The 72,089-nt window shown below is 42.2% G+C and overlaps 2 protein-coding genes and 1 long non-coding RNA gene across 8 annotated transcripts; 1 reads left to right on the top strand and 2 right to left on the bottom strand.

The window, feature by feature from the left end:
• Nucleotides 1-3,645: 3,645 nt before the first annotated feature.
• On the bottom strand, nt 3,646-22,514 carry LOC130188440 (periostin-like). 2 transcript variants are annotated; one of them, XM_056406813.1, is made up of 22 exons: nt 22,277-22,514; nt 21,555-21,653; nt 17,329-17,393; nt 17,062-17,219; nt 16,811-16,975; nt 16,561-16,707; nt 16,280-16,421; nt 14,478-14,690; nt 14,239-14,373; nt 12,577-12,725; nt 11,931-12,067; nt 11,185-11,315; nt 10,589-10,719; nt 9,545-9,647; nt 9,381-9,448; nt 9,230-9,275; nt 9,119-9,151; nt 7,590-8,345; nt 7,420-7,455; nt 4,947-5,033; nt 4,471-4,506; nt 3,646-4,233 (listed from the first exon to the last, which is right to left on the bottom strand). In XM_056406813.1, the coding sequence occupies exons 1-22, from the start codon at nt 22,393-22,395 to the stop codon at nt 4,175-4,177; spliced, it is 3,015 nt and encodes a 1,004-aa protein (XP_056262788.1). In that variant the 5' UTR covers nt 22,396-22,514; the 3' UTR covers nt 3,646-4,174. The 2 variants fall into 2 exon arrangements, with proteins under 2 accessions (XP_056262788.1, XP_056262797.1); XM_056406822.1 differs by lacking the exons at nt 21,555-21,653; nt 22,277-22,514 and adding an exon at nt 17,628-17,929.
• A 4,784-nt stretch (nt 22,515-27,298) lies between these two features.
• LOC130188456 (short transient receptor potential channel 4-like) lies at nt 27,299-56,251 on the bottom strand. Of its 5 annotated transcripts, none has more exons than XM_056406832.1 (15): nt 55,780-55,862; nt 48,831-49,054; nt 48,120-48,338; nt 43,468-43,608; nt 42,584-42,760; nt 41,966-42,166; nt 33,942-34,287; nt 32,711-32,850; nt 32,430-32,630; nt 32,211-32,332; nt 30,844-31,039; nt 30,544-30,738; nt 30,253-30,294; nt 29,774-29,863; nt 27,299-28,845 (listed from the first exon to the last, which is right to left on the bottom strand). In XM_056406832.1, the coding sequence occupies exons 2-15, from the start codon at nt 48,987-48,989 to the stop codon at nt 28,171-28,173; spliced, it is 2,904 nt and encodes a 967-aa protein (XP_056262807.1). In that variant the 5' UTR covers nt 48,990-49,054; nt 55,780-55,862; the 3' UTR covers nt 27,299-28,170. The 5 variants fall into 5 exon arrangements, with proteins under 5 accessions (XP_056262807.1, XP_056262827.1, XP_056262814.1 ...); XM_056406852.1 differs by having other exon boundaries at nt 32,430-32,486; XM_056406839.1 differs by lacking the exon at nt 55,780-55,862 and adding an exon at nt 55,499-55,679.
• On the top strand, nt 53,485-54,860 carry LOC130188586 (uncharacterized). The gene is made up of 2 exons (XR_008830630.1): nt 53,485-53,938; nt 54,017-54,860. It is a non-coding gene; the product is annotated as an uncharacterized LOC130188586 (long non-coding RNA).
• Nucleotides 56,252-72,089: the final 15,838 nt, after the last annotated feature.

Below are 72,089 nucleotides of genomic sequence, written 5' to 3'. Positions count from 1 at the left end.
GATCCCGGTTCTGCTCTGGCTGGGCGTTCAACACGTGTTGCTGTCTGTTAAGCCTTGAAAATCATAGCTACGTGAAATTATTCCAGATAGAGCACGTCATCTATTCCATTTGTAACAGCGAAACATTACTGTTAACAACGTATTGTATCATCATGATATTCATTCAAAAGGAAATACTGACACAAGAGGCTCAAACATATAAATAATTTACTGTATGTGGACATTAAATGTAGGCAGGCATCTAATAATGATGATTATTTTTATTTGAAGATCACTTCGGCCAGAGGTTGCTAGAGTCTGACTTCTATGTTTTTTTCCATAACTTGCAATGGAATACAAAATCCAAACACATTGTCTCGGCTCAGAGGCGGTGGCGTATTTAGAGTTGTTTTGAAATGTTTTTATGTCATAGTACAGTGATTATGAAGCACATCCTGGATGGATGGCACTCTTCCCTCAATGCCCAGACATTTCAGATCCATAGCTGTGTTCAGCTGGTTTTGATTTGGTGCACACACACCAGTGCTGTCTGGCACTGAGCATGGGAGGGAAGAGTGTGCTAAGACGTCGGGTCAAGTCCGAGAAGAGGACACAGTGAAGTAAAATGTGTCCAAAAGGTGTGATCATCGGGGCAATTAGTGGCATTAGAGGAACTGATTGTTCCAACATATATACTGTGTGCCACAAGTTCATGGAAGGTCACTAAGAGGAATAATCATAGTTGTATATGAATTAAGTAATGTTAAAAAACTAATATACAAATAAAGGCATTTTAAAATAAAAGTATTGGGTAGTTGATTGTATTATAGAGGTATACAAACAATCCATGTCACATGCAGTTACATTTTTAAACAAATATGGGCAGAATTATTTATTAAATAGGTTGATTTAAAAAAGAAATGCAATTCCACCATTTTTCCACTAGGTAAAATTGTCTTTAACGCCTAGCACTCGTAGAGCCTTGGTTATCTGTATATTTAGACTGGAAACGGTGAGGGTTTTGCATCAAATTACAAATTACATGTTGATTAGTGACATTAGTTAATGGTTGTTACTCTTGAACACATGCTCGCTGGTTCCCATCGTTTACGGTCTTTTGGCTAAGCTAAGCTAACTGGCTGGAACCTTAAGAGATACATCCGAGTGGTGTCAAGCTTCTCATCAAACTCTCCACCAGAAAACATTTAAAACTGGTTTCCTGTCCTGACTGTGATGAGTCTTATGACTAAATTAAGGCAAAAAAAGACCAAACTGTTTGTCTTTTGCATGTTTACATGAATCTCATATCAGTCTAGGGAGCTATAGAAGCGACATGTTCTGAACCAAAACTAGCTTAATGGGTCACAACATTACACGTGAGAGGCATTTTTATTCTAAAACTGTTTTAAATAAACATTTTGATTTAAACTATGAACCTTGGATGTTGCTCCCACATGCATCGCCTGTGAGGCCTTATAAAAACAGGTATGAATCATGTCCAGTCAATTGACTCACTGACGTCTGACCATAACCTCTGTCCATCACCCTTTCATCAGCTCTCTCCGTTAAGTCAGCAGTCCTTGTGCAAGCTTCTACTTCCCTTTTGCCATGCATCATTTTAATGATCTGGCAACAAAGCTACACATACAGTTCTATGACATATTTTCTTACAGTCACACGATTGTATAACTTATGTTATTCGTCAATTCGGGCCTGTTATTATGTTCAATGTTTATGAACATATTTAAGAGATGGAAAAACACAAATCTGAAATAATGAAATTACTTTTCAGGAAATCCTTTAAACACATTTTTTTTCAGATGAAGTTCATAAGATATATGTGGTAGACGAGCCGTGTAAAGAGAATTGGTCCAAAGCCAAAGACATATTTGGAAGCACAGGCCTAACTACTCAAGAGAAAGAATTGGCTCTTGTCAGATTGACATACCCTAACGTTGTACATGTATGGTAATATTCTGGAAGGTGTGTTTCTGTAAAGTCTCGTCTCCTAAAAATTATGATCCTATGTAACAAAACTGCTTCATGTCACTCTCTACTTTTTTAACATATTTCTATGGTAAAGGTTTTAACTTTGTTTGGTTCAATTGAACTTTCAGCTTTAACAATATAAATATAAGATTAATGGGATACATTAGTATTCTGAAGTAACTATGATACTTTTGTTTAACACTTTTTCATTGAGTAAAAAAAGAAGAAAAAAATAGTATTGGGAAGTATTGCAACATTTCCTCATATAATTCTCTGTATGATATCTTCATTATTTCTTGATTTTTTTGGTTCATTTTCCGACGCATATCAGTTGTGTTATTTAAGTACAAAAGTTGTGTTAACAACAGATTCCCTGGTGAAAGATAAAAGGTGTTTTGTATTATGCATAATTTGTTGTACGTATAGCTACGAACACTGTATGAGAACAGCTTGAGCTTGGTTGTAGAGGGACCAATGTTTTTTTGGGGCGCAGTTTAAATAGCACTCAACAATGAGAAGAAAAGAGGTTTTGAGTAGAATATTGTAAAAAACAAAGCTTTATTTAAAGAACACAGCATGCTCAACACTGTCCAATAACAACTATCAACACACTGTAACTTTGGGCATGGGAGGTTCAGAGCAGCTTTAAGGAACATTGGGTTGGGTTTCAGAGGTTTGCAAAATAAAAGAGGTTCAGAGCAGAATAGAGTCAGAAAGAGATGCAGCACATGTTACATTGGGTGACAGAGCAGACCCACTTCTGTAAAGAAAAGTAGCCTCCTCTCTTTAAAGTGGTCACTTTACTCTCTGGTTAAAGTCAATCATGTCTGTAACCAGCCTGTTTCCATTATTCTTGAGGAAATGTGTCTGTTTTTCAGAACTTCTTCGTTGTGTTTTCGATGCCAGTTCGGTCTCCTTCTGCTGCTCTGCAAACAGGGTTAGCTTCAGGCTGTTAGCGAGTTAGCTCCATGCTCTTAGCTAGATAACTGCGGCAAGATTCATGCTTTACACTTGTCTGCAGCTCTTTAGATCCCTCACCCCGTTGTAGTCCAGAGAGTTTCAGTCCCAGGACTTTGGAACAACAGACAGGGGAAATTAAACAGCGCATTACTCACTGAGCCTCCAGCTGACAGCTCCGGTTAGCAACCTGCTCGCGTAGCTCTCTGGCTGAGGAACGATACCGGTCTCTGATCTGCCGAATAGTCCAATCACGTGAAATAATAAAACGATGTCATTGGCCAATGAGCGCACATTTTTGCGACCCAAGATTCACGTTTCATCCGCCAATGAGAAGCCGTCCTTACCGAAACGACCGTGAAATGTTTTCTCGATGCCGTACACACACCTTAGACCAGCGCCTCAAAAATGGGGAGGGGCTTCTATCCGTGATGATGAGTGGCGATATATTATATTTTTTCACATTAACTTAAGTGGTTGTTGACAGGCTGACGGTCTCCCACACACATTTAGCGCGTCAATACGGTATATTTACAATTTAAATGATTTGGCATATAATGTTTTTTGACAGGATGTATTTTTTTTTTTAATCTAAAAATTTTAAGAGGGGCGGCGCCCTAGCGCCCCCTATGGACGAACCACCACTGATTTAACAGCATAAAACGTATTGATTTTGTGAAATAAAAACAGTCATGGAAGCTTGAAAGAATTACTGCAAAATGTATAAAATGTAATTGTATTTTTCTAATCACCATGTGATAATTTACAGATGTTCAGAACAGCATCTAATGGTAGCACTGTTGTATTTGTCATATTCATTCAAATGCATTCATTGTTCAGAATACAAACACCATAAAAAAGCATCCAAAAAATCTTCCCAAGCCATCCGTATTCAAAGTGAAATGATACACATACAAAAAAACGTTAAACACAATCTCTCAGTGGTAGGAATAATCTCCCCGACACACCATCTACCCCACGGAAAATAGTCCATATTTCCCTTGCACATTTACATGACTTACGAGATATTCTAATTGAATTGCATTGCTATAACACATCATGCCTATCACACACAGTAGGGTCCAAAAGGAAGAGGAAACAATCATTCTCACTGGTGGTTTGGTCAAAGACATATAGATTGATTAGATCTCTCCCTATTGGTCCACAGTTGTTCGAGCGCTAAACCAGGAACCCTGGAGATGTATTCAGTCCCTGTGGTGAGCCCGAAGGTGTTTCGTCTCTGTTGGATTCACTCCCTTGGCTTGTAGTGACGCCTGACCATCTTTGGTCTCCTCCTTCTCATTCCAGCTGTGAAGGAGGAGTTAAGAGGGGATTGGAGGTGTGAATGAATGCCAAAATAAACATGTCAAGGTTGAAAGCTAAGTGTTGAATAGATGGAAGGACTCAAAGGTAGATAATGTAAAATAAAAAAAAGTGATCCAACAATATTTTTCCAGCAGTGATCATGTGGTTTTTGGCACACTTCTTTTAGTACAATCCAACATTGGTGTTGATGAATGTGTCATCAACCAACTATGCTCTCACCTGGAGCTTTCCTGGCAGCAGAAAATCCACCTCCGACTGTGTAACAAAGAAACAATACAGTCAATCATATGAAGGTGGATTTATGTCTTTGTTACGTGAACAGAAAAAAAGGTTTTGAGAGCAAATTTCTGCTCTGAAAATAAAAATAAATGCTCTCAAAATAAAGAATGTGCTCTTAAAATAAAAAATATTTGCTCACAAAAAAACAACCTGCCGTCTCAAAAGAAAACCTGCTCTCTCGAAACTAAAATCTACGAGTTGAGTTTGCTCGTAGTGGGCGGGGCTTACGCTGCTGAAGAGAGGAGTTTCTATTGGTGGGTTTGACTTCCTCTTGGCTCGCTGCGCTAACGATAGGTTACGGTGAGGAGGACATGGAGATAAAGACATAAATCTACCTTCATACAATCACAGCTTTCAAGCCACCACAGACATGGAAGTGCTGTTCAATGTATGTGCATATCAAATAAAGTTATCACCTTGAATAAGCTTGGTAATTCTGTCCGATTCCTGATCGATCAGTCGTGGGTTGCCGTGGATGGTGGTGATCTTAGAGAAGTCCGGGCCTGACGTTCATAACAAAACCATTAGATCGCAACTACTGAACAATTTAACATATACAATCAAGAATGGAGTTACAACAACACAAAATAGAATGATCTCATTCTCTTTTCCACCTTGAAGCAACCACTCATCCTGACTGAATGCAGATTGTAATATGATGACTTCAAGGAGGAAAGGACAAACATTGGGTGTATCTGGCTCCACCTTCGGACCGGCAGCGGAGAAGGGTGTTGAAGTCATTAAAGGACTTAGCAACGACAGACTGACAGGTACATACACCCCGCAAAAACACCTCCTCCGCCACCGCCACCACAAAGTCAAGTATATTTGTGCAGGATTCATGAACACATACACTCTTAGCCCACAAACTAAGCTGCAAGACACTTGTGAAGCAATTTGTGGTGAAAACAGCTTAAAGCTCACCTGCACACACACCTGCTATTAGCCTAAAGGTCTGAGTTGCATATAATTAATTTGATTGGTTCTCATGAATGTTGCACAACCCCCACGGGATATTTGTGAATGGTCAAAAATATTCAGACGGAACTTCATTTCCAGATGTGTGAATATATGTTTGACCAGTGAAATCCTTTGTTCAAACTGATGACATAAAAAATATCGTCATTCTGCATAATAATTAACCATTCACTGATGTATATTGCGAGGAGAGTATGTATTTTTGGTCTGGTGGGAGTTAGTTCTCAGGGTAACGAACTGTCGGAAGAATGAGTTCTCAGTCTGATGGGAAATTTTTCAGATTATTAGCGTATCGGAATAATGTGCCTTCGGAGCAACGGGTCGTCCCCAATAATGTATGACACAGCAAGAACTACCAAAACAACCAAATTGAGGACAATATATGGCTCGAGATCGCAGAGGAGCTGGGATACGATACAGTTGGTAATGTAGCTGATATCCACATGTTGGTCACGGAACCAGGCTAGCAACAACAGTTAAGTGTGAGCATAACATTTGTGGTCTGAATAGTTTGTGTATTATGGAGTTTGACACTTCACCATGTTGTTATTCAGGTGTACCGCAGATGCTTATGAACCAATACTGAATGCTGATCAAGAAGTTGAGGAAATGAAAAGACAGCCTCAGGAAGCAACAGAAACGTTGGCTCTAAGCACTAGCTGACAGAGCAAGATGTAAACAACAAGGTGAAAGTCGTGCTAAGCCAGACCGCGAGCATAAGAGACGAAGAAACAGTTGGAAACCAACATTGGTAGCCAAAACAAAGATGCTATCTTTTTCAAATTTTTCGCCTTGCTCAATTCGCCACATTTGCGTAATTTGCGCCACGCAATTTGCGTCATTTACCCTGGCCAGTGAAAATGTGCATCAAATGCAACCATTTGCGTCTGTGCATTGTCTTAGCATGGGATTTACTCGCGGCAAAAATTTGCAACGCTTTTGGTGTGAAGGCAGCATAATGCAGATTGCGTCGGATTTGTCAGTTGTTGTTTGTAAACACATGAGAAGTTGGCCCCTCCTCAACCACACCAGAAGTGCACGCCCCCTGACCATGGTCAGGATAAGGGTGATTGCCAGCGGGTGAAAGCAAACTTCAGATTATTTCTTGTTTTGGAACGAGCTTTGTCTGCTTGGCACTGCGTCCGCCATTTTCGTAGTTTACTCTTGGATGAGTACTTTCGATCTGGTGCCTGCTCGCTTCGTTTTCAAAGTTAGAGTTGTCTAGACTGCAAGCGTGTCAGACACATATTTTTCTGCTGTTCTCATTTAAGGTTGATGCCTAATTAAAGAATACTACTGCACTATAAATTTGTTCGTAATTATTACATCTTTTGAAATATCAAAGGGTGTTCACATTATCTTTGTATATTTTATTCTTAGGCCCGGCCGCGGAGAGCACACCAGGTGGTTCCTGATGCACAATGTTGAATTTTTTTATTATTAATGTATATAAATGTAGTTAGATGTTAGATGTCTGCCAGAACACTCTGTTCATACAGGTGAGGCCCTCCCTGTGTGTGCTGTTAAGCGTCCTCAGAGGAGAAATTATTCAGATATTGATTTTGATTGAAGCAGAATGTTGTGGAGTTGTTGTTTTTTGTACTTCATATGTGTCGGAAACATATTGGGAAGGCGGTCAAGGGCTTGCATAAAGTCCATGGTCACAAAGCCTAAAGCAATATTAGGGCCCTTCCTCCTATGCCACATGCTTCTAGTGGGACAAAAATTATGATTGAGATTACTTTTATAGAAATGTGATTTTGACATGAGATGAGTGATGATGCTCAGTTAAACTGTGGTCAACAGGACCACAGATGTATTTGTTAAAAGAGCTGTTAGAAGATGCATGAACTTTTTTCTTCTAGACTCTTTTAGCTCGTCAAAGGAGTAAACATGTTCAGAGAAACTGACCTGCAATCCCTTTTCCATCTTTATCAAGCTCTCCACCTGTGTGAAATAAATAATGTTGGGTCATCACATCTACGTCAAAACCTTTGTGAATTCCACATTTGATTATATAACCTATCATTTGCACTTAAAATATAAATTATTTAAACGCTCCTAAACATTCAAGAACTTACCCTTGATAACTCTTGTAATCTTGGTAATGGTGGGTTTTCCTTCATTGATCCTGGTTACATGTGTGAAGGAAGGTTCTCCCTCAATGACCCTGGTTACATGTGTACGGTCTCCCTCCATGACCCTGGTTGTATGTGTACGGCCTCCCTCAATGACCGTGGTTACATGTGTCATGGAAGGTTCTCCCTCAATGACCCTGGTTGTATGTGTCAAGAAAGGTTCTCCCTCGATGACCCTGGTTACATGTGTACGGTCTCCCTCAATGACCCTGGTTGTATGTGTACGGCCTCCCTCAATGACCCTGGTTACATGTGTACGGTCTCCCTCAATGACCCTGGTTACATGTGTCATGGAAGGTTCTCCCTCAATGACCCTGGTTACATGTGTACGGTCTCCCTCAATGACCCTGGTTACATGTGTCATGGAAGGTTCTCCCTCAATGACCCTGGTTACATGTGTACGGTCTCCCTCAATGACCCTGGTTACATGTGTCATGGAAGGTTCTCCCTCAATGACCCTGGTTGTATGTGTACGGCCTCCCTCAATGACCCTGGTTACATGTGTACGGTCTCCCTCAATGACCCTGGTGACTTTGGTGATGACCGGCTTCCCCTTGACGACAACCTCAGTGATCACTGGTTCTGACTCGATGACTCTTGTAACCTTGGTAAAGGTAGGCTCTCCTTCAATGACTCTGGTGACCTTGGTGACAGATGTCTCTCCCTGAATGACTCTGGTCAACTGTGTTACGCCAGGGACTGTAGAGAGGGAGCAGTAACACGAGAATACTTTGAGAATGATAGGAATGAATTTCATCTTTTGAACACGCTCATCAAATACAAGTCATCAATGCATGCAGAACCAATAGAGGCTGGTGGGCGGAGGGTATTCGATTGCATTGTGATAACCGCTAGTGTTACACTACATGGTCCAATGAGATCAAACTGATTTACCTCTAGACCAAAATGGGTTATTTTAATTCCAACATTTTTAAACAGTGTAATAATATGGGGAATAGTTTTCTGGCTTTATAAAGATGAATCACTTTTCTCTAAATTTGAGCGTAACGGTTTAGCATGAAACGCCCTCGAGTTCCAGCCCTTCGGCTCTGTCGTCCATGTCATGTGCCTCATTACCGTTGAAAATTGGACTTCAACTCTACTATGTTACCCAATTGATGAAGTCTCCCATCTGTGAGAAAGTGCACTGGACTATGCCCAACTGAAAGTTTATCATGCACGAGTCCCCTACGGTCTCTGACTCTGTTATGCTTTGACAGCCTAATTACCTCATCCCCAAAGGAGCTGATTAAATATGCCAAGAGGTCCAAGAGGATTTGCGAAAGAGCGAGAGTGGATAATCAGTGGAAAAACTATGGACGAGGCCTGAATGGATCGATGACATGCAGGCAATATGTTCCAGATTGGATTTCAACTCAAGAACAGATGCACATTGTTGAACAAAGGACATGAATTGGTTTCAAAGGCCTAACAAAAACTTTAATTAAGTAGCTGGTAGTTGGGAGTCTTACCTGTTTCAAAATGCGTAGTTGTGATGATCTTTCCTGTGAAGTAACACAAGTAGTTTCAAGTCGTTGCAAATGCAATTATAGTCACACGTCATGAGTGCTGAAGACACTTACTGATGAACGTGAGCGGGATCTCTTGATAAGAAAATCCATAAATAAACTGAAGAACAAAAAAGCATAGAATAAAATGCAGAAGAATCACAAAATAACAACGATTGACATCGTCCGATGCATATCCAGACTGTGTATTCTGTCTTCTATCTACCTTTATCTGGATGTACTTAATCAGCTTCCTCAGGAGGACCAGGAGGTCCTGGCGGCCCACAGGAAGATCTGTAAGTAATATGCATGATCAAAATAGCATACCATAATCCATTCCAACACAGTGTGGACACTACATGACTGCATTATGATGTCTAGTGTTCTCACCCGCAGGATAGAGAATGTTCTTCACCACATGGATCACACCATTCGTTGCCATCAGATCACTGTCGGGCACGTCCACAGAATTGACATGAATAGAGTTGTTTACCTATCAAAAACAGAAAAAAACACTATATATGCACATCTATTTTCAAGGGTATCAATAAACACATTCTTATTTTGTGAGCTACCTCAGCTACGACCTCAAAAGAATTACCGGATTTAAAGACGTACAATTTTATGAAATGGTTTGATATGAGAGGTTTTGATATCGGGTGAAGTGAGCTTCCTATTTGTCTGAAATTCAAAAGTAGGTGACTGAAGGTGGACATGCTGAGTCAGCAAGGTATGTTTGCCTCTGGCTCTCTCTCACCCACCAACTTGACCCAGATCATACCTGTCCCGATGGAGAATTATCTCAAATAAGGTTTCATGTGTCCATTATTAATAAATTCCTCGGCTGATATCCTGATCAGCGATAGGAGAAAGAGGGAAAGCTAAATGGAGGAAATGGGTGAAATCATTAAAAAACTGAGGTGAAGACTGAAGAGTGGTGGATGAATGCTGAGGGTGGGCGTTGATGGAGACGACAGAAAAGCCAGGGTATATTACTTTTGGCATTTCTCCAGAGATATCCAGCTTTGAAGTAATAGATTAGCAGTGGCTCTTTGATGCTACTGCTTAAATGAGAATGTGGGGAAAGATTAAATTTGAGTTTTACAATGGAGTCTTTGAGAAAACCAAAAATGTGTGGTAATTTGAAACGTAATTATAGAGTAGAAAATATGCTCTTAAAAGGAGCAATCTGCTTCTTCATTAATTGACAATTTCCTATATTATTTTCCTATTTAAAATTATAAACATGAGCAGGAATTGAAAGCTAGCGATATTTGTTGCACATCTTAGTCAAAACACACTTTATTGTGCTGATGCAACCTATAAATGATTTATCCCTGTATAATGATTGCTGAATGACAGATTCATGAAACCAGTCCTTTCTCTTTGATTCTGAGGATACAAATACACACTCAAGTGATAGATTGCACATACAGACAGAACTTGCAGGTTATTGCCCTGGAGGGTTTTGAGCAGATTGGTAACTCCTCCCTCTAATCCTCCATTGATGAAGATGCCATTGCTGAAGTGGTACAGCAGAATGATCCTCAGCGCATTCTGATCACCTGTCGATGACAGCGAAAGGCAAACACGATTTACATATCGAGAGTGAGCATTCATCATATTTTTCTCCTCTCATCATTGCAATACAACTTTAACCCTCCTGTTGCCTTTACATTTACGAACATATTTTACCCTCGGGGTCAATTTGACCCCAGCAATTAAAACCTCCAGAAAATTATTAGAATGAATATTGTTTCCCAAGTTTAAGTGTGAGGTACTTTATGTTTGTTTGTTGACTACCTAAATAGCCCTTTAAATATATAAAAAAGTTGATATTTCTTATATGTTTGACACAGTGAAAAACAGCCTGGGGTCTAACCCTAACCCTAACCCTAAACATTGAATGGGGTCAAATTGACCCAAAAGGTAACAGGAGGGTTAAATCAGTAAAAGCTTGACAGAAATCCCACATCTTACAAAGGGAGATGCATGAAAGCGTGTGGATGTGTTAGTTTCGAAGGACTCACTTCTCAGCAGAGCAAAGTCCTCTTTGCTGAGATTATCGAAGGCCTCGTCAGTTGGTGCAAAGATGGTGTAGGAGCCTTCCTGCTTCAGCAGATCAGTCAGACCTGCTGTCTCCATCAGTGACAGGAAAATCCTATGTTTGTAATAAAAAAAATGAAGAATTTTTTTTTGTCAATCAACATACAGTCCAGTTCTGTAGGAATGAAATGAAGCCTATACATTTAAGAGCATCTACTGGTGGCCTTTGTGTTCCTTTGAGTTCATGGAAATGAAAATGAGCAACATCAAAACAAAAGTATACATTTTGTACCAGTACTGTGTTTCAGACTGAACAAACTCAAGCCAGTCAGGACATTCGCTTTCTCCGCGTGGAAAAGAACAGCTCTGGCAGTAATGGAATAATGGGTCCTGAGCACGGAAGAGACCAGATTTTACATTTGTATTCAGCCAAAAACTGGTAGGATGTTTCTTATTTTAGACAGGTGGTTTACGGTTATGGGAATGTGGTCGAGTTTGTTTTGGGGTTTGAGTGATACTTGTGTGGTCCCATTCAAACATCTGCATTTACATCATCAGCCTCTATGGGGCCAATATCTGTCGGAACATGTGAAATGTGGGCGGTGAGGCAACTGACGAATGCAAATTGTAATGTCAGGAATAAATAAAACTGTATAAACAACAACAACACCGAAAAATAAACAATGATTTCATTCAAAACAAGGACAGAAAAAACACATGTGCTTCTTACATAAACCGTCTCTCAGAAACCAGGAGCTCGTAGATTGTTTTCTTGGCCGGTTTGATGAGAGTGTTCATCACATGGAGGGCACTTTTGCTTCCCTCTTTACTGCCACGCAGCATACATGCGTTTTCGATGCACACAGCCTAACAATGAAGAAGAAGAAGAAGAAGAAGAAGAAGAAGAAGAACATTCAGAGAGCAGAATAACTGGCCTAAAAGGTCAATGTACAAATGTGGTAACTATTTAGCTTCTGTGATGGAGGCAAACTGTCCTGTTTGATTGCAATCAATTAAAATAAAGAATACAGAAGTTTTCTATATGGAAATTAAACCCAGCTGGTCCTAATATCAGAATCACCAGAGCAGGAAAGCACTTCATCTACCAAGGGCCGGACAAATTCACTTTTTTATTGCATTAGCTTAAAAGAAATATGGACAAATCATGTTAACACTTCGTAAGTGGCCCCGTAATGACTTTCAGATTTCCAATATGAAAGCTGACCCTCTCCATTGTCTTTCCAGAATTTCTTTTTTTTATCATATTTATTTTCCAATTCCTTTCCAACTCTGTTTGACTTTCTTCACAAACACTGAACACACACAACCCCCCACACAAACATCTCCACACACACAAACACACAGAGAGTTCTCACAGTGCGGTAAATGAAGACTCTGAGCAGTTTGCCAGCCAGTGTTTCCAGCATCTGTCCGTTGTAGAGCTCACTCAATGTAACTTTCAGCTTCAAGATGTGGTTTTCCAAAATGTATTTAAGCAGGCTCTGCTCTGTTGACATCACCTCAGCTGATAAACAGAGAAGAGTTACAGATTTAAAATGACTCAGGTAATATCACATGCAACTCCTCATTACATATTTCTACTTCTGGCTGCCTTAACAAGTTTAACCCTCCTGTTACCTTTACATTTACTAACATATTTTAGAAAATTATTATAATTTGATCGCCGTGTATTTATTTATTACCTTCGCATTTTCAATGCGGAAAGGTTATGTTTTGATCGCTGTGTATTTATTTATTATTTATTTATTGATCGCCGTGTATTTATTTATTACCTTCGCATTGAAAATGCGGAAGGTTATGTTTTGATCGCCGCGTATTTATTTGTATGCGTGTTATTCGCCTAACTCAAAAGTATTATACCGAATCGCATGAAATTTGGTGGGATGATTGGTTATTATCCGGGGACCATTTGATTAGATTTTGGGATCGATCGGGTCAAAGGTCAAGGTCATGAAAAAGGTCAAAATCTTCTTGAATCGCATGGAATTTGGTGGGATTATTGGTTATTATCCGGGGACCATTTGATTAGATTTTGGGATCGATCGAGTGAAAGGTCAAGGTCAAGGTCATGAAAAGGTCAACATCTTCTTGAATCGCATGAAATTTGGTGGGATGATTGGTTATTATCCGGGGACCATTTGATTCGATTTTTGGATCAATCGGGTCAAGGTCAAGGTCATGAAAAGGTCAAAATCTTCTTGAATCGCATAAAACTTGGTGGGATGTTTGGTTATTATCCGGGGACCATTTGATTAGATTTTGGGATCAATCGGGTCAAAGGTCAAGGTCATGGAAAGGTCAAAATCTTCTTTTTACCATAGCACGGTCAATTTGTATCCAATTGGCATGCAACTAATGCCAAAATGTTCATAATGCAATGCCCAATCTTGTGATATGCGAAGGTATGCACTCTACCGAGTGCCCATTCTAGTTTATTTATTTATTTGTATGCGTGTTACTCGCATAACACAAAAAGTATTAAACCGAATCGCATGAAATTTGGTGGGATGATTGGTTATTATCCAGGGACCATTTGATTAGATTTTGTGAGCAATCGGGTCAAAGGTCAAGGTCATGAAAAGGTCAACATCTTCTTTTTACCATAGCACGGTACATTTTTATCCAATTGGCATGCAACTAATGCCAAAATGTTCATAATTCAATGCCCGATCTTGTGATATGCGAAGGTATGCACTCTACCGAGTGCCCATTCTAGTTCATATTGTTTCCCAAGTTTAAGTGTGAGGTACTTTATGTTTGTTTGTTGACTACCTAAATAGCCCTTTAAATATATAAAAAAGTTGATATTTCTTATATGTTTGACACAGTGAAAAACAGCCTGGGGTCAAATTGACCCCAAAGAACACCGACGTTAAACATTGAATGGGGTCAAATTGACCCTAAAGGTAACAGGAGGGTTAAGTGAGTTTGAGTCTGTGAAAAACAACATTTGACTTTTCCTTCACATTCTTGCTCAAGGTCAATCCTCTAAAGAGCTTGTTTGGAGATCAACTCACTTGTGAAGGCATTGTTGACAGGGGCGAGGAGTGTGTACTCCGTCTTTGGACCGAGGGCCGCCGCTAAGCCCAATTCAGACACCATGTCGCTAAAAGTGCTCAGGGATGCTCCCATCAGCTCGATCCCTTCCTTGGCTGATATGAATCACACAAACACAACATGTTTGCGACCACAGAGAGACAATTTAGCCAAAAGATTTGAACTTGCGTTGATATTTGCTGAGGGAGATGTGTTTTACCTGAGTCGGGGATGAGCACCTGGTCGATGAGGTGGATGACGCCATTCGTGGTGACGATGTCCTTCTTCAGCACCATCTTGATTCCGTTGACCGTCAAACTGTCGCCATCGCAGCCGATCTCGATGGTGCTGCCCTCCGCCGTCTCATACACCGACCCCAACATGATTCCTTCTGAACACTGGACGCTGTTCAACAGGTGGTAGTTAGCCAGGGCTGGTTGGGCAAAGTGGGAGAGAGAAAGATAGCGTTGAACAGATGAAAAAAAACCCTGCTGATATGACACTTTTAGGAGGTTGCCTGTAGTTATTTTTGTAATCTGGTTGTGCAACGCAAGCTTTCCACTTGTGATTACCTTCGCATTGAAAATGCGGAAGGTTATGTTTTGATCGCCGTGTATTTATTTATTTATTTGTATGCGTGTTACTCGCATAACTCAAAAAGTATTAAACAGAATCGCATGAAATTTGGTGGGATGATTGGTTATTATCCGGGGACCATTTGCTTAGATTTTGGGATCGATTGGGTCAAAGGTCAAGGTCAATGTCATGAAAAGGTCAACATCTTCTTTTTACCATAGCACGGTCAATTTCTATCCAATTGGCATGCAACTAATGCCAAAATGTTCATAATTCAATGCTCAATCTTGTGATATGCAAAGGTATGCGCTCTACCGAGTGCCCGTTCTAGATCTTACATGCACACGGACAGACTCTTTTAGAAATATTTAGCCACTTTTGTTAACGTTTAGATATGGGATTACACCTCTGACTGTTAAAATCAGCAATGCCTGCGAAAGCAAAGCAATTCCAACAGGAAACACCCTCCCAAGTCCACAATTCTCGTGCATTCTCCCTCCCTCTTCCCTTCCTTTTTAGACCAAGACACAAGGCTTCATATCATCTATATTTTGAAGGCTGTTCTTCCAGGGTTGGTTAGTACAGCCTGTTTGCCAAGTGTGTGTAAATGTACCTGAGGTTATATCGTGTCCCCCAAGTGGAGCCGCTCACTGAGGACACCGCACACTGGCTTCATGCTAATTTAATTTCCTGCTTTCATTGTGTGGTTTGAGAGTCGTGTGTTTTTTTTGTGAGTGTGTGTGACTGCTCTTTACTCCTGAGAACTAAGTTGTGTATGCTTTTGGGAGGAATTTGCAGACATTGATTACCTTCGCATTGAAAATGCGAAAGGTTATGTTTTGTTCGCCGTGTATTTATTTATTTATTTGTATGCGTGTTACTCGCATAACTTAAAAATTATTAAACCGAATCGCATGAAATTTGGTGGGACGATTGGTTATTATCCGGGAACCATTTGATTAGATTTTGGGATCGATCGGGTCAAAGGTCATGAAAAGGTCAAAATCTTCTTTTTACCATAGCACGGTCAATTTTTATCCAATTGGCATGCAACTAATGCCAAAATGTTCATAATTCAATACCCAATCTTGTGATATGCGAAGGTATGCGCTCTACCGAGTGCCCATTCTAGTTAGAAAATGTTTTAGTAGTTTAGACATTACCTGTCAGCATGCATTACGCATCCATACTGAGGACATACATGTCTGCACCAAATGCTTGGCACTCGGGTATCCCCAACTCCCTCTGCTACATTATCTCAGAATGAATGTACAGAACTGTGTGCCGACCATATCTGGTCCATGAGGAGATATTTCAGTCTGGACCAGTCAGCAAAATCTAAAGCAGAAATATTAAAGTGCTCCAAGACGTTTGCACATCAAAAGCAAGCAAAGCATGGCATGTAGCAGATGATGACATCATTCGTGTGTCCGATGTACAATGTACCTGCAATCACAGTCTTGTCCCCCATGATACGCTCCAGGTAGCCTGGGCTCAATTTGTCAAAAGCTTCATCAGTGGGAGCGAACAGGGTGTAGTGGCCAGGCTGGTCCAGCTTGTCCATCAAATCAGAAGCTAGTAGTGCATCCTGGGAAACAGGAAGACAGCGTTTCTCACATTTTGTCATTCTGACATATACAAAACCGGTTCGAACACACATCAGAGTTTCTGATTAATTCTTTTTTTTGTGCCCATTTTCAGCTGAGAGCGCTTTTTATATGACATACTCTGAAGGTGCCGAGCTCATCGGTGACATCCAGGACTTCCTTCATGTTGTTGCCAACACCGCTGATGACCCGATCGATGACATGGACCACGCCGTTTGTGGCCACCTGATTACCGTGGATGATCCTGGCACAGTTCACGGTCACAATCTTCACAGAGAGGGGAAGACCATCATCAGGATAAGAAGTCTTTTTTTCTAGACATAATTCAATGATGTGTTCTTGCAATCTTGTACATTTCAACAAAACTGACCCCATTTGAGTAGTGGTTGATGTAGAGCCCCAGGTCGTTGTACATGGAAGTGAAAGTCATGTCGTTCTTCATGTCTTTGGTCAAAATCCGGCGGTTCAACATGTGGTAGTGAAGAGCGTTGTACAGCTCGATGTTCACGTTGCTCACCAGTGCAGCCCGGACAGTCTAGGTACATCACAACAGTGAGTGTCACAGTAATTATGGCATTTATTGCATTCTCTAGACAAGTTTGAAACCTCGAGTCCACTTACAGATTCTACCAGATCCCAGGCATCGTTGCTAGGTGCAAACATGGTAAAGGAGCTTTTGCCTTCAATCTCCTCTCTCAGCTTGGATACGTCGGAGTATTGCTGCGTCGTCGACGCCCTCACAAGCCCCAGCGTACCATAGACATGGTCGATGGGAGCCACTGAGGGGAAGCAAAGACATTGTTCCTACTTAGAAACAGACTTGTCTGAAATACGAGAGAATTTAGCCGAAAAGAAGAACAAAAAGAAGCTGTAGTGAGAGACACTTACCTGCAGGGCATCCTTTCATACCCTGCAGCTTGATGTAGCCAGGACAGCATTCATATAGGACCAGGCTTAAAAAAAAAAAAAAAAAAAAAAAAATGTTTAGATACAATAGATGAACTGATTTTGAGAAAACATAATGTAATGATATGCCATGCACAAACTGTGAACATGAATGAAAGTAAAAAAATAAAAAATAAAATACGGACCTGTATAATGAGATAATGATGAGCGAGTGGACTAGGAACAGTGAGGACATTTAAGACAGACGAGAAAGGCTCCGCGCATACAGGGATCTTACTCACCAAATCCATAATCCATAATTGGAAGCATATTTAGAAGTCAAAGCAGAAAAAACAGTGAACGCTTAAGAAAACATCCAAAAAGGCAAGAAAGTCAAGGAGAATACAAAAAGCAACACAAACCCCGATCACATCAAAGTGGTGCATTAAACACACAGAGTGTGTTGACAACTCCCAGCGAGCCGATCACAGAGAAACGCTGGAATGGACTCAATGATCCCAGCAAATGAAAAACAAAACACCCCCAAAAGGAGGCGTGAATGTCAACATTGTTGCCCCCGAGCTGCACTTTCTGTTGGCCATTAATCTAATTCTAAAGGAAGTCGCCAAGAAAAACAGATTATTTATATATAGTCAACTTCTTGCGATAGATTGAGGTTTTTAAGGCGGGAGGAGCAGCTTCTGAACTTTGTGAAAACAGAATAGAAACTGGCTGGCAGGAAGCCGAGTGGATCTCCCAACACTAAACGGAGCGTGCAGCAGACCCAAGCTCTTGGAGCAGTCATAATGTTTTCAGGAAATCCAGCTGCATTTTATTGAAATGTTGTGAATGACATAATGAGGTGTGAGAAGACTGACAGGGTGAGCCACAAGTGAGTATTCATGTTAAATCAAAATCATGTTTAATGGAGGGTTGGATTATGTTGTTCAAGTAGAGTTTTACTGCGTCTTTGTGTACCTAGAAAAGCGCTATAGAAGTCTGAATTGTTGAATTATTGTTACTGAAAATGAACCATGGATGGTAATCAAACATTTAGACATTTCATTTTCATCTTCCAAAATCCCCAAAAAACACTGGACGATGACCCACCGGAGGAACCGTCGGAGAGTTCTTAAATGCTGCGATAAGTTTAATTGGGATTTAACCCAAAAGACTTTATGCATTCCAGTTGGAGTTTTTTTTGTGTGTTTGCTAAAGAGGTTTGAGGCAGAGTTGAAAGGTTTCCTGCTTTCTGTTTTCCCATGGAAACTCTCGTCTCTCTCTCTCTCTCTCTCGGGTTCAAAACAAGAAACTGTTTGCTTTCCTTTCATAAATTGAACAGAAATGATATATTATGCAAGAGAATATATACTCCCTTCATAGACACTTTAACCCTCCTGTTGCCTTAGGGTCAATTTGACCCCATTCAATGTTTAACCCTCCTGTTACCTTTATATTTACTGACATATTTTACCCTCGGGGTCAATTTGACCCCAGCAATTAAAACCTCAAGAAAATTATTAGAATTAATATTGTTTCCCAAGTTTAAGTGTGAGGTACTTTATGTTTGTTTGTTGACTACCTAAATAGCCCTTTAAATATATAAAAAAGTTGATATTTCTTATATGTTTGACACAGTGAAAAACAGCCTGGGGTCAAATTGACCCGAAAGAACACCGACATTAAACATTGAATGGGGGTCAAATTGACCCTAAGGTAACAGGAGGGTTAAAAACACACACACACACACACACACACTTTCTCCCTTCAACTCTGACTCCCTTGACAGTACGTGCATGCTTTGGCAAAACTCTCCACGCCACTTTAGGGGTCTTTATGTTTGCAATGATACAAAATGGTGAATTGTCCATTTTTGGGGCACACAGCCATGTCTCTAATATTGCAACCATTATCTGCATTGACGCTAATTGTTTGAACTCAAAATACATACACATACATGGACAGCTGGCTGTCAGGAATCTATGAAGTCGTCGCTCCCCGACTGTGGTCTGACCGGATGGACGCAGTGTGCCAGGCGAAGCCGGCTTTTGGCAGTGTCACGGCATCGAACTAGTTCAATGTGGCTCCCAGATGAAGCAGTTGTGGAAACACATGGCATGAATACACACTCTATGACACAGACACAGAAACACTAGGTGGGGTTGTTTGGCATCAGATAAAATCATTACAGTTCTTTTCCTGTTCTGTAATTAACAGTGTCTCCTGTGTTTTCATCATGGGACTCTTTTGGGGGGGGGGGGGGGGGAGGGGTTCTGCAGTGCCAGCGACTTCCTGATTTTCTTGACAACATGTCCTCTTTTTATACGTGGGAATGGACTTTACAAACTTTCTCAGACACTGTTATGGTTTAACCACAAATTAAGCCCTCTTAAGTCCTCCCTGCATGTCGTGTTGCCACCTTGAACAATGCATTGAGGAAAATGGCTCCCGCCTGGCCCTTCAGCAACGCACTTCACGAGTTCTTTGCGGAAATTAGATCCGTATAGCATAATTTAACATGTATCATGTAAACCAAGGACATGTTAAATTCCCACCCGTGTAATTTGTTCTTCGGGACATGGTTTCTAAAAGAATATATGGCCTCAACTGCTGCACCCTCAAGACTTGTTTGAACTGGAGCTTATTAGCACACCAGCTTGCAATGTACATCCAAGTCCAACTAGCCGCGGACTTTAACAATCTTTCATAATCTCCCCTCAACACCAAATCCAGCTCAGACATTATCACAGCTGCTTGGATTTCCTCCACTGCTCCTGAACAATGTCCTCACTGTGACCACAGACAGCGGGAGAAGCTGCTTTACTTTGTTTTTTGGGGGTTTACTTCATTTTTAAAAATTTTTATAATCTTTATATGCTTGCTGATGTGCGATTCAAAATCCTTTTTATACCAAATCATTAACAGTTTTATTCGTACTTGAACTTATTTTAAGCACCGTATATAAAGGCGATCATTATTATCTCAGCATAGAGTCCCACGCCGGGAGAAAATGACTCACTTCTGGACTCACTCCCTCTTTTATCCTTTCTCTCTCTCTCTCTCTCTCATCTCCTCATTTTCCGGCTCATCCTTAAATAGCAGCAGGTAGTACGGCTGACTAAGAGAAGTGTGTGTGTGTGTGTGTGTGTGTGTGTGTGTGCGTGTGTGTGTACAGCTCCAGCCGAGCCTTACACTCCATCAACACATCGGCGGCTATATTTCCTATTTTCACATATTTTTATGTTGTGATATCTACTCATTCAGCACGTCACGGGGAAAAAATGACACTGACATAAATCCATCAACAGGCCCTCTGATGTTATACGTCCCGCAGAAGCTCAAATATCTAAAGCCATTCATTCGCTCTACTCCTTTGCACATAGTCCCATATGTTTGCATGTTACTATCTTTATATTTAGCATATTTAATCGAGGAAAAATATTTGTTTTGCAGTTTATTATTCTGAAATAGTACAGAAAACTAGCAATATTACAAATATGGCTAATTTGCCTTAAAATAAAGAGTTTTTCAAAACTCTGTATGAGACACATTCACACACTCCTGTTGCACATATTATATACAGCACACATCAAATATACACTACCCATACCAAGAATCCCAAACTAGCGAATCAAGAGCTTCACGATTTCTTCCATTTTGCCAAATTGTCACACACCCACTCTCTCACAAAGACACACACACACACACACACACACACACACACTAAAAGCATATTGGCACAATTTTTCTTGAGCACCGGAGACGTGTCAGAGGGAAAGTGGGGATTACTGTCGAGCAGAGTTTCGCCCATCAAGGGCTCACAATAGAGCGACTCCTTTCCCGCAGGCTACACGACATGTCCAGACTCGAGAGTTGGGGAGGGCATGATGAGGACAAGAATAAATAATGTATAAATAGAAAGAATCTTGAAAAAGTTTTCCATTTAAATACTTAATCCTCATCATTGTCATCATCACCATCATCCTGGACCCTCAGAGAAGAAAGCAAGACAGCCGTGTATCAAGGTGACGGACAGAACTATGATGTGACTTGTTTGAACACTTTGAAATATTCCTGGACGTGTGAAGGACGTGGAAACTGGGAGTGGTTTGCACTTTGGGTCAGGTCAATTGAGTTCAGTGCAAATAATAATCCTAAAGGTAAATATAATAAAATCCAAACAAATCTCGCAGCAATTAGACCCATTCACTCTTTTCCTCAAGACTTACGTCTTCTTGCCACAGATGGAGCCTTTGTACCAGTTCCTACATGTGCTGAAGTACTTCTTTTTAGAGCCCATGACCTGTTGCAGGGCGCACACATTGGGTCTGTAAGAGATGGGGGGGAGGAGGAGAGAGGGGGTAGGGGTGGGGGGGGAGAAAGTGAGAACCGGGTGTTGAAACGACAAGTTGAGGCAGGATGTGGGGAGAGGTGAGAGACAGGTGAGGAGAAGATTAATGTAATTTGAAAAAAGTTTAAAATTGTGTTTTGTGTCTAATCTTCTTAACACGTGTCAATTTCAGAAAGCAATGATAGATAATTTCTATTAATTTAAATGACACACGTCAACACAAATTGGGCACATTCTTTTCGGCCGAAGAGTGAAGACGAATAATAAATGTGCCAGACGATATTGAATGTACCATTATGACTTGAATTAATAATTGTATCAATATGTCCGACCTGTTTCTCAACTCAATGGAGTGCTCTTTGTGAAGAAGAAAAAACACCTTAAAACATAGAATGTATGTATAACCAGACGTACAGCTCTTCATATGGCTACATACCGGCTGTCGGCTTACTATTGATTATCATTCTGCAAATATTTCTGAATTACACACTTAAAAAGCTGCTGCATTGTTGTTTAAGTTTGGTATTTGTCACCTCTCTCCCCCTCTTTAAAAACAGTCTTCCAATGCCCCCCTCCATCCCCCCCATCCCGTCTCCTTACCCTTGTTTCCTGGCCCGAATGCGACTGTGGGTGACTATCTTGTCGTAGGCTGAAGTATCCACGCTCCCTAGGGAGCAGAGTGCCACCAGCACTGAGGTCACTACGAGCAGCTGATGCATCCTGGGGAGGAATCAGTCCTCAAGGGCACAAGCACACACACGCTCCGGTTGTCTTATAAATCACACACACACACACACACACACGGACACCCCCCCCAAAAAAAAGAGATATGTGAGTCCGAGTCCGAGAGGGAGCCTTTATACCAACTCTCTAACACACACCCATACCCACCACCCACTCTCTTTTTACTCCCTCAGTCTTTTCCATACCATTACATCCTGCTTTCACACACCCACAGACACACGCACACACACTCTCTTCCAAAATCCTCCCTCCTGCTTTGACTCAGGCGTATTGTCTCCCCCTCCCTCACGTTGCTGCACATGGATTTCTCATGAATTTCATTACCACCATCACCCCCCAGAGCACCGAGGATTCGCTGGTGTTTGAGTACCTCAAACTTTACATCGATCTACACTTTATTAGGACACTTTCATATTCCATCTGTGGATTAACGTTTTGTTAAAGAGTATATTATGTTTTGACTTATGATCGAGAGAGCATAATTGAGAGGGGAACACACAGAGTCAAAAAAAAAGAGTAAGACAGTGACTTATTAAAACGTATTCCGTAAACACACACAGGCAGAATTGCACATTTCTGAAATTTGGCAATGAAATATGTGAACTCAAATGGACTGAAATGTTTTTAATAGGCAATAAAATAAGGCTGTAAATCGAACTCTATGAGGTGATTTATCCGAGTAGATGATGGGTTCACACTTTGCTTGACAGAAGCTGTAATTTGTATTTTGATAGCACTCCCCTCATTACCTTCCAGATGTGGATATGTCATTTCCACCAGCCTATTCCTCCCCTGAACTCCCGTTTGCTCTCCGGCTCCTCTTTTATCCCCTCCATCCTCCCTGCTGTCATGTTCCACGTTCATCAGCTTCTTTCCCAGTCCGAACTGTTACAGCTGTCTCCGTCTTCTGTGCTGAAGCCAGATCTGATACCGGTTCAAAGGGGGGAAATCCCTCATGGACGGACTTGTGAGCCCGAAACAAGTATGCATCTAAACTGGGCAACATGCAGGACATGACTCCTGATGATGAGTCATTGATTTGAAAGCTGAATCATGTGGTGACCACACACTGAAGACCCCGTGGTAAAGGTACAAGTTGAGTTTCTTATATTAAATGAATATAATGCAGTAAAGCTAAAGATAACAACGTTTTCACTGAGGTGAGAAATGAAGATTGCCATGTTTAGAATGATTAACTGAAATCACATACAGCACATCACAGCTTTACTCACTCGTTCTGAACTGGCATGACCCCTCTGATCCCAGGGAGGACAGCAGCCTGCAGGAGGCGGAGCTGTCATCATCCCTTTGGAGACAACTTCCTGTCTATGATGCTATCTTAAGATTTTAGACAAAATTCTCAGACTAAGGGAAGCACATATTCAGCCCAGACAGGAATGTAGGGTAATGTAAACCTCATTGACTTCCTTTTCCCTTTTGCCTCTTAGGTCCCTAACAACATACACATAAACAGACACACACACACTGCACCGCAGTCCTCTGCAGGTTACAGGTGGTTTATTTTGAATCTGAGATCCTGCAGAGATCCTATTGGCAGAGAGGAAGTAGTGAGCAGGAACCCCAACCCTATAATGATACTCCCCCCTAGTGGAGAGGACCTGTCAGTGCAGCAATGTGTGAGTCCTCTGCAGCTTGGATTACAAAACGTGTAAAAAAAAACATTAACATATGTGACAACAGGAAAAACAACCGTTGTCATGTCTCACAGGAACTTGTACATCACATCTGCAGTTACATCTGCTTTTATGTGGAAAAGCATTGACTCAGCCACCATGACTATGACAGCTCATCACCTGCCCAGCCTCTGCATCAATGGATTAATTAGAGGAACTCTATGATGCATCCCTGAGAAGTGTTTTTGATCTTCATGCCCCTCTCAAGTCACGTGAGGTCTAATTCTCACGCTCCGTTCTCTGGTTGGCACGTGAGCTAAGGAAAATAAAAACAGCCGAGCGTCCTCCTGGACCTGACTGCTGAAATTGACACAGTGGATCATCCTCCTCGAGCGCCTCTACACCACTGTTGGACTGTCAGACTCTGCACTCAAGTGGTTTTAGTCCTACCTTTCTATATGTCTCACTGGGAAGATGCAAATCCAGACTGCTCCAAGTCTCCTGTGGTGTTCTGCAATGGTCGGTCCTCGGCCCCCTCCTATTCATTATTTACATGCTCCACCTCGGTCATGTCATCAGCAGATATGATAACGACACGACTGTTATGCTTTACATAAAAACTGCCCCAAGCCCCTCTGCAGACATTTCATGTCTCACCGCCTGTCTTGGGGCGATAAAGACATGGATGAGCAACAACTTCCTCCAGTTAAACAGTAGCACAACTGAAGCTCTCCTTGTTGGCGCTCTACACCAGGTTCAGTCATCCTCCAAACTCATCTCACCTTCGACGGTCAGGTCATGGGAGTTAGGTTTGATCCTCATCTGACCTTTAATGACCATATACAACACCTGTGCAAAACCTCACAAACATCTCCAAACTCCGCCCCACTTTAATCATGTCAGATGCAGAGAAGCTCTTCCATGCATTTATCTTCTCTAGACTGGACTACTGTAATTCACTCTTCACTGGGATCACTGGCAAGAACATCCAACACACTGGCTCCCTGTCTCATTCCGGATTGACGACTAAGTCTGAATACTCACCCATAAATGCATAAATGGACATACACCTCCCTACCTACAATAACTCACTACTCCCCAAACCTCCACCCGCACCCTCAGATCTACAAACAGCTCCTTCGGGTCCCCAACACCAAGCTTCGCACCATGGGTGACCGGGCCTTCTGCTCAGCACCCAGACCACCTGAGGGCAACAGAGACACTGGACTCGTTTAAGACTGGCCTAAAACATTTTTATTCAGAAAGGCATTTATCACTTTGAGTTCAATTTTATGACTTGTGTCAACTATTCCTTTTTTATTATAGTTAGTTATAACTATGTACTGGCTCTGTGGCACTCTGAGATTCTTGAATGAAGAGTGCCCTAAAATATAATGCATTATTATTATTATTATTATTATTATGTGGGCCGGTTTGTTTTCGGATGTATGTTTGTGTCTCCATGTAACTCACTTGCACACACTAATTATGTAACAGTTTAGCGCCACACCTTCCTTTTTTTATTAGTTGTTTTCATCCTGTCTCAAAAACAATCACGTCATTCCAGATCCTGCTTCCCATCTCGTCAGTCCAACTCCCTTCACCTGCCTCTGATCACTCCCTCGTTAGTCCCTCGTTACCTTCACCTGGTCTTCATGCGCATCTCACCTGTTGCCCATTCCCTCATTAGTCCCTGTCTACTGAGGTTCCCTCACTTGCACTTGTCCTCTGCCAGATTGTCTTGTGTTTTCATGCCACGTTCTCCAGCGTTTTTAGTGTATATTCCTGAACTGCCTGTTCTGACCCTGCTTGCCTGCCCTGACCTCTCATTCTCTGCCCCGTCCCTTTTTGGACTTGTTTGCTTCTTGGACTGATCTCCCAGTTTTGACCTAGCCTGTTTCCAACTAAAGACATTCATCTTTGTTACTCCTGTCTGAGTCGTGCTTTTGGGTCCACTCTAATAGCACCGTGACAAATACATCTTTTTGGAACTGTGCACCTTGTGTGTTCATATTTAAAAAGTTATCTGGAGATCAGTTTAGTCATGTTTAAAAGTCATAAATCAATATCTTATCAAATATGTAGAATTAGACAATAGCTAAATGACTGAATAAGATGTACGCATTGTGAGTGAGCATCTGTGTGTTTAAGTCCTGTCCAATGATGTGTTTGTGCATCTGTGACCTGGTCTGCTTCAAAGTAGGCAGATCCAACACAAACCTGGGGGCATTTCTGCGCAGCCTTTTGATCACACATGGAGCCCCGTTTCATCAACTGTTGAATATTTCATGCTTTTTCAATCGCCTGGTCCCTTGTTTGCAGATTGAACTCATTGAAGTACAAAAAGGAAAGTGAAGGAACGCAGACAAAAGATCAGAGAAAACAAACAAGTGTGGCCTGTGGGAGGACACAAAGGTTTCTGGTTGAAACAGTACGAATGTGTTGTACGTTTGTTGACATCTCATGTTTCAGATGAGCTTTCTTTCGTATTCCGATCCATTTTTCTCCATTTACAGAAAGCCATTAAGCCCGGTTCGGTTTCCTGGATTAAACGGCCCATTTATAGGAGAAAATAAAAGGAGAAAGATTTAAAGTAAATAAGTCTGTTTCACTTATAAGAGTGAGAAAGAAGATATTTGTTACTACTGAAACCACCTGTGCTTAAAAGTTATCTGGATGTAATACAAGTTATACACGATTTAACATCAAGCACACATTATCAGAAAGTAAAAAAAGACAAAAAATCATAAAATTGAGAGGGTTTAGACATAAAGACAATTTATGTTTGAACAAACGAGACCTGAAACACAAAAACACATAGATACACACAATTCAATTCAATTCACACACACACACACACACACACACACACACACACACACACACACACACAGACTGCATCGTACGTGGTATAATTAATTATAAGGATGGATTGTCGCAATTTTTAAAAAGAATATGAATATGTAAATATATATGTCCTTCACATCAGATTGAATCCACGACAGGGAAATAGGGTTGTAAACTATCGAATCAAACCAAGTATTTTGTTTATAGATTTCTTTTGAATACCTCAGAATCGATGAAGAATGACTATAAATAACTTAGAAAACATCATTATTGATAAACAAACTGTGAACGTGTGCTACGCAGCTCCCCAACATAAAATATTGTCCGCTAAAGCAAAATCCTAACAACGAATCAGCATCTGTCGGTATTCTGCTTAGAAGAAAAGAAAAAAGCCAAATAAAGAGTATATTTGATCTATATTTTAATTTATATAACATCATTCATTCAAACTAATATGACATCTAAAAGGTACCAGTTAAAAACAAGCAAATCTCTCAAAATAACACGTTTATTTTCAGTGGGAGTGATAAAACATCAAGATTATGTCGCTTTAAACGGTTGATAGTTTGTGTTCATATTGTGTATTTCCCATTATTCTTCATCGGCCACATTCAACTTCACGTACGAGAATACTTGGAACCGTCACCGTTAAATGTGCCGCTGTCCTCTTTCCCGAAAGATGAAAATCCCAATCCCAGGTTTTGCATAGAAAAAACATTGACAGAATTGTTGCTGCATGATCAGAGCTCTGTGATACCGTATGCTCGTGTAAAGTGCAGAAACAGACAGAGTAAGGCAGAGAGTCGGGTCTAACACACTACACATCTATTGCTCAATAAGGATGGGCGGAGTTAAGCGGCCAAGAGATCAAGGAGGGGAAGGAAAAGAGGTAGAGAGAGACCGATGAAGGAACTTGGAAAGAAGGGCACATGTTAGATAAGTGACAGGGATGGAGAGAGAGAAAGAGAGAACGGTTAAAAATGATCCGTTTTTCAGGAAATAATTACTTTCCAATGCAATAAGATGACTTTATCCAAAAATCTAAATCCTTGCTACGCTCCCACCGAGCTCAGTTTACCGTTCGCTGCCTCTCCACTCCTTATATAACTGCATTTAAAAACACTGAACCCAAAAGCTTTTCCCGAGTCTCCAAAGATCAAATCTGATCATTAGTTTGGTAATAACTGGAAAAATTCAGACTCAAACTCACATCGATTGTCTCTCTCTCTCTCTTTTTCTTCGGTGCAGCATTACGTTATATATCCACGTTTATGCGTCCTCTCTGGACGAGACTGACAAACATCCCCCGGCTGCAGAGTCTCCGCATGATGAACTCTCTTCATCCTTTTCCTCGGTTTCTTTTTGCCCACCTTCATCGGAGTTACCGTTGCTCTTTGATTCATCATTATTTTCGTTCGCTGCCGCTTCCTCCTTCTCTTCCGTCCGCGGGAGCTCCTCTTCATCCGTACCGCTGGGCCGATGCTCTTTGTCCCGCTGCTCCGCGTCGGACTCCCCTGCCTCCTCTGACAAGGAGTACATGTCTCTGGAGAGCTCTCCTGCGCCTAATGCGGCTTCATTTCCACTCCAGTGGCGTTTCTGGAACGAGCCAAAGTCAGCGGTATCTTTGGGGGAATTCACCCTCGGGCTTTTGCTGGAGCTCTCATCGGAGACCCCGAGTTCGTTGAGCAGGCCGCTTTCAGGAGGCCGGGGCGAAGCTGTGGAGCCGCCCTGCTTCAGGATGGACGTGATGAGCTTGAAGCGGTTGAGTTTGCTTTTGGCCTGGCTGCTCTGGGGCGAGGGAGAAACCTTCAGCGAGGAGTTGGGGGAAGCCCGACTGGACTTCACCGAGCTCCCGCTGGCCTTTGCCTCCTGAAGAGCGGGCTTCCCTGTCTTCACCATGCCCATCACCTCGTAACGGAAACTGGAGATATCTTGTTTCAGCTCCTGGGAGAGCAAAGCAGAAAAAAAATGATTCATGCTTTTTTCTTCATTTGCCACAGTTGTTGGTATTTTCAGAGCACTCTGTCGAGTATTCATTCAATTTGAACTCAGTCAATACTAAGTGTGTAAAGATTGATTTTTAAATACATGAGACAGGAATTTTCATTTTCTCACAAAAGATATAAGAACATTGGAATGACATTTTCACATCTTGAAAGACATACATCACCAAAAGTCTATATACACAAAGAAAGAGTTAATAACAGGGCCTCCCCTCCCCATCCACCAGGCTCCCACCCTTTCATCATTCAAGCAAGCCCTAAAAACCCACCTTCACCTGCTGACCCCTGCACCCTAACCCTCCACTACATGACTCATTCCGCACAGCTTCTCACGGTATTTCTTTCTTTCCCTTTTTTACCCAAAATGTTCTGTTTGTTTGTTTTGTTTGCGTCTTTCTATTTAGTTTTGTTCTGTTTGTCTACGCCTTATGTAAAGCCTCTTTGAGTGTCTAGAAAAGCGCGATATAAATTCATATTATTATTATTAATATTATTAATAGTTTTAACTCTTTCCTTGTGTTTGGAAAATGCCATTTTATTTTTTTATTGCTGACTAGAATTTTTTTATTTTTTATTCAATCCCTTTTAACCCTGAAGTTACTAATTCGTTAGCACACAGTTGCCTATTTACCCACTCAGCAGTTACAAAGCAACTTTAGAATATATGTAAGAAACACCTGATGAATGTGTCCAATAATCATTATTCTTTTAAAAAAGAAAAGAAGAAAAAAAACAGTGACCTGAACTCTAACGTAGTAACTAACTCTCTGCGGGTCGTCACTATGAACAACCCCTGTAACTTAGTCATGTGATCTATTGTTAATACAGCACGAGTGTAGACGCCTGTGCTCTGGAGGAGCTGCGCCTACCTTGAAGTTCTCCTCAGTCAGGCCTTCTTCTGTCTTAGCATCTCTGATCATTGCGGCCACATAACGCTTCACCAAGTTCCTCAGCACCTCCTACATCCATGAAACAAAAAGGCCTTTGAACACAATAACATCCTCGGATATTGAATGAAAGTGTAAAAAACGAACAAATATATATCTACGCGCATAAGAAAACCCATTTCAAGCTTCATCTCGAATAGAAACGCTCCAATAACCTCCCGCAGATATGAACAAATAGGAAGTGCTCTGCAGAGAATGGTGATAAACATCCCACTGGGTGTAAATGTGAGGCCCATTGTGCGAGACATGTGTAAACACATTCTATGACGGATGGAAAGTGAAAGTGCAGCAAGGCGTTCGAGTAGCTGCGTGATCTCTCTCTCACACACACACACACACACACACACACACACTAGCAGAGAACAGTCATCGTTTTCAGCTCGCTTTGAAAGAACCTTTACCTGGTACTGATGGTTCACCCTCACGTTCTCCGCCGCTCGCCTCTGTGCACAAATCAGACGCCAGAGAGGAGGATTAGGTTAGAAAAAAGAGTGGTAGATGAGAGAAAGGTCATATTTTCTTTTTCCACACGGTATCACACATTTATATTACACTTCGCTGTAGGTCTCACTGCATATGGCCCCTGACTGATGCAGTATGAAAATGCTCCAAAAATGATATTTATGGATTCTACTTTGACTTGAAAGCATGTGTGGCTGCTCACAGGCTCAAAGGGATAACACCCGACTTACTCCGAGACTCCCGAAGGTCTCCGGGCGCTTGGCTCTGGCCCTCTTGCACACTTGTCTCTTGATCCAGCCTATGAGGTACCAGAATGATTTGGGGCTGGGGATAATGTTGAACGGCGCTGGCAGGGTGGCCCCTTCTTCAAAGTAACTCATCCACAGCTTGGTCCTGGCAAACTTCCACTCGATGTCGGCGTGATCCTGAAACCGAGATTAAAGGCGCATCACACACACACACACATGCGATCTATTTCACACACTCCTGCAGCTCTTTGTGGTCGCAGTGTGTGTTTCATGTGCGCTCACAGCAATGTGCTGGTAGGAGTTGTTCATCATGGCTATGAGCATGTTCAGGAGCACCACCAGCGAGATGATGTTGTAGGTGCCGAACATGGTGGCGCCGACGAACTCCGTGAACTGATGGTCGGCGTCCACGTTGGTCACGTAGAGGCTGATCAGGCCAAAGATTGACCAGAAGAGAGACTGCAGGGTCTCAAATAACCTGCGAGGGAAATATGTGGTACTCAAAGTCTGGACAAAAACATCGCTTTTTTTTCCTCCACACTAGACATAAAACACACACCTCTCTTTCTTTGCCCTCTCAATTCAACAGCATCGGGTTAGGGCATTTCCTCATTGACATCCACGTTGGGGTTAGCTTTGACTTTGAACTACTCAGGGGATCCATGTTGATGGACACTGGTCATTTCTGGCATGATGGCTTTGTGCTGAATCGTGGTTTTGTGTTCATGTATATGGGTGTTGAGTTGTAATAGCTTATTTAGATTGTGCACATGTACAAAGAGGAAGTCTTTTTTTTGTTCCGTCCCGATGCGCGCACTCTGCGATGCGCGAGACGGAGAGCCGAGAAGTGTTAACGCGACACGCAGAGACAGAAATGACATGCCGTTGTGTAGATACGATCAACAACAGACGGCTGTTTAGTTTAATAAAAGAACAAAGACGTGCTATAGAGAAAATTTCAGGGGGGCGGGCCATTTTTTTTAAATGTCATGCGATCTACCAATACTACGCCGCGATCGACTGGTAGATCACGATCGACGTATTGAGCACCCCTGGTTTATATGTATGTTGACGTTATTTTAGTCCGGAGAATAACATACTGGACTTTTATTGTGGAAATACTTTTTTAGTAGTTTGACCGGAAGTGACCCGGGGTCGTGACGTTTGACCCCTCCATTTTGATAGCGGACTTTGAGCCAACAAGAAGGTGTTGCGGGACTGAATAACAATGGACTAACTTTGAGAGTAGATGATTGGCTCCTTCGCGACCGATACTTCTTTGTGCTTTGAGAAATCGGCCTTTCGTCTTGACCCGGGTTAGAAAGCAACACTCGCTTGCTTTAGCTTGTACCTGTGGAGCCTGGATCACTATGAACCCACGATCGTGAGCTTTGGTTGTTTGTTAAACTTTTTTTTAAACTTCTTGCCATTAAATATTGTTGCACTTAATTCACCGCGAAGTGACCAGTTTCTGAACCTTTATAGTTGTCATGTCATGTTATGTTTACGCAGTTTTACAAAATCAAGATTCACACTAAAAACCCTAAACTCTACTCCGGATTCCTGGGTCTTTAATTCACGGATCTGCTGTGAGCTATCTGCTAAACTAACTTATAGACGCAAGAGCAGAAGAGAGTCTTCAAACTCACGTGGAGAAAGCGTTATTCTGCTCCACGCAGCGGATGCCTTTGCATTTCCCCTTCTCATCCGAAGCCTTGGTCTCGTAGTAAAAGTACAGCTGGTTCAGCCCGTTAGCAAACGCAAGTAGGACCTGGAGAAAGAGAGAAGAGAGTGTGAGTGAGTGTGTGTGCCAAGTGGATGGAATTATTCAAGCCGATCCATATGTAACTATATTGCCCGTCCTTTACCAGACAGTAGATGAAGAGGAACTTCAGGATGTCCAGCAGCATTCGCCCCAGTGAGATCTGCAGCGGCCCCAGGTGAGAGTTGGCTGTGAACAGCGAGATGAGGCGCAGGGAACTGAAAATGTTTGCTATGGCGAACACCGCCTCTGCTACTAGTGTCGGGTGCCACATCTCCCACTGGTTCCTCGGTTTACTACCACTGTACTGAACACGACAGAGGATGGGATCGTAAAAAGTTACACCGCACCCGGCTATTTGACTCATAGTCGTAGTTGATTGGTTACCTTGGTGTAGGCTACGATCTTCAGGGAGATGGTGGCCAGGTAAAGAGAGTTCATGACAAAGTCCATCAGGTTCCACCAGTCGTGGACGTAGTCTTGGAAACCACCATCCCACATTTGTTTGATCTCTGCCCAGATGAATCCTGGCAATACAGAGATACGGTTCTGTTCGATACACACCCTCAGACCAGGGCCATGGCGAGCGGGTAGTGTCACGTGTATTTCCTGCATAGACATCTTCAGCGGAGTGGGGCGTTGCATGCTGACGTTTCACCGGCCTCTGGATCGTGGGATATGCCTGCTACCAACTACACCACTGCCCTGTTAGACTCCGCCCACTCCTCCTCTCTACCTCCATCTGCCTGATGGATCGTGGAGGTCTCCATCGTGGAATACGCCTACTATGAACTATTCATACACTCTGTCATATTCATTGAATGTATTTTAACTCTAAATCTGTCCTTCTGTACACATGACATCTATTGCACCTGTCCATCCTGGAGAGGGATCCTCCTCTGTTGCTCTCCTGAAGGTTTCTTCCCTTTTTTCCCCCTGAAGGGTTATTTGGGAGTTTTTCCTGATCCGATGTGAGGTTTTGGGGCAGGGATGTCTATGTGTTCAGATTGTAAAGCACTCCGAGACAAAATTCTAATTTGTGAAAATGGGCTATACAAATAAACTGAATTGAATTGATCACAAAGTACAGCTGAGGCTGATGGAATGGATGGAGTTACTTGTGCAGCTCTTTGGTCATTAACCAATGTATTGATTAATAATTGTGACTTGATGCTGGAGCTAGATGAGCAGTCCAGGGATCCAAAAAGTGATGACAAATCATTCTGCGAGGGCAAATTCTATGGCAACACAATCAATATTATGAATCTTGCTCAAGCTTCCCAGATGGACAAGTGCAAGTCATATGTGTGTGTGACTCGTATTGTTTTCATCCTGGGTTGAGAAATGTTATGTATACATTTAAATGTCGATTAAATGTCTCAGAAAATGTGTTTCTGGAAACAAACAAGTGTTTGTATGTTTTTTAACCACGAGTGACTTTTTAACTGCAGTGATTGTACCTGTGTCCTCGTATTGTATTTTATATATTGTTGTTGTATTTGTTTTTGTTGCTTTATGGACTCACGAGTCTGGATTAAAAGAAATATATAATAGTTTTAGAGACTCTGGAGATCCCTAAAGTCAACAGGATACATGAGACGTCACTCATTTCACTCACCCAGCACCCAGGGGAGGATCATCCACTCCACGGTGGTCGGGGCGGGGCCCTGCAGGTCCTGCCGGTCCTGCTCCGTGGTGACGACGTGCTGGGAGGCGAGCAGCAGCAGGAACAGGAAGGTCAGGTAGGACGCCGTGTGGCAGATGAACTTGATGAAGGGCTTGCGGATGAAGAGGCCGTGGCGACTCTTGGGAGCGATGAGGTACCAGAGAGCAAACAAGGGGTAGAGGAGGCCGATGAAGACGCAGGTGATCAACTTCCCGGCCCAGTGGCGTCGCCTCCAGCCCGGGAACTCGTCGTACCACCGGGACGCCAAGAGCTGCTGGCAGTTTGGCTGAGCTACAAACTGAAAGACATTAGGGGAGAGCTATTATTTTCTGTTTGATCGATGGAGATAAAAAGAAATAACTCTGATCTAAAAGGTAGGATTCAGCATCCTCAGCCTGAGGCTATTAAATGGTGTTACACAGAAATGCCCGATACTACGTGGAACAATCAGCAACTGCAGCAAGTTCCTTTTCAGAGCTTAAAAATGTAGGAGAGGGATGTGTTGGTGGTTTTAAAATATAAAGAGTAATCATAGACACACATGGATACACTAAACACACTAAACACACTCAGCACTTTACTTTACTTAATTTTCCCCCTGTATATTTAGTATTTAATGTTTAGTTTTTTAGTATCGTTATTGTGTTTTGTGTTTTATATTTATTTTCATTGATGCTCTGTTGTGCACCGCTGCTTTGATGTTTGAAATTTCCCCACTGTGGGACAAATAAAGGAATATCAGATCATATCATATATTTTAGAAGGAAATCAAGGAAATGCTGGAGAAAAAAAGAACTGAATGTTTCTTCCCTTTTTTCCCCGTGAAAGTGGTTTTTTCTATTTCATGGGAGTTTCTGGGACAGGGATGTCGTATATGTACAGATTGTAAAGACCTCTGAGGCAAATTTGTATTTTGTGATCATGAGCTATATAAAATAAACTGAATTTAATTTAATTAAAACTGTATACAGGCTGTGAGGTCAGAAAAAAAGACTAAATCTATAAGGTTCTATAACTATAAGTCTTTTTTAGATGACAACATTGCATTTCTTAATGATTTTCTTGAGATAAAAACAATAGTACCCGAGATGTCTGAATAAAATTAAAATATATATATTTTTTAAACTAAACATTTGGTCCCTTACACACGACAGGATTATTGAAAATGTTTGCAACATGACTCAAACACGTGGGACATGTTTTGTATTCTTTTCTGTTGTCTGGGTGGTTTGTGTTGTTGTGGGATTAATACCAGATGTGGCTGCTGGAGTGAAAAGAAGAAAGGGAAATATTGTGGAGGTTCTCTTGGTAACTGCGCACAGGTTTGAAATGATCAGTGGGAACAAAAAACATCAACAGATTAAAACTGCAGCTGTGCTGCAGCATCTGCAGCGCCTGGTGATAACGTGTCATATCTGGAACACATTACCGTTAAAGATAGCAAACAAAAACAAACTTGTCCGATATCGAATGATTTACTTCAACAGCACGGGCAAAAACACATTTTACAGGGATGTGTTTGATTACGTTGAGCCTTCATATCAGAGTCAATGTGTGGACCGGCACCGCCAATTTACCAAACTCTTGCAGCCTTGTTACCATGGGAACCGGAGGTCCGTAACTGTGTTGGGGTCTGGAGAAGAACTGCGCATTTTTCCATACTTCAACTACAGCATTGCACACAGAAACTTGAGAGGAAATGCAGAAGAAGAGGGAATGTAGGAGGATATGAATTTCAAGGATGGGTGGAGAAGAAGAGGAATAGAGAGAGAGAGAGAGAGAGAGAGAGAGAGAGAGTCCACTGATAAATAAGAGAGAGAGATGATAATATGATCAATGATACAGCTTCAACTCTTTGGATCAACGTAATTTGACAATGGAAGAATAAAGAGGGAAAGGGGAAATGATGATTCCTTTAAAATGTAACCTTATTATAGAAAAGATGGCTAACCTTGTTAAGTTGCAACCAAAGTCCGAAGTCGACCCATGGGTGCAGGCTGAGTCTTGTCATGAAGTACTTTATCCCAGTATATAATACATTAAAAAAAGAGCCATTGTTTTAAACTCTGCAGCCACTATAGCTTTGATTTCATTATTCCTTAGGGTTAGGGTCAGTTCAGTATTCCTACTTGATAATATGGTAGTTAACAAAAGGTTCTTGAGATGCCTGATGTGTTGCCTTAATCAGCATGACACATTAAACACTGACAGCGATGCTAATGAGGTCAGCAATTAAGCTAATGAGCATTATGATTAGGTAACGTAGCCATGCTTTGTAAGAACATGAGCTGTAATAATAATAATGTCATCTTCACAATGAAATGATGTACCTTTACAAGATCAATCTGTGGTTTGTATCATGTTTTCTTTCTGTTTATAGAAAAAAAAAGTGATCTGTCATCACACAGATACAAGTTATTATTCTTCCATTTATTTACACTACTGTAACATGTTTCTACTTTCTATTCTTAGCAGACAAAAAACCAAACATGTAAAACCACTCTGTTATTGTTATTTCTCCCTTCTGTCGTCTGTCAAAATCACTGCCAAAAGCGGGCTTGTTCACACAACTCCACCAGAGTCCCTCCCGGATTTACATCCCATTGAGAAAGCGCATCTTTCCGAGCGTTCCGGACTCTGTCAACTGTCCAAAAAGTGGCCCGGACAGGATGAAACTATCAATCGGAGGATGTTTTCCAGCCCTGCAGCATCACCGACATGAAAGAAACTCCTCTGCTTCCGCTTTCAGAGACACTCACAGCTTTCAGCTGGCTTGTTTTTTGTTGTTGTGACTGTCTTTGATCATCGTGGAAACACACATGTCAAACATACCAAGATAATCTACCCAATCGGATCACCTTTGCTTGCATGGTGTTACGCTATAAGTGTCCCTGTAGGACACAGGTGTCAAACACAAGGCCCGCGGGCTGAATCCGGGCCCCTGACGGCTTGAAAGACATGTGATCACCTTTTCTTCAAGAAATTTAAGAAAAATATCCTAAGCTTTTATTTTGAAAGTTTCAAATTAAATGGATTTATGTTATAATATTAGAGAAATGTTCTTATGTACACTATTTCTACACTCAAAAAAACAATAATCAAATTCAAAGTTATTTAACAATATATTCGGGAGTAGTTTATACAGTGTTTTAGTACCGGCCCTTTAAGAGGCAGCCATGATGCTGATGTGGCCCACGGTGAAAATTAGTTTGACACCCCTGCTGTAGGATATAACCATCGTGAAGTTACCTCACCGTGATGTACGCAAACAAAAAATATTTTTTAATCAACCCACACATTGACGGTCACACGGTCTCAAGCTTACACACAACTGTTATAACTGTGTTATCGCACAAAAGCTTGTCCAACCTAGAAAAAGGTGTCCCTGCATACGTGTAGCTTTATAACATGAACCGAGTTGTGCGGTAGCGATCACATGACGTAAAGCCCAACAACCTCAGAGTGAAGAAACTGGCTACAATATGGGAGAGATTATTATTATTCTTTGCTTTTTTTTAACATTGGGATCAAGTCCCCTCTTTTACTCTGAAGGCTGAGCATTGCTCAACACTGAAAGCAGATCTTTCGGTTGCAGTGAATAGCTGCAGAGTGTTAAAGGTCCTTTACCACACAATACTTATTCCTCTTCTCCATGTGATGGAGGCAATAAAAAAAACATATTGAACTAGAATGGGCACTCGGTAGAGAGCATACCTTCGCATATCACAAGATTGGGCATTGAATTATGAACATTTTGGCATTAGTTGCATGCCAATTTGATATAAATTGACCACGCTATGGTAAAAAGAAGATTTTGACCTTTTCATGACCTTGACCTTCACCTTTCACCTGATCGATCCCAAAATCGAATCAAATGGTCCCCGGATAATAACCAATCATCCTACCAAATTTCATGCAATTCGGTTTAACACTTTTTGAGTTATGCGAGAAACACGCATACAAATAAATAAATACACGGCGATCAAAACATAACCTTCTGCATTTTCAATGCGAAGGTAATTACCGTATTGCAGTTTGTTTTGACACATCACAAGGGGGCAACGTCAAACTACAGCATGTACTTCTCACAATTTCAAACATGAAAGAGGCTCACACTGTGAATCCTAACACTACTGAATGAGAGTAATCCACTGGGGAAACCCCTCAGGGAGGTAGATGGGCTAATCTGCACTTTATCGTGATACTGATCATATTTATCTGATTTGGCCTCCCGCTGCATCAAAGCCAACAGACTGCTGTGTTTGCGCTGCTCTTTAGACCGGAGGCCTGTGGAGATTTCTTTGTAGAGCATTATAAATTGCGTTTCTAAACCCTAGGGGAAGAAACAACGATAAACACACACTCACAGATGCAAGGAAGAATACCCCTAAAAAAGTAAGCGAGCGTTCGTGCACACGACCCACATAAGAGGGATAAGAGTTGAAATGTCCTCGTCAAAAACACGCTCCCTGTGACTCACTCATCTACAGCCAGTATTGAATTAAAAATCATACATTCAGGTTGAGTGTCATGCCAATTATAAGAGGCTGAGTGTTTGCAAAATTGCTGAAGGATATTTCTTTTTTTAATCACACCACAGACAAAATGCCCTGAACACAATGGCTGCTCTCTGCAGGAACACGCCAACTGAGCGCGGGGGTCAGAACCCAGTCTGGCTTATTAAAAATCATATGTCACAGGCTCAAAGCAATCACTTTAAATCCCTCTGAGTTTGTACATTTACTCTGAACACATTTGACCTTGTCAGGTCGACTGCAGCAGAAAACATTTGGATGTTGAGATTTCCACTGCACATTCTCATTTGGTCAAAATCCTACAAGCCATGTAATACATTAAAATGTTCTCCTCTCTGAGTCAATTCAACTATTTACTTAAATACCCCACAGCGCGGACAAGACACAAGTGTTATTACAGTTAATAAATGATTTGCTTGTGAGGTTGAATTTATATTAAATCCAGTTTCACAGAGCCTCCGTTCCAGTACCTTCACTCCACATACTACAAAGGTCAAACCAGGAGCTCCATCACGATATATTCTGCGAGAAATTTGTGAATCAAGTGATCAAAGATCATATTTGGGGAAATAGTTAGAAATTAACTTGGAAACAGGTTTAAACGTGTTGAAATGCTTTTGCTGCAATTTCTGATTTTCACTTGTTGACTTTACAAAGAAAAAATAGCTAAAGGCCGTTAAAAGCTTAATACACTACAGTACTCTAGAACAGCTTCTAGCAACACTTGCACGAGGCCCAATGGGTATTTCTAACAGAACAACTTATTGTTGACTGCTCAACAATCTGAGGAGCTGGGTCACTCATCATGAATTGTTGGCCATATTACGAGACACTGTCCTCCGTCAAAGGTGTTATAGATATTATGCAGGAAGAGGGCATATTGGGACATCTTCAGAATAATGAAAGACAAACCGGGGAGAAGGGGTTGTGTTGGGACAGTTGAGGCAGCGAGACGGGATGATTTGATGACACGTTTGTGAAATGAGAGACAACAGAGAGGCGGATGAAGAGGTCAGGGGGACTGTCCATCATCATGCTGTATTTCCAATGGTCCTTTCGAGACTCGACATGCTCACTCGCCCACATGTGTCTGATGCGCCACAACTGGACGGCTGAGGGAGCAAAGAGCAGAGTCATCAATCCAGACGCCTCCAAAAGTGCATCTGAATGAATTATGAGACGCTCCTGGGATTAATGCGTTGGCTCCCTCATCGTTTTGCTTCACTTGTTTATTCAGTAGAACACTTTTTTGACCTCTTTCTTGTTGTCTGAGGAAACCAGCAGCCTTCCCATGACTAAGCAACGCTGTACTCGGGCGTCCTGCATTCTCATTACATCCCATTAAAACCCAGAAGAATGGGTCATGCATCAGATAGATGATTTTCTGGTAACCCACAGCACTCAGCTTTGAACAGGTGCTGTAAAAGTGCGTAAAGTGATTACAGCCGTGACTAAATGATTACAAAAGAATCAGTATGCAGATGAACGCTCTTGTCTTACTCGTCAATATCAATTATAACGTCGTCGGGGTGTGAACAGTGTACGAGCTACATCTGAAAAGGGAAACATGTAGCCATAACAAATATTATCCATAGTGGTCATGTACTTATCACACTACCGTTCAAAGGTTTGGGGTCACTTAGAAATGTCTTTATTTTTCAAAGAAAAGCACTGTTTTTTCAATAAAGATAACATTCATCAAAAATACACACTATACATTGTTAATGTGGTAAATGACTATTCTAGGTGGAAACGTCTGGTTTCTAATGAAATATCTCCAGAGGTGTATAGAGGCCCATTTCCATCAACTATCACTCCATTGTTCTAATGGTACATTGTGTTTGCTAATCGCCTGAGAAGACTAATATCTGATTAGAAAACCCTTGTGCAATTATGTTAGCACAGCTGAAAACAGTTATGCTGGTGATATAAGCTATACAACTGGCCTTCCTTTGAGCTTGAAGTTTGAAGAACAAAATTAATACTTCAAATATTAATCATTATTTCTAACCTTGTCAATGTCTTGACTATATTTTCTATTCAATTTTCAATTCATTTGATAAATAAAAGTGAGTTTTCATGGAAGACACGAAATTGTCTGGATGACCCCAAACTTTTGAACGGTAGTGTATATACATATAAGGAATCAAAATGCACCTTTTAATGAGCTTTTTGTCCATACCAATTATTCCCATCAAACATTTATCACACGACGGAAACACAAGCATGGAGACAGTGGACCGTTCCCAAATATGTCCATGTTTCTTAAATTAACTCGGTTATGTCACTTGTCTCTTAACTTTTAGTTTCTTTTAACTCATCTTCCTCTGTGTTTTTGTTTGTTTGTAACTATGTGTTGCTTATGTTGCTGCCAGTCTTATCCAGGTCACCCTCGAAAAAGAGATTTTAATCTCTCTGGGATTCAACTGGTTGAATAAAGGTTAAGAACTAGTACTTCAGCAACAAGCTTTTTGCTTTTTCAGCGACATAATGCCGGAAGTGATTTGAATGAATAAACAACATTGTGTGTCGCTATCTTTGTGTTACTTTCACGAAGTAAACATCCTTGAATCAACAGCCACAGTTTCAAGTCTAACATTAAACTGTCACCTTGTGATTGTAATGCTTTGGTGATGCTTTGGCATCTCTTAACCCTCCTGTTACCTTCGGGTCAATTTGACCCCATTCAATGTTTAATGTCGGTGTTCTTTCGGGTCAATTTGACCCCAGGCTGTTTTTCACTGTGTCAAACATATAAGAAATATCAACTTTTTTATATATTTAAAGGGCTATTTAGGTAGTCAACAAACAAACATAAAGTACCTCACACTTAAACTTGGGAAACAATATTAATTCTAATCATTTTCTGGAGGTTTTAATTGCTGGGGTCAAATTGACCCTGAGGGTAAAATATGTCAGTAAATATAAAGGTAACAGGAGGGTTAAACATTGAATGGGGTCAAATTGACCCTAAGGCAACAGGAGGGTTAAGCCAAAACAGATACAATCGGCATCTACAAGCTGCACATTAGATAACGTAGTAAACAATACTGGACAGAAGGGGAACAAATGAATACGAGAGGAGAAGCCTGATTTCTTATATCTTTCCATAAAATTAAGACGTGACTTTTCCTGTGTCTTTAATTTCTTCCATTCCATTATCCAAACTAATCATATTCAGGGTCGCTGGAGCCGATCCCAGCCGTCATTGTGCACCCACATGCATCTCAGGGCACATATAGAGAGACGTGGCCACCAGTCACGCCCACATTCACACCTACAGCCTATTTAGAGCCTCCAATTAACACAAGCTGCATGTCTTTAGACTGTGGGAGGAAGCCGGAGAACCCGGAGGGGAACCCACGCTGACACGGGGGAGAACATGCAAACTCCACACAGAACCGCCCGCACCGGGGAACCCATATGTTGTATCATGCTTACCTCTTTCTGGTAGTACTTGATCGCTAGTTTGAGTCTTGCCAGGTCGTTGTTGCCCTCTTCATCCAATAAGTTGATGTCGTCTTTGTAGTTGAGGACCATCTCCAGCTCTCTGGAGCTTCTGGTCTGGTCCAGCAGGTCCTTGGCAAACTGTTTACACTGCTGGGACAGCTCCTCGTACTCGGATTTGAACTCATTCTCCACCTTAAAAACAGTGGATAAGAAAATATACCGCTAAACACCAAAAGTCCTGCAAGAAGTCAAAAGTCAAAAGTACGGGTCTAAACAGTGCTGTTTCTAAATAGAATCTTGGATGTAGGAATTGGATCTAGAAAATGATGATGAACTTTGTCTTTATAACATTTCATCTCGAAATATCACAAACTATGAGAGATAAGAAGTATTCAATATTTCCATTATTTCTGTGTGAATTGTCATCGCTGGCCCTTTTCATTATAATTTTTTTCCTCAGATGCTATTTCCCCAACAGCAATTTCTATTAATGCTGGGCTAATATATGGACAGGTCATTGAATGTTACATAATGGCATCATCCTGAGAGGGCACAGGCAGGTTGATTAATGCAAAACACAATCAAATCCCAGGAGAGGTCGTTCCCCACCTTGCTGAGCTCCTGCAGCTCCCAGCTGAGCCTGAACGCCGTGAGGAAGGGGTCCTCGCTGGAGAGCGCAATTAGCGAGGGACTTGACAGCGCTTTGTAGATATTGAGGCGGGAGCGCGAGTGCCGCAGGCTGTCCACGTCTGAGCTGGACACACACTCCACACAGTTACAGCGCACCTGCAGCGTCAAACGACGCATGGACGGATATTAATGAGGCTTCCCAGTATTTAGGAATTAATCAGGTTTCGGTGTATCTATTATCTCAAATACTGGCTCTCGTGCTTGATATCTTTTTAGACATTAAAAAGAACCAATCATATGATCATATCAATTATTTGCATATTTACACATGATATTAACATTTTGCAGTTTTCTCAAGTGAACTGATCTTAATCTGAAATCTCCTGGGATATAATCAAGTTGGTGTCAATTATTTTATTATATCTCGTAAATAAAATATCGAGAGAAATACTTTTTTAAATACTGAATTGTATACTATGTAACTACCTTACTTATGACACACATTTGTTGTTGTTGTTGCTGTGTATTTTATTCAGTCAATCATTGCAATGCAATACAATATTATTCTATATAATATACAAAACAGAAAGACTGAAAAGGTATAGGTAGAAGCAAATAATGCTTATATATTCCTATCCTCAATTATTATCATCAAACAAATCAGAAAAGTAATATAAAATAATTGCTGCTGCAAAGTAAAACTCTAGTCTAGTAGAATCTAAATGTTTATTGACTCATAAAACACCTTCATAACCCTGGACGTAGTGTCAAAACTGCTTGTTTGATTTTTGTGTCCTCCCCTGAACATGTGTTGATATTTTGACGATACACTGATAATAAAACAATCCAAGTGGTGGACCCACCTCATGAGGCTGCGGCATGGAAACACCTTTCTGCACCAGAAGCTTGATGATTTCATAGTTGTTGGTGTGCGCGGCGAGGATGATGGGAGTGATGTCAGGGGTGAAGTCAGAGAACTGCCTGTCCAATAAGATAGGAGGAACCTTTCAGAGAGAGAGAGAGAGCAGAGGAGAACCACCTTCAAAACACACACATATTGAATGAAGCTTTCAAAGCTGTACATTTGGCTTCGGCCATAATGTGATCTATTACTAATTTAAAGACTTCCGATTTTTTTTCTTATTATTTTTTTCCATCTGCCAGGTTTAACTGACATGCTGCTCAGTGGAAGTGCAGTAATTGGTTTGGTTAAACGCGGAGCCGAAAATACCTTCTGTTCGCCTCAGAGAACAGTTTAAAGGTCTTTACAGCAGAGTTCAATGAAATAAGCCGGAACAACAACAAAAAGAAAAAACATTCAAGCTTTTATGAAAAAACATTCAAGCTGCAGTGAAAAAAACATTCACGCTGCAGTGAAAAAAACATTCACGCTGCAGTGAAAACAGTTCAAATGCCGGCATAGAGTGGTGCCCTTAGTCAAAGTCGCAGACACAATGCCGTCCACCTCCAGAGAGCTTTAAAGGGTGAAGGCCAAATCATAATAAAAAAGCATCAGTATTTCACACATTTCACAGATTTCATCATTATGCTCAGAAAGAAACTCATTCAACGTATTCCTCTTATCAGCCACTCCAGCTAAGCCCTTTTCACGATTCCCATGTCATTCAGCGGGTATGTGACGGGCTGCAGGGCTGCAGACTAAGCCGGCCCCTTTCCACTTCCTTTAATTGAGGTACTGTTATCTGATTCTGTGGTGAGAGAGAAAGGGACGAGAGAAAGACTATATAGTCAGAGAATTGTTGGAGGATAACCGTGTGAAGGGTTAGGACCTATTTAGAAACTCGATATAAGACGGTTGAAAGTTATAAGCGGATGGCAAAGAGAGAGAGCTTTACTCGGACTAATGTTAAGGAAATGGAAGTGTAGCACCAGAAACGATGGTCCTCTTTAAACTGTAACAATTTTAAAAAATTGCACTTTACGTTTTAGTTCTTAGGGAACATCATTTTCGTAATACAGGGTTGCTCAAAGTCGTCATATTTCGCAGAGGAGGGCGATCTAATGAGCTATATACTCTGTTCTGAGTGGGAGGAGGAGGGACATGAAATAATCTTCATCAAACAGCCTCGGCCTCCGCCCGAGCACGGAGCGGGCTCGATGTGAAGTTGTGATGATAATGGAGAAAATAAATCTAATTATAGCCCACTTGTCCTTGTCATGCGTACAGTATGCGTTACTCATATCAGGATGAGACATCCGCCGTCACATTAATTAGGATACTGAGTGTTTCCCTTTCTTTTACACCGTGCTCCATTTCCAGCCTCCCCACTGGCATCCACCTGTCGTCTTCCAAAAATCAAAGACGCTCAAGATGGAATATAATGGGATGCTGAGCGGTCCTGTTTTTGAGTGACACTGCAGGAAAGAAATCAAAGAGAATGTTGGTATCATCTGTATATACACAGATGATACCAACATCCCAATTTCTCTTTATTCAATTTGCCCATTATTTAAGGTTTCACAATTGACTTAAACAAGGCCGTTACTGAAACACAGGAAAAAGACAAAAATGAAGGTGTAAAAGGCAGATTTTTGAACTCCTCAAAATAAAGAATGTAAAAGCGACCGCTGTTACGACACGGGTGCTTCCCAAGGCTGAACACAAGCGAACAAGAGGAAACAAGCTTGCTGCTTTATATTTCTGGATTCAAGCAAATGTGATTATGCTTATTATGTTGTGCGCAAGAAGGAGAGGGACACCTAGTATGCAGAGTATAGCCCACAAAACAAGGAGCAAAATATGAAAATAATGTAGGAAAAAACGATGAAAACTACAACACAGAAGCATCCTAAGGCCCTTACACTTGAGGCTCACTGTGAGCGCCAGTGTCGGTGCCTCTGACAGATGCATATCTTTCAGAGGATAATAGATGAAGCTGTTTAAAATGCTGATATCCAGTGCACCCCTCAGCGGAAAACAAATAACACACGACACTTGAGATATTATTACAAACGCATAATTCAGACAGCTCCGCGAAGTGTAGGAAGACAAACACACATAATTCCAGCAAGGCGTATATTAATCTTCTTCTTAATAAATCTCAAGAGAAGACAATGGCAACAGATTTAATGTACTTTTCCCAGGCAGCCTTTTTAATATAATCGATGAGCTTCTCATGAGGAAATTTGGTTTGATCTATTTTCGCAAGCTACTCGTGTGATGGGAAGACGCATAAGTAGGTCGAGCAATGGAGCACGGGGAGAAAATGCATCCCCGCAAATTCAATTAGGGGGGAGCAAAGTTATAGTTTTGCTACGCCACATTTGCGAGCAAATGTTTGCCAGCAAGCCCGGCGGACTGAACCCAGGGGAGGACGTTCACAAAACGGCTGAGTCGGCTCCTTTAAGCGCAACATGGTTATTTTGCACGGCTTGATTATATCTTTGGGGATTTATTTGAGATGTAGTGGGTATAAAAACATATAAACAAAGAGCATCCAACTTTTAAAATGCAACATGGGATCGACACGACTCCTTTTCCTGAGTTTACCATCACTTAACCCTCCTGTTACCTGAGGGTCAATTTGACCCCATACAATGTTTAACCCTCCTGTTACCTTTATATTTACTGACATATTTTACCCTTGGGGTCAATTTGACCCCAGCGATTAAAACCTCCAGAAAATTATTAGAATTAATATTGTTTTCCAAGTTTAAGTGTGAGGTACTTTATGTTTGTTTGTTGACTACCTAAATAGCCATTTAAATATATAAAAAAGTTGATATTTCTTATATGTTTGACACAGTGAAAAACAGCCTGGGGTCAAATTGACCCGAAAGAACACAGACATTAAACATTGAATGGGGTCAAATTGACCCGAAAGGTAACAGGAGGGTTAAAGCCACAGGTGGTCATTTCTTCAAAAACAAGCAATCATGAAATCAAATCCATTTAACTTTTATTTATTTTTAGATTCCAGTACCCGTAGTTCTACTAAGCCTGTTTACTCATTTCAGTGGGCTATCTCCCCCCCCAGCATAACCAGGCGCTCATGAGCAGAAGCACTATTTTACAAAGACATTAAGCGACATGCGGCGGCTGATAGATGTCACAGCTTGAGGGGCTCGGACGGATATTTTTGGCCTCTTTATCTCATTCTCTCTCCATCTCTCTCCGTTTGATAAACAAGCCTGAGCTATATCTCTCGTGCCCTTTTGTTCCCTAATATATGCTCCCCTTCCATTTCCTTTCCTTTCATTTCAATTCCCCCCCCCCCACACACACACACCCCCCTTCTATTTCACTTCATATTATCAAACCCAAACGCACAGCTCCTAAAAAGCGAACAGGGATAACATCCTCCCTCCTTCAGCTGATCGATGACGCCAAACACATCTGCTCCTTTGTGGGTTTTGTGGTCTGTTGCTGCTAAGAACCAAGAGAAGAGAGCAAGTGCATGTTCCAGTGTGTACACGCGTGTACATACAGTGTGTGTACGTATAGTGTGTGTGTGTGCATGTGTGGCAGCGACAAGAACAAGGCTGCTTGAGTTGAGAGCAGCAATCTCAAATTAATGACACTGTATTTGGTGTTTAAATATATATCAATTAAAGCTCCGAGCGGGCACTTCTCTAAGGAGAGAGGAGAGGAAGGCTTCGTTCAAGAGCAGCAGCGTTCCCTTACACTGTATTGTTGGATAGGAATGTACGACAACTCATTTTCTCTCTGTGAACACACTCATTACATCTTTCTGTAAGGCCTGTTTATTTCCAAAAAGACAGAACACGTCTTATTGAGGCAGCCTTTTTGAAGTGGCAGCTTTTGTGGTTTCCAAGTATACCGGATGCTCTGAGATGGTACACAAAGCTTCAGGCAACTGCATTCAGCTTCATGGGTACCAGTTGGTTCTGTACTTTATAACATTGATGTGATGGTGTAATCAGGCCTCTGTGTACATTGAGCTCGTTGTTCTATCGGGTTTGAGATGTTGATTCACTTTTATGGATCACTGTTCTTACATTTTATGATAAACAGTGCATGTGCTATGAGTTAAGCATATCATCTTGGATAAAAGGTTATTATGCCTTCAAACCCAAATGTGATCACACACAGTGTATCAACGACAACAAATAGAAAAAAATCGGTGCTAAAATGACCAAAACATGATTTGACAAACTGAAAAAAATGTCATTGTTTTGGGGGAAAGAAAGTAAACGTCAACAATCTGAGTTTCTTTCCCAGTGTCCTCCACCAGTTCAAATACATTAAACTTTTTTTTTTTTTTTAAGGTTCCAGTACCCGCAGTTCTACTCAGCCCGTTTACTCATTTCATTCATAAAAACATTTAAACAAAGTGTATCCATCTTTTAAAATGCAACATGGGATCGACGCGACACCTGTTCATGAGTTTACCATCACTTAAAGCCACAGGTGGTCATGTCTTCAAAAACAAGCAATCATGAAATCAAATACATTGAACTTATTTTTCACACGCTCCTCCCTCATGACTAAAGCACTACTCTTCACTTCAAACTTCTTCCACCGCCTCCTCACCTGCATGCCACCACTGGGCTTCTTGTGATTGAGCAGCAGCTCCACCGCTCCCACCACTTCCTTTCGGATGGCGTGCAGCAGGGCGTCGCCGACGTAGACGCTGAAGCTCAGCAAGAGCTCGATGATCTCCAGGTTCTCGTTCTCGATGGCGATCAGCAGGGCCGTGCGGCCCAGCGGGTCGATGCAGTTGATGTTGATCTTGAAGTAGATCTCGGCCTCCTGCGCAAAAAAGAGGTTCGATGATTTGAAAGTCAGGGTTTGTTTTGAACGCTGCTCTGGGACTGTGAAACAGAATCAGTGATTAGAAGGGGAAATAGTAATAGACAGCGAATACACATTGATTTGTTTCGCCAAATGTTAACACCTCACACCTTTCTGATCTGACAGAGCAAATCATGTCTCCAGAGTTGTGCTCTGAGAGAGCAATCAGGCACACACAGGCACTGTAGGACTACCAAACAGCTGGTGTCTAGCAATATTATGGCTCTACTCAAGGTCTGACGCCTGGAAATGAGGAGAGAATAATAATCATGGCTGCACATTTAACCCCTAAATCTTCTAATATTTTCCAAATCAATCCAATTAGATTACGGTTATAATTCCCGTCCATTCATTCATAATGTAGGGGTTCAGTGGCTGTATTTATCACATTATCGTTTCTTCCATGGATTACACACACACACACAGACACACACACACACACACACACACCTCCAGAGCCTGTTTGACACTCGCATAGTCTCCCTTCTCCACAGCTCCGAGGTAGACTTTCTCCAACGGCGACAGCTCCGACTCGGACCTCACAATCCTCAGCGGGATGCGGTCCCGGTACGAGGAGCTGTCAGTCCGCCGGTAGTACAGCTGGGACATCTCCCTGGGCTTCAGCTTCCCAGCACGCTGCTGCTACAGCTGCTGCCAACCCGGGGGAGTTCACACTACAGGGGACGGGAAACAAGGTGTGAAAAGGAAGGAGACATGTTGTCGGTATTGACTTTCACAAGAAAGAAAAGATGTGAAGACGACAGGAGCAGAGGTGAACGGACCATATTATAGATGGAGAGAGAAAGAGAGAGGCTTGAAGTGTTGCAGCTGAAATGGACGATAAGAGCTTTACTTCTTGAATTTAATGACTTAATGTCATTAGTGATGCCTGCTAATTGATTGACATGGGCTGACTTTGTGGTTGCCTGGTGACAGCAACACTGCAGGATCACAGAAAGAAGCCGTCAAGGTCAAGACTTTTGTCATCTGGCAGATCTGCACTGTTAGAGTGAAATGATGAACACGAAGAGGAGATAAAAGGGAAATAAGTGTTCACGATTACATGAATAAGTAGCCTTCGTAAATGAGTGAAGTGAATCCGAAAAATTAAGCAACCATATAGATGTCTATGCAACCATGATAATGAGCTAATTCAAATATCAGTTTCTATTCATTCTTATCAACTCTCAAGCAGGAGACGGAGAGGGTGACAATTAAAACATTAAACAAGATAAAGTGTAAGAGGTTACATATTAATAAATATAAAGAAGGAGTTCAAGTAACTAGTACGTAATGCAACCTTCACTGTCTCAGGACAACTCATTATTGCTCTCCACACTTTGGGTGTGTCTTTAACAAAAAGAAAACAGAAGCTGTTTTCTAAAATATCACATTTTAAGGAAAGACTTTAAAAAAAAATCTCTATCTTGCTTTTTTGCTGAGAGTTAGTTCGACACAAAGATTGTAATCAGAGAAAACGCCTCTCCAAACTCAGCCATCAGGTGAGAAATTACGCCAAACGGCAACTCTAAAGATCACTGATTAGGAGGTTATGTATTTTTTGCATAATCTGAAGGAAAAAAAAGAGTAAAAACGACAAGTCGAGACTTTACGGAGGTTACTTGCTTCACTATTTCTTGGCTATCTCAGTAGCTTGCTGGAGTCTCTGCTGGTTGCCTGGCAACCTCACGGTGATGACAAGACTTCAGGAAGTTACTCCCATCCAACGTAACTTCCTGTCAAGGCGTTCAGGTTCTGAAATAGAGGCGCTAATGTATATATATATATATATATACATATATATATATATATACACTACCGTTCAAAAGTTTGGGGTCATCCAGACAATTTCGTGTCTTCCATGAAAACTCACTTTTATTTATCAAATTAATTGAAAATTGAATAGAAAATATAGTCAAGACATTGACAAGGTTAGAAATAATGATTAATATTTGAAGTATTCATTTTGTTCTTCAAACTTCAAGCTCAAAGGAAGGCCAGTTGTATATCTTATATCACCAGCATAACTGTTTTCAGCTGTGCTAACATAATTGCACAAGGGTTTTCTAATCAGATATTAGTCTTCTAAGGCGATTAGCAAACACAATGTACCATTAGAACACTGGAGTGATAGTTGATGGAAATGGGCCTCTATACACCTATGGAGATATTTCATTAGAAACCAGACGTTTCCACCTAGAATAGTCATTTACCACATTAACAATGTATAGAGTGTATTTTTGATTAATGTTATCTTTATTGAAAAAACAGTGCTTTTCTTTGAAAAATAAAGACATTTCTAAGTGACCCCAAACTTTTGAACGGTAGTGTAGAAATATATATATATATTATATCTCACCAAAGTCGTAAAGATCAAAGGAGCATGATGCAGTTCGGTGTTCCTAAGAAACATTGTTTCCCCATTGTGTCTTATGTCCCTCCTTTCAAGAAAGGAACTGCATCATGAAAAGAAAGATTTGAGAGAGAAAGAGAAAGATCTGAGATCCTGATCATTAGTTTGATATTGCTTTGAATAGAAAACAAAATCTGAACTGGCCAGACACCAGTGCAGTGCAGTCACCAACACTGAATATCTATTTTTTGAGAGGGCAAAGTATAATTCATGCACTATGCAGAACACATGCACGCACTGCAGGTCTGTTGATTATGAACACGTTTTATTATTCATGTATTTAACTCTATGTGTCTCTTATAGATTCTCACTAGACCCGTTGTGGTCTCAATAGTCTATTTCACTTTGGTGTGTCTTTGTTGGATACATCTTGTAGCCTATATCAGGTCATATCATATTTATGTTTGCTGCACTTATAACGCTTGTTGTGTCTAATTTATGATATTTTTTTATTGTAAACTTGAGACAGAAATGGCCACAGCAGCGATAAAGTGAGGCTGCCCGCTGAGCGAAACACCAAAGGATCTGTGGAAGCTGATATCAGTGTGTGCTGTTATTGAAACACACACATGCTCAGCCTTTTATGCAGATGGCCTAGCACCACTCAAGTGTAGAAGCAGAGAACATGCACTCAAAAAACTGATTCTTGGCCCTCATAAACATTAAACAATATTTTTAAGTAAAACGTAACTGAAATATATAAAATCTAAAGTGTATTCATTAAAACCACTTAAACACAATGTAAATATGCTTCGTATAACCTGAACATAAACAAATCAAGTAAACGTTACTTGATTGGATCACAGAAGGAGCATCTGTGTGCAGGAAACACTTCACCACGTGCCCTCTTGAGAGTGGACTTGTCATTCTGACCGACAGAGCGTGACAAAGTTATTAGGTAAGTCCAATCCTTTTCCATCTTAAGTGTAATGTTATTTTATAAGTATTATTTTTACGAAGGTTGGTGAATTTAGGTTAGCAAAAAGGCTTGCTATGTAATTTAGCACGAGCTAGCAGCTTCAACATTAGCATAGTTTCACTGATTGGGAAATAGGTCTGACTTCGGTGGAGAACCTTCTGCTTTTTAACAGTTAAGCTAGCTTCCAAAGCGGTGGAGAATATTCTGCTTGCCAAGCTGCTGCAGCTCGGGCTGCGTGTGTCAACAGTTAGCTTAACTTCCACTATCTGGCTAGTCCCACGTGTTCACTAGCACTTGCTATCTAGCTTAGCACTAGCTAGCAACGCAGTTTTACATGCTGACTCGCTTGACCGCGTGAAAGGTAACGACACTGGTTGTAGTACACGTCGAGACCCGCGTCCGTATAGGCCTCGTCTTCCTGAAGCCCAGAGGCGGAGCGCCGTGCTGCTGCTCATGGTCAGGCTACAGCCGGTTAGGCTGCGTCATTTGCTAACACAGGCTACCGAAAGCTATGTCTAAACTGCTGGCACCTGCTGCTCGCGCTCGGCACGAGCTAAAATGCGTCACTTGCTGGTTCTTTACACTGCGGGCAACAAGCTGAACTACGTTCAAACTGCGGTGGCTTAAATATATAAATACAATGTTAACTTAAGATCAGAATCCTGTTCATTGACAATTAATGTTAGGGTGTTCACATGCAAGGAATATGATTTTATAACAAAAGACAAATACATATATAGAATAATATGCAATACGATATAAAAAAAGGAAGAACAATGCAGTTGAGAGTTCTCTCACTCTCTCACACACACACACACACACACACACACACACTGCAGTTGGCTTATTCTCATCCTGGTTGAAAACTTACCTTGGAATATTTTCCATTACTTTCAGGTACACCATTCAAGCCAAATCCACAAAGCATCTTTCATCCTGTGGCAACCTCTCATTTTAGGTGAGTAATGTAACATATGATGATATTGATAAGTTACATCTTAATAAGCCATAGTTTTCTGCATAAATGTTGGCTTTATCTTGACAGTGTTTTCTTTTTTTGCTCTTTTAGGTGGAGGATGTCAAATACACAGCCAACATAACTAAGGTCGTCAGCAACAGAGGAGGAGCTGCTGGAAGGAAGATCTGACTCCTCATGGCTCCAACAGCTAAGGCAAGTGCATTGACTGGTTACGTTGTTAAGCAAAGTCAAATCTTGTGATAAAATCCATTTTAACACTGGTTTTAACAGAGTTCGCATCCTTGAAAACCTAGAATTGTATTTATGCAGTCTGTACAATTGCTCTGGAGTGGGGTTTAAGAAACCTTGACCTAAGAGTGGAAATATTCTAGATTGTAAATTCCTAGTTGGAAACATGTTTTGCCCCGGGATAAGTGTAAAGTCTCAAGGACTTTTGACTTCTAATAGGTCATACACATCAGACAAGTGGGCAATATGTCTTCTCTTTCTCAAGGCTTGGGTCTTGAGGAGTAGTAGCATTTATTTACTGGCAAATAAACTACACACTACACTGTTATGTTCACTGCTATAACTTTACTGCTGACTTCTCTCTGTTTTAACATTTAATAGCTAAACTGGATATATATTGCAGATGTCCGTAAGTTAATTATTTTCTGGTCAAAAAGAAAATTTCAGATATCCACTGACATTCTTCCTAGGAAGAATTACCTCGCTTTTGCCATTCATGTGTTATGGGCTTTTTATTTTAGATATCCATAATTGCATTCTGTAAGATAGCCTTACGAGGGGAAAACTCACATTTCACTCGTATCGACGGGAAAACGGTATTCGAAGCAACATCGACCTTGGCTCAGGAGTACATTGCGCACAGTCCAGTCTGACACTAGTGGCTTTGTTAGTCTGGTTATAAACAAACAGAATATTATTTTAATCATTTTGTCATAGCTTATTACTAATGAAATACAAGTTGGATTTAGCGCTGTGACGCTGACAAAGGCAAGTGTAGGATACTTTTTAATTTGCCAGAACATGTCATAAGGACAAATGCCTTCTTTCAAGTGTCATAGTAATCCCTTGGGTGAGAATAAAAGGGTTATGAGCAATGTCCTGAAAAATATCTTAAAGTGGATACTCAAAATTGTATTGTGCCTTCTTTTGCAGAGTGAGGACATTGATCTCAAGAGGGAGTGTGTCCTCTGTGTGTCTCCCTCAATGAGGACAGCAACACTCTCATCAAGGAGTACTTGGTGAGTTTTACAGTGAGCTTTCAGTGTTAAACTTGCAATGTTTTCTTTCAAAATGGTCACTTTGTTTTTCACCATCAGAACGTCAACAGTGAGGAAGCTGAGCGAGAGATCGCGCAGACCACCATGGGCCTTTACAGGATTATCAAAGAAGGTGCTGATAAAGAGGACAAGCCAAAGGATGTTGGAGTGGTGATCGAAGGTGTGGAGCTGCTATGCAATCTGAGAGGCATTGCCTTTGGACGTGCCATGCTCTTTGGCCTAATTTACACTCTCAACCTGAGCTATCCCTGAGAACTCAAATTCACTTTTGAGTTCATCCAGAAAGTGTTGATGAACTTGGATGGAAAGAAGTTGTCCCCAAAGGTCCAAACACTTAAAATCAAGATGCTTCAATGAGCTCACATGGTCAGCACTGGAGAGTTGAGCTAGCCACATTTTGGCGTGTTGGACATTGATATATTGACCTGGTAAGACTGTAAAGAAGCTAGTGACTTACTAGTTTGTGGTACTGTTGTTAGGTTCACTGGAAAAGCTGTTATGTGTTCTAATTGTTGCATTACCCAGGTTTATCAATACTCGTATCCATTTTATTAATGATTAATCCATTTTGTATTTTATTATTCATCATAATCACAACTCTAATTTTTAAGTTGTTGATGTCATAATGCATGGCTAGACTGGATATATTGTATACCTGTTTAACACTTCATGACTAAAATGTTGTTTTCTAATTGTTCCATTACCCAGGTTTACCAATACTGGTATCAGTTTTATTAATAATTAATCCATTTTGTATTACTATTCATCATAATGATCATAATCACAACTCTAATTTTTAAGTTGTTGGTGTCATATTGTGACTGTTTGGATACCTGTTTAACACTTTTTTTTGGTATTCGTCAATAAAGCCTTCTGAATTGTCCTTGTATGCATTAGTGATTTGTTTCAAATATATAATACTTGATTAAACAAATTAGGTTTATGTAAAATGTCCCCTTAACTTTATATGTAATAATACATAAGGTTTATGTATGAATTTGCATCAATTTAATTTAATCAAATCTCATAAGGATTATTCAATTTATTCAGACTGACTCAATGGGATAGAAAAGCATAATGTTTAATTAGATGCTTTACATTGAATTTATGTAATGAAATTACATGGAAAATTTACATGTAATTGAAATACTTAAAGTCAAGGTTTTTTGGATAATTATTTTTTTGAGTGTGTAATACAATGGGATTTTATTCTGAAAGTTGCATTGCACACAATGCATAGTTGAGCTTTCCTGCAGTCCAAGAAGCCATATTTATAGAAGCCTGCTGCAGTGTTTACATGAGAAGTCAAACAACTGTAATAAATTGTCATTTAGCGACGACAGCAGTTCAATTGGCAGACAGCCGGTGCCATTTCCAGAGAATGACGCTATGCTTGCACTCAGAGGTGAGATTTTTGACATTTGTGTTGCCTGCGTGAGACAGATTACAGGAAATAAGCATGGATGGACGGATGGAAATAAAAAATGGTTGCGAAAATGAGGGGGAAATCCTTCTTCTTACCTGCCATGGGCTCTCAGTCAGGTACAAGCTGAGAGACGCTAAAGGCAACAAGTTCCATCTATATATTTATACTCGAGTCCCATCTGGCGTGAAAAGCCCTTTTATAGCATAAATAATTTTAAAAATTCGAATTTTTCAAGTATCCAATTTGGCGCAATAAACTTCGCTCACCGAGATCAACGTTCTCCCTTTTGGAAATATCACGATAACACAGATGTGTCAAGCTTTAAAAATAAAATAAAAATAAATCGCCTCAACTTCTTCACTTCTTCACAGCTTACCCCAAATGTGAAAGCTGCAGTGTGGATCTGCATGAAGACCGTCAACGTGTGGAGTGCCTTGTGGATGCCAGTCCGTCTCTCTCTCTCTCTCTCTCTCTCTCTCTCTCTCTCTCGGTTCTCAGTCCAGTCTGCCTACTTCTTCTTCTTCTGCCATCTCGTTTTTTTTGGGAGACATGAAAGTATCCCCACTGTGCATCCAGATTTGGTCAGCCTTCATCACGACTTCCCTTCCATTCGGTTTATGTCGATGGGGGATCGAGGCACGCAGACCGGCGCACTATACGCACTCAGCTCACCGCGCCAAGAGGTCTCCTCGGTGGATTACACCTGCTTCATGGAACGCGTCCAGTCCCCCTCCCCTGGGGCGGATTTACACAGACGTGCTTTCCTCCCCTTCGACTTCACCACCTGTTGGCGGGGTGGGTGGGGGGATTGAGCGAGAAGCAGCGCCTCCAGGAGGGAGCTGTGGAGCAGCCAGATGTCTGTGTGCGGAGCGCCGCTGCTGCAGACTGCGGTCGTGCGCACTTGGAGACGCATTGAGCTCTGTGGCGCTGCAGGGCGGGGGGGGGGGGGGGAGTCCTCTGAAAGAGCAGCTCAGCCACACAAGCATACCTCTGCTACAGACCATCACACCTCACACACAGTGGTCCAGTTTCTCATTTAGCTTTCCTTGTTTCAGAAATGACATCCAGACGCAACGGATCATTGTCAGCGCATAACCTTTTGATATTACTTCATCTAGTATGCCTATGAGGGCTATAACACTGTAACACACAATGCTGCATTCAACTATATAAAGCGTAGTATTTTACTTTTATTTGATGGTCAACATAGTAAAAAAACAACAGTATAATAAAGCCATTAAAGCTAAATATAGCCTATACTGACAACTATATACGACTAATACTTTTTTATTCCATCCTTATTACTTATTTATCAGTGGACTCTCTCTCTCTATCTCTCTCTCTCTCTCTCTAATATACCTTGTGGTGCTGTATTTCTTCCTAATAGTGTATACAGCTGCTGAATGTCCCCTGACATGTTTACACAGTCTCTCGGCCAGACTCATTCCTAATAACTGTCCGTATCTTTGTGTGTGTGTGTGTGTGTGTGTGTGTGTGTGTGTGTGTGTGTGTGTGTGTGTGTGTGTGTGTGTGTGTGTGTGTGTGTGTGTGTGTGTGTGTGTGAGTGAGTTTATGTTGGCGAGACTTGCGCTCAGACTGCAGGTTCCAGGTTCCAGTCACACTGAAATGTCACCGTTGTTTGTAAAAGATGGATCTCTGGGCTTATCCACTATTGTCCTGTGTTGCCAACTTAGTAATGCACATGGTCAACATGTTGTACAATGCCCATGTGGCAATTTACTTATTATAAGAAAACAAATTACAACAACTTTTGCTACGTGCGCCTTTGGCTGAGGCATGACTTAATGTATTACCAATAAGACGTGCGTGTCCCTGCATGTGCGGCTTGTTTCTTTGATGCTATACAGACTAATTAATTGTGCCCGTGGGATAAAAGGGTTTCCTGAGACTTCTCTTGGGTACTACATCTTCATTCAGAGTTATGACCATTTATCATTGATAACAAAGAACTCCTCCCTTTGAGGGTCAAGAACTACATTCCTTCATCCAATCAAACTGATTCAGGAACACACTCACAGACACGCGAAGCAGCAATACATTGAACATGACAGGCTGGTACTGAACGAGAGTTAATTGAATGTGACATATTATATTATTTCCTTGTCCGATGCGAGGTTTTGGGGCAGGGATGTCTATGTGTACAGATTGTAAAGCACTCCGAGACAAATTTGTAATTTGTGAAATTGGGCTATACAAATAAACTGAATTGAATTGAATTGAATGTCTCTAACCATGCTGTACCAGTGAATCAAAGACACAGTCATCTATGGATAACAATTAAGATATCAATATCTCTCTGCTGGTTATTTCCCCTGAATAAGAGTACATTTCCGAGAGTAGATTCAGGAGTGTGGAGCACATTTTAGTAATCTCCTTTACACTGTAGAACAGAGTCTGTTTGCCAGACAGGCCAGAAATCAGGAAATAGTATTGATTCTAAAAATAGTCCTGCAGTTAATTCTTCTCCCATAAAAGGGGATTAATCGGAGCGGACATTTAAACATGGACTATGGAGAAGGAAAGCAAAACAGTCAAATCCATTGCCTCACAATAACTCTCTAAAGCTGGCTCATTACAGCAACAAGCCCTTTGTCATAATGAACGGGGCGCTTCTTGCAATGTTTGGTAACATTCTGCCTCGAGGGGGAAAACAAAACTAAACACGTGGACCTCCTTTTGTCTTCTTAACAGAATTCCACTGATCAGACATTCAATTTTCCAGTTTATTTTATACAGCTCAATATCACATTTGCCTCAGAAGGCTTTACAATCAGCAGGGCTATGACAGGAGGCACCAGACCCAGCCGGGCCCGATGGACCCTCTGAGACGTGAAGTCACAAAGACTCCAGGGAGGAAGCAGAGTTAATAAAGTGCGATGAAGAGATGTAAATTCATCCATAAGTAGAGAGAGGAAGGAGATAGGTGCTCAGTGTACCCAACAACATCCTCCAGCAGCCTAGAAGCCTTAGACATGCTGTGTAGTTTTCACTTATTTTGCAGAGGGGGTCTAATCTCCTTGTTATTGCTTGTTGATGCGACTTCATACATCACCGTCTATTCGCCCGCTGCAGCACATTTTTAAGCTTTTGGGCTTGTTGCTTCTGAATTTTCGCACAGTGATTTTTCTCACCAACACGTGTTTTTTTGCAGATGTCCATTTGTGAACAACCGGCCTTGTAAAGTAAGAGTTGCACAAGTTTGATCAGATGCTGATCAGAAGCTGTTCTCATCCAGCCGGCTGTCTCTGCAGCTCCAGAGCACGGCACACCTCCTCGGCTGTGAACTGGGACCAGCCCGCTCCTCTGATACCAACACCCAATTGGCAGTGATCTCCCTTCGCAGCCTCCCCTGTGACCGTCTGTCTTCCCCCCCTTTTTTCGTGCTCTTATCGCTGCCTGACTCTCTCCAACAGCCGCAGGTTAAACCAGTTGAACCCTAAACAAAGACTTGGTCGGCCCTCTCTTAAACGTGTGCTCAAATCCAGAGTTTTCTCTTAAATCTCCATGGAAACACAGCGCCGTCCTCATCCTGTCCTACGCTTCTGAGAATAATCAGTCACCCCGTCACTTCGTTACACCAGCGCCATGTTTAGAATCAGTTTTTTTTAACAGCAGAGTCCCAGCATTTTGATTATGTGAGTCACAGGTTTTCAAAATCCCTTTTTTTTCCTGTGGGAGTTGTGCTACATTTTTGTGTCTGTGGCTCTCGGGGTTCCCTGAGGTAATTGTGGCCATCTGAGCTGTTTAAATCCCCATTATTCTCGTGCTCTCTGAGACGTTACTTAGAAAGTAAAATTGATCTGTCTCCGTCCGAGGCTGTGACGGCCACCCCGGCTTCCCAGAACTCAGTCCACATTTTCACTGAGTAAATATGAGCAGCAAGAGGAAGAAGAGTTCCTCAGCACAATGAAGGGCGAGTATTTACTTATTGCCGATACCTGCACTGCATCATTTCCTATCACTATTCTTTTGCGAAATACAAAATAAACTGCTTTAACTGTTTTGTGTTCACCATAAATTGCCTTAGTAATATGCCTTTGCCAAATAACTTGAATTCTAAGTGTCACGAAGAATCCCACAAAATCAATGGCAAGAACGTCAGTCAAGAGTTATTGGAGCCATCATGACGCCACTGAGTGAGGATGAAACGTGGCGTAGAGGGAAGAAGATCAGACACATATATCAGAATCAGAATCAGAAACTTTTATTTGCTATGTGTGTTAGACACACAAATAATTTGACATGGCGGCTGGTGTGTACATTAGACAGACAATCAACATAGTGCAATCATTTAAACATTATACTGTATTTACAATGGTATAAGATCAAATAAAGTGCACACACAGATAACAGTGCTATAGACCGGGTCCTGTAAGTGTGTGTTAAAGTGTAATGTGTGTTAAAGTGACATGTGAAATTAGATGTTAAATATTAAGTATAAAGAGGTATGCAGGTGTGGGGCCCTCAGTAACACTGGACATTGATATTTATTTTATTGTATTTGTATTGTTATTGATTGTTAATTGTGTCATTATTCTCCTGGTGTGTGTATGCATGTGTGTGAAGGGTTAACAATGGTACAGGCACTCAGGTCAGCTCAGGGGTCCTTCTGGATGAAAGCGAGGGAAAACCCTCCGCTAGTAGTTAGCCAGATAGATCCACAGCCTGCAAGTCTGCAGTGATGTTGCTGAGTGTGTTCTGTTTCTGTGCTTTCAGGTCAGTAAACGTGATTAGCTATATAAAGGTAGCGACAGGGATCATCGTCAGTAATCCGAACATGTAATATGTAATATGTGAATGTATGTCGGAGTTGCGTGAATGTGATGTGATGATGTGTTGAAGGGTATATAGTGCGTCAGTCATGCTAGCGAGTGAGGAACAGTAGTAACCACCTGTAACCTGTGAGAATGAGAGTTGTGTGAACGTGCAGAATGTCGCCAGGGTGAATGGAGTAGTTAGAGTGATAGTGTAAGCCAATGTGTTGTTTGTATGTATATGTATAAAGTAGTTAGCCAGATAGATCCACAGCCTGCAAGTCTGCAGTGATGTTGCTGAGTGTGTTCTGTTTCTGTGCTTTCAGTTTCAGTGAGTTGATATAAACCATTCAAAAACCATACACGCCTGGATGTCATTTGTCCAAGTGTGCAACAAATATTGGAGGCACCGCTGGGATGATTAACGTCGGGCTCATTGTGACAAGGAGCGGGATTTGACGGAGACGTCCGCGCGCAGCTACAGGGACGGTCCGCGCGCAGCTAAGGGGGCATGGCTTCATCAGACACCATGGAGCTTGAGGAGTTGGCAGAGACCGTGTCGCAGAGACTGTGGTTGATGCAGCTGAGTCAGCTCAAAGAGGTGTGTCAAGAAGCTAATATCAAAAGTGGTAATGTCATAACAAGACGAGCATTAATCAGACAAATAAACGAATCTATGGATGATGTCATTAATGATGAAGATCAGGAAAGTGCAAGGCATTTCCTAAGGACAATGTTGGAAACAGTTGATCAGATAAATGGAAATACTGAAAGCACAGAAACAAAGGAAAGTACAGAAAATACAGGATCAGACAGTCAGAAAGTAACTGATGAAGTGAGTTTGGCTGAAAAATATTCACAGCTCCAGCTTTCTAGTGAAGCTCTACATGATGAAGTTAGGAGGCTGAGCGACAGAATGAGTGGGACACCTCCAAGATCAGGTCCTGCTTCGTCAAATGTGTTATTTTCTCCTGTGAACAGACCACCAGAAGTAACCATTAGGAGAGAGTTCAAGATCTGTGGCCAGATTGGAGAAAAAGGACAGAAAGACAGACTCTCATACACAAATCTGACGCACCAGATTGATAAAGGTCTCCGCGGAGGACACAGTGAGGCTGAAGTCATGGAGGCTGTGATCAAATCAATCAGTCCGGGTTTGAGTATTCGAGATATGCTTGAGATTAAAAGTGACCTCACCCTGCCACAGTTGAAATCCATTTTAAAGGGGCACTTTAAAGAGGAAAGCTCAACTGACCTATACCACAGGCTAGTAATTATAACACAAGAGAGTCGTGAGTCCCCTCAAAACTTCCTCTTTAGAGCCATTGAGTTGAAAGAAAGACTTTTACTTGCTTCGAGAGAGGGAGAGTCAGATGAACAATACAGTCCTGAGCTTATCCAGAAGAAATTCTTGAGGTCAGTTAGTACTGGGTTGTTAGCGACCACATCAAGTTTCAGATCAAGCATTATCTTGATGAACAGAGAGTGAGACATGAAATACTCATTGACAGGATGAACGAAGCAGCTAGTGTAGAACTCGAGAGACAGTCGAAGCAAAGTAGGAACAGTAGCAGTAAATCACCAAAAGTGAATGAACTACGGACAGAAATGCAGCCCAGTCCTCAGCATCAGGGTGCAGTCAAAGCTAGAGTTGGGTTTCAGGAGCAGTCTGCAGAGGTTGTGAAGCCTAAGTATTATAAAACACCTGCTGTCACCAGTCCAAGAGACTCAGAACTGTATGAAACAGTCAGATTGCTGAGGGAAGAAATGGCAGAAATGAAGAAAAGCCTAACTAACTCCCAATGGCCCAAACGCCAAGTCAGGGGTACTACGAAGAGAGGATGTAGAGCGTGTCAGGAGCAGGGAACAGGTGATCAGTGTGAACACTGCTTTAAGTGTGGTCAGACAGGGCACCTTTCCAGAGGCTGTAGAGCAGATAGGAAATTTGACCGCTTAAATGTGACGATCCAAACAGTTTCACCCCCAGAAGCATTAGCTCCAAGCCACACAGTTCCAGATGAAAAGATGCACGAGCTGTTGTGTGACCGTATCAGGCAGCTGGAGGCGGAGTTGGAGAAAAGTGGGAAGACTGAACAGACAGTTGGTGCTACCTATGCTAGCCATCTCTCACTACGTCGTAAGCCAAGCTGAAGGCCCTTATTGGAAGAAAGTGTATGGTGGACTGTTTCTTTGAGGGAGTAGCAACACAAGCACTGTGGGACACAGGTTCACAAGTCACGATTATCAACGAAAGTTAGAGGAAATGCTGTCTCCACATATCCGCTATGGAGCATGAATGAACTCTTGGATGAAGATGAGACTCTTGTTGGCAAAGCAGCAAATCAAACACCCATCCCCTTTGCTGGCTGGGTTGAGCTGAAGTTCAAGTTGGCATCAAGTAAGGGTCCTCAACCAGAGCTACTCGTGCCAGTGCTTGTTTCGGACCAGCCAGGTGTAGCAGACCCACCGATTATTGGCTACAATGCAATCGAGCATCTTGTAATGAGTGGAATGGAGCAGCATCCAGAACAGACACCTGTTGTGGTAAAAGAAGCTTTCTCCATTGACTGTAAAAAAGCAGATGTGTTGATCCATCTGATACAGAGTCGTGACCAGAATGACCGGGAAGGAGTGGTTAAGCTTGGGAGGCTAAAGACAGTGATTCCAGCAGGTCAGACCAGAGAGGTGAAGTGTAGTGTTAGGACAGGTCCCCTCTATACAAAACAGGAAGTTATTTTTGAAGCTGAGGAGATCCCAAAGTGGCCAGAGGGCTTGAACATTACTGACACTGTCATCTGCCTGCAGAAAGGAAATTGGTCAAGAGTGGCTATCCCTGTCACTAATGGAAGCAAGCAAGACATCACTCTCTCCCCTCGCACAGTGTTGGGAAAGCTGCAACAAGTCAAAGCCATATATCCAGTGGATGTAAAACCAGCTCATGCTAGTGAGCGAACAGTCAGAACAGCTTGTCAGAGAATCACGGCAACATCAGACAGCATTCCTGAGAAGCACCAAGAACAACACAGACAGGGGAACACAGTCAAAGAAGATGTATGGGACCCTCCAGTATCAGTTGATCACCTGACTACAGACCAGCAGGAACAAGTTAGACAAATGCTACGGGAAGAATGTGTGGCATTCTCAAAGGACGACAGTGATGTGGGATGTATCCCATCTCTGCAGTTGAAAATCCGATTAAGTGACACAACTCCGGTAAGACGCACCTACATCTCTGTACCCAAACCGCTTCACAAGGAGGTGAAGGAGTATTTGGAGGATCTACTGAATAGAGGATGGATAAAGAATTCCGGTCCCCATACTCTTCACCAATTGTCTGTGTGCGTAAGAAAGATGGAAGTTTGCGTTTATGCATAGATTACCGGGAACTGAATCAAAAATCGATTCCTGATCGGCACCCTATTCCCAGAGTACAAGACATGCTAAACAGCCTGAGTGGAAGTGCGTGGTTCTCTGTGCTGGACCAAGGCAAGGCTTACCATCAGGGTTTCATGGAGGAGAGTAGTCGACCGCTTACTGCTTTTATTACACCATGTGGCTTATATGAGTGGGTACGGATCCCTTTCGGCCTGTCCTCAGCTCCAGCAGAATTCTAGCGCAGTATGGAGGAATGTCTTACAGGTCTCAGAGATGAAACATCACAGCCGTACTTGGATGAAGTGCTGCGTCGTTATCAAGCACATGGAGTAAAACTGACAGCTAAAAAGTGTGAAGTGTTTAAAGACAGGGTGAGATTCTTAGGCAAGATTGTGTCAAAGGATGGCTATTGCATGGATCCAGCAGAAATAGCACCAGTACAGGCACTAAAAGACCGCAGATCTGAGACTGTCGGCGACTTGAGGAAAATGTTAGGATTCCTGTCGTACTACCGGCCATACATCCCAAACTTTTCACGCATCGCCAAGCCGCTGTACAATCTTCTGTCTACTGAGAAAATGCCAGGTAGTCAAGTTCAAGGATCAAAAGCAACCAGGAGCAAGGGAAAAACTAAGAGGTCAGCTCAGCACTCCTCAAGCCAGCCTATCGTCTGGACAGAACAACATCAGGAAGTGCTCTGCCAGCTCCTGGAGCACCTTTGCCCACCACTCCTAGGTTACCCAGACTTTGAGAAACCATTTGTGTTACACTGTGATGCTTCTCAGCAGGGGCTTGGTGCAGTACTTTATCAGAGGCAGCAAGGCAAGTTGGTTGTCATCGGTTATGGGTCAAGAACACTAACCACTCCAGAAGCTAACTACCACCTTCACTCTGGAAAGCTAGAGTTCTTAGCCATGAAGTGGGCAATCTGTGAAAGGTTTAGGGATTACTTGTACTATGCACCTTCTTTTTTTGTCTACACAGACAATAATCCCTTAACTTATGTATTGACAACAGCAAAGCTGAACGCCACGACACACAGGTGGATTGCAGAATTAGCCGACTTTCCGTTCTCAATCAAATATCGGCCTGGAAAAGCCAATGGAGACGCTGACGGCTTGTCGCGAATGCCGCTGGACATGGAGCAATACATCCACACATGCACACAGGAAATGGAGCCCGAGGTGATAACAACAGTCACAGAGGCACTGCAACTCGAATTCCACGAGCATGAACCCTGGATGTGTCCAGTCACTATTACTGCAGCATGCAATGAAGTAGAACAAGAACGAATAACATCTCCAGTGGCTGAAGTATCCATTGAAAACCTAAAGAAAACACAAGAGGATGATCCAGTCATTGGCAAGGTAAGAGAATATGTCATCACAGGACAGTGGCCTCATCTGGGAGGAAAAGACAGACGCAATGACATCTCTCTTCTAGTGAGGGAGAAAAACAAGCTGTACATCAATGAAGATGGTGTCCTGTACAGAAAGTCAGTGTCTCGAGCGCAACTAGTGTTACCTGCAGCATTCCATCAACTGATCTATAGGGAGCTACATGAGGAAATGGGACACCTCGGCGTGGAGCGAACACTCAGTCTGATCCGAGATCGATTCTATTGGCCTCATAGCATACCTGCAAACTTGTCACCTTTCGGTGAAATTCACCGTTTTGAACTCAAAATAGGTCATCCACGTGAATCGTGGAGATCCGAAGAGTTTTTGTTTTTGGGGTCACCTGGCCCGCTGCCGTTGAGATTGCAGTGAGACGCGGAGAAAAGTGTGAAGTGGTGCTCTTCGCAATAAAACATCTTTGATGGGACGTGTCGCGTCTCGGCCAATCAGCGTTCAGATGTCCACAGCGTTTGGGGGTTCAGGTTAGCTTGAATGTTAGCCCGCTACATCTGCTCCTGTCACGCTGCACGGTGTAGCGATGCTAACAAAGTACCCGTACGTTAAACACGATGTGATTTAGCATATTTTTTGTATCTATACTTCATTAAGAGAGCGATCAGAGCTCACGCGCTGCTCCGTGTCGAGCTGTCTGCGCACACCGCTGCGCAGCTCACAGCGAGAGAAGTGGCGGAGCTTTAGAGACTTCGGCTTAAAGAATAAAAAGATGCTAGAAGTGAAATGTTTCAGTCTGTAAAGTTCTGTAACTCTCCAGCTGCTCATCCTGATGAACTGTGGATCATCTGGTCAGAGACTAACGGCCTCATAGTGTATAATCAATGCTATGATGGAACCATGTAGTTTCATTCATATCTGGCTGTATTAATACTAATATTACTGTCATTTGTTAAGTGTTGAAAAAGTTGGTAAAAAGTGAACCATACAGATGTTTTATTTATTACTATTATAGATAAATATACCAGTCTCGTATTTATGGTACCATATTGTTTTTATTGTATTGAATTCTGGTAGGCCTATCGTGTATCATGATATTTATGGCAGGTATGTAATATTTATAGAAGTTATAATATGAGTATCGTGACAAACAGGTAGAGACAGAACAGATTCAGGGAAAAGTCCATGAGGACTGTTCAGGCAAAAAAAGGAAGTTGGTTCATGAATGACTTTAACCATATTATATATAATGACAATGTATATTTGTTATTACTATCATTATAGGGCTGAGTCAGAGCGGAGGAACTTTTGTTCTTAAACAGTTTATTATCATTATTTAGATTTATGGTCAGAACAATAAAATGACTGTAGTTGTGGTTCTAAAAGCTTTGAGGCTTCAAACAACGTGGATGTGGTGTGGTGACAAACAAACAAAATCACCTGCACACCCCCCCGTTGTCACCTTTTTCACTCCTCATGAGTTTGCAGGTATGCATATGCAAAAGGAGGTGGAGCACTATGTGACCAAGGTGTGCAGCTGCCTCAAACGGAAAACACCGAACAAGCCAGCCAGAGCACCACTGGTTAATATAGTGACTACCTACCCTTTTGAGATGGTCTCAATTGACTACTTGCATCTGGAAAGCTGTAAGGGAGGATATGAGTATATCCTAGTTGTGATGGATCACTTCACGCGGTACGCGCAGGCATACGCATGCACCAACAAGTCAGCAAAAACTGCCGCTGAAAAGATATTTGGTGACTTTGTGCTCAAGTTTGGATTTCCTGCCAAGTTGCATCATGACCAAGGCAGAGAATTTGAGAACAAACTGTTTTCCAAGCTCGAAGAATACTGTGGCATCCAAGGTTCACATACAACACCCTACCATCCAGCTGGAAATGGTCAGGTGGAGAGATTTAATCGAACACTCCTTTCTATGCTCAGAAATCTGACAGAAGATGCAAAGTCAGATTCGAAGAACTCCTTAGCTAAGGTTGTGCATGCGTATAACTGTACGCGCAGTGAAGCAACAGGATATGCCCCATACTACCTTCTCTATGGTAGGAACCCTAGACTTCCTGTTGACATGATGTTTGGCCTGAAACCAACTGACCAGGGGGCTTCTCACAATGAATATGCAAGCAAGTGGAGAAGGCGGATGCAGGAGGCATACAGGCTGGCATCGCAGACAGTCCAGAAGGAGAAAAGTAGAGCGAAGAAGCACTATGACCAAAAAGCTTATGGAGGTGAGCTACACCCAGGGTGTAGAGTACTGGTGCGAAACTTCAAAGACAGAGGAGGACCAGGAAAACTCAGATCATATTGGGAAGAGAGAATCCATGTGATAACCGAGAGGAAACATAAGGACAGTCCTGTCTACGTTGTACAGCCAGAGAGAGGCCCAGGAAGGACCAGAGTACTGCACAGAAACCTGTTACTGCCCTGTGACTTCCTGCCGGTGGAAGAAGTGAAACAAGAGAAAGAGAAAATTAAAAAAAAGAAGTCGAACACAGGTATAACGAAGAAAAAACAGCAAAAACAGAAGGACAGAAACTCTGACAGTAGCTTGGAGGACGAGAATAACTGGAGAGTCATCACCACACGACCCGCAGAACCTCTTCAACATGTTAGCCAGCTGAGAGCAAAAGCAGAGGAATTCCAGCCACAAGCCACTGTCAGAGAACTGGAGCAAACCGCCGAAGAAGAGGAGGGTCCAGTAAGAGATGATGAAGGCAGCATGGAACCAGAGGTGGAGCATAGCGAAAGAGGGGAAGCTGGACAAGGGTCATCATCGGATGAAGCAGACGAGAGTGATCCTGAGTTGCCATCAGCTTCCACCAGAAAATATCCTTTACGACAAAGAAATCCACCCAAAACACTAATTTACAACAGACTAGGTCAACCATCAGTCGTATCCATACAGAAGTAATGGAAGAAAAAGGGTTGTAGTTTCACGTTTGGTTTGTTTGTTGTGAAAGAGTAATATGAGACACGTGTTCATAAGTGTTTCGCTTAAAAGGAAATAGGAAGTTAATAGGTCAGTGTACAAGTCCATGAGTGTCAATAAGGAGAGTACTAGAACTCAGACCACTTACCATGAAGAATAATACAGGGATATGTGAAACATACAGTATTGCATGTGGGTCTGTGTGATGGGTTATGGGGTAGGACATAAGGTCAAAACCTTTCAGTCCAGGATACATAGCCGCCAGACTAGCGGAATAGCGCATCAGATATCACCCGGCCAGTGGTGTCTGCTGCTAACCCATGACATAAGCGAGAGATGAATGTCATGTCAAAGACTGTTATGCAGAAAGTATCCTGAAAGGCTGACTCTCATAGAGCCTACTGCCATAACTCACCAGTTGAAGATTGAAATACTCTGGGAAATCTGGAATGTCGGGTCGACATTCATTTTGGAGGGGAGAGTGTGGGGCTCTCAGTAACACTGGACATTGATATTTATTTTATTGTATTTGTATTGTTATTGATTGTTAATCTTGTCATTATTCTCCTGGTGTGTGTATGCATGTGTGTGAAGGGTTAACAATGGTACAGGCACTCAGGTCAGCTCAGGGGTCCTTCTGGATGAAAGTGAGGGAAACCCTCCGCTAGTAGTTAGCCAGATAGATCCACAGCCTGCAAGTCTGCAGTGATGTTGCTGAGTGTGTTCTGTTTCTGTGCTTTCAGGTCAGTAAACGTGATTAACTATATAAAGGTAGCGACAGGGATCATCGTCAGTAATCCGAATATGTAATATGTAATATGTGAATGTATGTCGGAGTTGCGTGAATGTGATGTGATGATGTGTCAAGGGTATATAGTCGTCAGTCATGCTAGCGAGTGAGGAACAGTAGTAACCACCTGTAACCTGTGAGAATGAGAGTTGTGTGAACGTGCAGAATGTCGCCAGGGTGAATGGAGTAGTTAGAGTGATAGTGTAAGCCAATGTGTTGTTTGTATGTATATGTATAAAGTAGTTAGCCAGATAGATCCACAGCCTGCAAGTCTGCAGTGATGTTGCTGAGTGTGTTCTGTTTCTGTGCTTTCAGTTTCAGTGAGTTGATATAAACCATTCAAAAACCATACACGCCTGGATGTCATATGTCCAAGTGTGCAACTGTTAAGAGAGACGCGTACGTGAACCGAATTCTGTCGCCTCGGGTGAGAGACGGAAAGAAAAGGCCCGCCGCAGATCTGCTCGGGTAGGGGAAACCGGGGAAGGAGAGGAGCGGGGAGGGGGGGGGGGGAAACGGGAACGAGACGGGAGAGGAGAGATGGAGAGGAGGGGGGGGAAAGGTTTGAGGTGCGAGCCGGCTCACACCGGTACTTTATTGAGGGAAATAATCGTGCTCTAATGACAGACGTGTAGATAACTGTCGAAAAGCCCGTCGGCGGCGCCAGGCGCAGCGCCACCGCGCTGCTAACCTGTCGCACTGGAGAGGACACGGGTCCACACGGGTCACGATGCCCGGCCTCTCTTCTGACGAACGCCCCGGTCACGGTCTCCGCGCCGTACGCTTCGAGGGGGAGAGGGAAACTCGAGCGAGGGCGAAGACCGAGTTAAGGGGGAGGGAGGCGGAGATCAGTAACTCCCTCTATATGATTCTGCGATCGTTCGGGCCTGATGAATGACGCGCGTGCACATAGACAGTGGTAGCTGTTATTCTCGGCACGCGGCACCCCGGATGATGTCAGATCGATCTCCGCGGAGAGAAATGCTGGGTATTCAATAATCTAGTCTCCTCCCAAACACGCTCGAGGGTACTAGGCTCGTAGAGCGGCTGGCGGGACACTTATTAATATTCTTATTCTTAGGACAAACTCCGCGACGAGGACTCGGTGTTACGAGTCCCTCTCTTGGTCCCCGAACCAACCACGGCTCGGCGGAGAGACGGAGGTCTACCGGCTGCAGCGATATCTCTTTAGTACAACATGTCAGTTACCAGTGTGTGAGGAATCAGTATGTGCCCTGAGTGACGGAGATCAGTGGGTGTAGCCGTGCAGATGTCGCTCAGACTCACCTCGGGCGGGGGTCCGCTTTCGGGTCTCCTCCTTTGGTCTCCTCGGGTGGGTCGACGGGTGAAGAAATAGGACTCACAAAAAAGTAGGTCCACGAACCGAATGTAAAGTTTAAGACTGCAAGGCAGCCAAGTATTTTATTCAAAAAAAGAAGAAAGAAATAAACAAAGTACAATTATAAGTGATTTCCCTCTCGGGAGCCTGACGCAAAAGTCACAAGAACTTAAAAAACTCTTTTTCTTCCGCCCCCTCTTTCTTCTGATCGTCACCTTTATACCCTCGGCTCCTCCCACTTTTACCGGATATCCGTCCCCCTCTTTGGGGTGCTGATGGGGGGTTCATCCCCCCCCCCTCTCTTCCTGAGAGGTTCTGGAGAGACTCTGTCCCACTTCAAAGAGGGGGACCGTTGTCTTCTCTTATCTCTCAGGCATTTAGGGTACCCTCTTTATGACCCTTTCAGACCTGGTGAGACTTCCCGATGCCAGTGACCTCAAACACACTCTAACCGGGGGACAGGATACAGAACATATTGGGGGACATATATTACATTATCATATCAAAGACCATTGATCTACAGGCAGGTTAACACACATGAATCCAGGCTTGTGTTGATTCACTCCGCAATAACCTCATCTCTGGCCCATTTGGTCAGGATATGGGCTCCTGAACACACAATCCACCAGGTCTTCTTTTGAATATCACAAGAGGTGCCATGGTCCTGTCGTGTCGAGCCGGTTGTAAACGCCTCCGCTGACCCCTCAGGACCTGTGTTCTGTCACACCTGGCCCTCTGCTTCTCGTCCCAGCGATGGCCTCGATGCTTTCATCTGATTTTACAGCCACTCTCCCTGTCGGCCGGCATGATGGATTCCTTGTTGCTTTCCTATTGTTGTAGTCTAATGGAACTGGGGTCCCCTTTGATCTGTTTTATTACTCACATTCCGCATTCACTTTTCCCGGCCTGTTCTTGCTCTTGCTAATCCCAGAAAAATTCGCATTTATTTGTCCCACTTCTAACACCCTCTCTTGTGAATTTTGATAAACCACGCCTCTTTAACATTCCAATTACTTTTATGCAAATGGAACTTAATCTGTTTCCCTTATTATCAGTTATCTGTGTTAACCCGACTACTCCTCACACCCTCTCTCGGATTAGCCACAGATACTTAACATCACAACCTGAATTATGCCTCAACCAAAACCCCTATATGTTCATAAAAAAACAAAATACAACATAAACCATTGAAACCTTGAAATCAGTAACATAAAATGAATACCTCAATACAAGTCATATCACATATTTTTTTTTTTTTTTTTTTCCATGTTACTCACGCTCAATCACCTTGGTACTCCTCCATTGTCCCAGTGTCTCTTCCGCATCGTTGTCACCATATAATCCACATAGTCCAGAAATCAGGACCGCCAAATGTCTATGAGTTATGATTACCCATCAAGTCCAATATTCCGTTCGTAGACAAACTGTCCTGACCCGCTGTGCAATGTACAGCCGGGTCTCTTCATCGAACCCTCTGCACAGAGTGCAATTGAGTTCCTTCGGGGGAACCCTCTGTACGAATTACAGTTGAGTCCCCCCGGTCGAACAGTTCAGTTCGAAAAGGTCAGCACCGGGACGCGTCTGCCCCGGTCCTGCTTGTGGAAAAACAATGTGGGTGGAGCCCACACTGTTGTAGTGTTGACCCTGGTTGTCAACGTCGGGTCCCCAGTATGAAGCCTCATACTGCTCGATCTCTGCTGCTCCTCTGCGGTCCTGGTAGTGCCACGTCCGTTGGCTCTGCTTCCAAGAGGCAGGTCAGCTCGGGGGATTCTCGAAACGCCTTTGGCCTTGGTGGGATCCGTGACAGTCTGTCTTGATCCCCAGGTAGAGGTCGGAACGTCACTGCATGCGCTGCTCGGTCTTCAGGAAGACGGATCACTGGTTCTGGTCACAGGATGCACATGCAGGGCTTCTCTCTCGATCTTTCAGATCCAGGCTTCGCTGTGTGGATGACGCGAACAGACCTGGACCTGCTTGACATTGGGATTCATGGTGCACCCATTCTGGGCGGAGGGTGTGAACTTGTCAAAGTACCGATGGGTGATGTGAGGTCAAAACAATAAACACAAAAGGTAATAATAAAGAATATATCAAAGAAAAACAGAAAGCT

The sequence above is a fragment of the Pseudoliparis swirei genome, chromosome 3 (assembly GCF_029220125.1).
Source record: "Pseudoliparis swirei isolate HS2019 ecotype Mariana Trench chromosome 3, NWPU_hadal_v1, whole genome shotgun sequence".
In the NCBI taxonomy this organism is placed as follows: domain Eukaryota; kingdom Metazoa; phylum Chordata; class Actinopteri; order Perciformes; family Liparidae; genus Pseudoliparis; species Pseudoliparis swirei.
This window is presented reverse-complemented; position numbering and strand designations above follow the sequence as displayed.

Excerpts from the sequence above, each read along its gene's own strand:
- LOC130188456 (XM_056406832.1), bottom strand. The coding sequence starts at position 48,989 with ATGTCCCAGCTGTACTACCGGCGGACTGACAGCTCCTCGTACCGGGAC. Across the intron at positions 48,339-48,830 it reads GTGTCAAACAGGCTCTGGAG|GAGGCCGAGATCTACTTCAA; the intron begins GTGTGTGTGTGT and ends TTTTTTGCGCAG. Across the intron at positions 43,609-48,119 it reads AGCCCAGTGGTGGCATGCAG|GTTCCTCCTATCTTATTGGA; the intron begins GTGAGGAGGCGG and ends TCTCTCTGAAAG.
- LOC130188440 (XM_056406813.1), bottom strand. The coding sequence starts at position 22,395 with ATGCATCAGCTGCTCGTAGTGACCTCAGTGCTGGTGGCACTCTGCTCC. Across the intron at positions 14,691-16,279 it reads GGACAAGACTGTGATTGCAG|CCCTGGCTAACTACCACCTG; the intron begins GTACATTGTACA and ends TTGCCCAACCAG. Across the intron at positions 11,316-11,930 it reads GTTTCTGAGAGACGGTTTAT|GATTTTCCTGTCACTGATGG; the intron begins GTAAGAAGCACA and ends TTACAAACATAG.